General features: G+C 39.8%; 6 protein-coding genes and 2 long non-coding RNA genes across 9 annotated transcripts; 2 read left to right on the top strand and 6 right to left on the bottom strand.

The window, feature by feature from the left end:
* Nucleotides 1–700: 700 nt before the first annotated feature.
* Nucleotides 701–3078, bottom strand: LOC113168596. Its single transcript, XM_026369644.1, has 5 exons — nt 2781–3078; nt 2504–2595; nt 2290–2424; nt 1671–1938; nt 701–1044 (listed from the first exon to the last, which is right to left on the bottom strand). Exons 1-5 carry the CDS (start codon nt 3064–3066, stop codon nt 965–967), a joined length of 861 nt encoding a protein of 286 aa, XP_026225429.1. The 5' UTR covers nt 3067–3078; the 3' UTR covers nt 701–964.
* Nucleotides 3079–5396: 2318 nt separating this feature from the next.
* On the bottom strand, nt 5397–7543 carry si:dkeyp-75b4.10 (ladderlectin). The gene is made up of 5 exons (XM_026369774.1): nt 7255–7543; nt 6991–7082; nt 6746–6880; nt 5782–5950; nt 5397–5580 (listed from the first exon to the last, which is right to left on the bottom strand). Exons 1-5 carry the CDS (start codon nt 7541–7543, stop codon nt 5513–5515), a joined length of 753 nt encoding a protein of 250 aa, XP_026225559.1. The 3' UTR covers nt 5397–5512.
* Nucleotides 7544–17408: 9865 nt separating this feature from the next.
* On the top strand, nt 17409–25504 carry LOC113168466 (toll-like receptor 2 type-2). The gene is made up of 12 exons (XM_026369482.1): nt 17409–17462; nt 18476–18744; nt 20205–20361; nt 20474–20623; nt 21433–21639; nt 21770–21892; nt 22124–22274; nt 22396–22560; nt 22705–22884; nt 22983–23123; nt 23204–23712; nt 24040–25504. The coding sequence occupies exons 1-12, from the start codon at nt 17431–17433 to the stop codon at nt 24446–24448; spliced, it is 2493 nt and encodes an 830-aa protein (XP_026225267.1). The 5' UTR covers nt 17409–17430; the 3' UTR covers nt 24449–25504.
* A 107-nt stretch (nt 25505–25611) lies between these two features.
* On the bottom strand, nt 25612–29010 carry LOC113168467 (protein FAM111A-like). 2 transcript variants are annotated; one of them, XM_026369483.1, is made up of 5 exons: nt 28937–29010; nt 28522–28593; nt 28221–28289; nt 27911–27964; nt 25612–27805 (listed from the first exon to the last, which is right to left on the bottom strand). In XM_026369483.1, the coding sequence occupies exons 2-5, from the start codon at nt 28585–28587 to the stop codon at nt 26042–26044; spliced, it is 1953 nt and encodes a 650-aa protein (XP_026225268.1). In that variant the 5' UTR covers nt 28588–28593; nt 28937–29010; the 3' UTR covers nt 25612–26041. The 2 variants fall into 2 exon arrangements, with proteins under 2 accessions (XP_026225268.1, XP_026225269.1); XM_026369484.1 differs by having other exon boundaries at nt 28522–28617; nt 28937–28990.
* Nucleotides 29011–37618: 8608 nt separating this feature from the next.
* LOC113168743 (protein FAM111A-like) lies at nt 37619–41812 on the bottom strand. The gene is made up of 3 exons (XM_026369776.1): nt 41690–41812; nt 39444–39491; nt 37619–39349 (listed from the first exon to the last, which is right to left on the bottom strand). The coding sequence occupies exons 1-3, from the start codon at nt 41810–41812 to the stop codon at nt 37619–37621; spliced, it is 1902 nt and encodes a 633-aa protein (XP_026225561.1).
* Nucleotides 39332–45908, bottom strand: LOC113168468. Its single transcript, XR_003299437.1, has 3 exons — nt 45823–45908; nt 39444–39491; nt 39332–39349 (listed from the first exon to the last, which is right to left on the bottom strand). It is a non-coding gene; the product is annotated as an uncharacterized LOC113168468 (long non-coding RNA).
* Nucleotides 45909–62444: 16536 nt separating this feature from the next.
* Nucleotides 62445–63351, top strand: LOC113168744 (toll-like receptor 2). The gene is made up of 2 exons (XM_026369777.1): nt 62445–62466; nt 62912–63351. The coding sequence occupies exons 1-2, from the start codon at nt 62445–62447 to the stop codon at nt 63292–63294; spliced, it is 405 nt and encodes a 134-aa protein (XP_026225562.1). The 3' UTR covers nt 63295–63351.
* A 5048-nt stretch (nt 63352–68399) lies between these two features.
* Nucleotides 68400–69168, bottom strand: LOC113168103. Its single transcript, XR_003299338.1, has 3 exons — nt 69149–69168; nt 68865–68935; nt 68400–68461 (listed from the first exon to the last, which is right to left on the bottom strand). It is a non-coding gene; the product is annotated as an uncharacterized LOC113168103 (long non-coding RNA).
* Nucleotides 69169–70465: the final 1297 nt, after the last annotated feature.

A 70465-nucleotide genomic window follows, 5' to 3' on the forward strand; every position in this document is an offset into this window, starting at 1 on the left:
AATATCTTGGTGTATTTATAAATGACCAAATTAACTGGAAACTACAAATTAAACATGTAACATTTAAACTGTCCAGAACCATACATCTCTGTATTAAATAGAGCAAAGCAGACTTTGGAACTAAAATCACTTCCCATTAGTTACTGTTCACTATTAGCATATCTAAATTACTGTTGAGAGGATTGCAGCAATAACTATAATGACACACTGTATTTACTGTCTATTCTCCAAAAAAGAGCAATAAAATCATTCGTTATCGTTCATAATTAACACATTATTCCTTCAGTCAAAATTACTCAATTTTACAGACCTGACAGAATTTCAGACAGCACAGTAACTGTTGAAGGCAAAAAAATATTTACTACTAATCTACTACTAGGAAACATTCAGATATTATTCATTGAGCGAGAGGGGGTTGTGATTTAAAGGGAAAAATTCAAATTCAAGACCAAATGCGATCGCACAACCAGAAGGCAATGTTGTATTTCAATATGTAGAGTAAAACTATGGAACAGCTTAGAATAGGAAGAGGAGTCTGTAGACCACCAAGTGCTGGGTTTCGTCATGACCTCGAGAGAGGGCGCAGTACAGACTTTAATCTGATCTGTTTTCAGTATCTGTATAACTCTCCCAAACATATGTACAACATTTGGATTCATTTATGATACAAACCCTCAAGACTACACAGTTTGGTGCAAATACTTTTTTATTGATTTTATCTGTTTCATGATATTTGTATACATGCTATAATTACAATTCTTACTGCATGCACTGCTGTATAAACCTAATATAAAGGAGCTCATATGCTGACCCAGTGAGTTCAGCTGAATTGATTTTTGCAGGTGAATTAAAGAGAACTGAACCACATCTGGACGGACACATAACTAAACTCTAAAAGTTGCGCGTATAAACTGATGTGATCATAAAAACCAGGAAGTCGGAAAACGTTGAGCCTTGGAACTTGCTACATGTATTTGTTTGCCATCTTGGCACAAACGAATGGGAGAGAGTCGGTGCAGTAGGCGTGGAACCAGGTCAAGTCATCTGCAAAATAAAACACAGACTTAACACGGCTTTCTGGATTTCAAATTGTATATATCAAACAATATCTTATTCTTTACAGGTTTTGGATTTAAATTGAAACTGAGAGAGAATTCTATGTGAGATTTATTAAGTGATGAGGCTCTTATTAGACTTTGACAGTGAAGCATTTGTGTTTGTTGTATGTTGTATAGTTGGTGTAAATAAATAAGTTATCATGGCATAATATTACTACACTGGATGACAGTACAAACAGGATTTTCATTCAATGAATATGTCACAGACTGACTTTGTCTGTAGAAGTAGTTACCTCATGATGTTTAATGTTGTTTAATTACAGTACATTTAAGTTCTGATTTAAATTATTTTTTTTCTTCTTAAAATGCTTCATTATTATTATTATTATTATTTTCTTAGTTTAAACATTTGTTCTAATGTAAATAAAATTGTGGTTTATGAGATTTTTTTAATGTAGATTTTACACAGTGTTCCAACTTTTGTGCCTTGTGGAAAAACAATTTAAAACCATATTTCACCTTGCAGACAGACATTGGGTGGGTTTTACCGTGGTTAAAATAATAACACAAGTTGAATGTTGTGTTGTGTTTGTAGGAAACTGTGTTTCTCACATTCGTAATTGATCCTCAGACAGTTCTTGTTCTTGGGATTTCGGTCTTCTTTGTCATGTTCATCTTCATGGGGCTTATCATGTTCATCTTCATGGGGCTTATCATGTTCATCTTCATGGGGCTTATCATGTTCATCATCATTGTTGTCTTCTTCATCTTCATCTTTATGCTCATTGTCGTCATCATCATAATCTTCAGTGTCATAGGGGTTCTTGTACCAGTTGTTATAGTTGAAGTCAGAACCGTCACTCCACATCCAATATCCAGGCTAATCATAGGTAGATAAACATGTTTGTACATGCAGTAAACACATATTAATACATCTGTAATATGGCTGAAATTTGAACCAAACACGTAAACATATTCATACTTTGCATTCACTGTGTATAAGTTTGTTCAAATCAAATTGCAAATGCAAATCTCAAAGCTTTAAATTGCAGTGTGAATTATGTAAGGGTGTCATTTCAAATGACATGAAATTATATTTATATTTAAACTAATATCTAAGTTGTGTACATGTACAAATGAACAAAAAAAAAATCACTGAGATAAAGTCTTTAGCTCATTGATTGTGTGACCATTCAACAATAAACTTGACTGAATCGGATGGTTTTCATACGTGTATGGCGTCAAAGCCACCGGCCCAGGTCTCGGGGAAGTCGTGGGTGTCTCCTCTGGTCAAAGACATGATGAAGCGATTCTCCTCCTGGTTGTGGATTGACACCAGGTTGGCGTCATCAAACTGACAGTAAACCTGGAAGAAACAAAAGACATGGAAACATGTTTCACTGAATATGTAAATGAGCGGCCTGTCTTAACATTTCAGTCCTCACCTCAGCTTCAATCCATTTCTTCGGGGTGTCGATGAACATGAAACACCTGCGTCCGTAGTTTGACCACCCGTGGGGACAGTGCCATACTCCACCTAAGAAAAACAATTACTACATATTTCACTGACCTGAAACGTACTATTAATAAACAGAAAAAAGTGTTGATTTAAATCTAGAACATGAAAAGTAGCAGAAAAGTAAAGTTCAAGTGCCTCAGGTTAGTACGGTGCTTGAATGAATGTATTTAGTTACTTTCCAGCCATAAGAAATCATCACTCACCACAGTCAACAGGCTCGACTCCTGGTGGCGTTTCTGTGTTTGGTATCATTTTTCCGCTGATGACGTCAACACACCAACAGTACCCTGTTGATGCCCAGCACTGGCGCGGTAGGAAGTTCCCGTTGGCGTCACACTGTGGGCAGAATGTTCCAGTCTCATGGGAGCAGAGCTGCCTTTTATAATAGCAGAGGCCATGCCAGGGGGTGGTGAAGTTGTGGTCGGGGGTTGGGGTGTGGGTTGGGGTGTGGGTTGGGGTGTGGGTTGGGTAGGCTTGGCTCAAGGTCATAATGGTGCAGAGGGTGAGAAACACACTGAGCACCTTCATGTTGACGATAATGATGAAGAGCAAGTTGGGTCTGTTAAGCACAGGAGTAAAGTATCACAAACTGTTAGTGGATTCCCAAGTCTACTAGATACATCAACATTTTGATAATCAGTGATTCAAACTGCCGTGTAGAAATGATTTTTATTCTATTTTCTTAGTGCACACATGCTTATGAAGCAGGATAATCATGCAGTCTCAATAATGTGGTAGTATCACATATATAAGAAAGTGAGTCATTGTACACTGAAAGTGAATAACAAATACATTAAGTTAGTTCTAAACATTTATTTACTCAAATAATTGTTTTTGTGATTATTAAAAAATATTAGTGCTTTCATGGTTCCATTTATATTTCACCTCAAATAATGCTGCAATTAGATAAAAATAATTATTTTCCTAAAAACAAAAATCCAAAGGAGGCTTACCGTGTTTCAGGACGAGCTGGTGTGTTGAACCACTGGCTGCTTCTCCACCTTTTATCTTGCAGCTTATTGACGTTTTAGCTGTGTCATTGTTTAATTTCCCACGACTACACTGTAGTTTTGAGATCAAGAATTACACTAACAATGGTTCTCATCATCACAGTACATCTCATTTTAATTTTCACACTACAGCAGATGAGCCCCCCCGCATCTACGGTTTCTCTGGCTATTATAACGACGGTGGGTTTTGCGTTACAATATTCATATGTTGGCTTTTCATTTATTTGTTCACAGTGTCCGTGTTGTGTCCAGACGTCCCTGTTTGTAACTTTAGGTTCAAAAGATGTTTGATACACATACATTTTTGTTCTTATCTCATCCGGTGACATTTCAGAATCTTTTATTGTGAAAATCTGGGTTAGGCTTTTCTAAACAGTGTAAAACTGGCTGGTGTTATGGTCTCATTCAGCACACGTCCGAGGTTCCTTTTTGTGTCCAAGTATCTTAATAACCTAAAAAACTTGTTTTCCATCTTGCTGATCATTGTATTCTTGTTGTTGACCTCTGCCACGTAATAGTCTAAGAATATTCTTTATCTGTCTCCTTCTTTCCTTTCTCTCTATCTTGTTTCTTGTTGGCCTGTCTCTCACCCTCTGTGCAGGTTTGTTCCACGTGTGTGTTCTTGGGTTCAGTCTCTTATGTCTTTGTGTGGTTCTGGCCTCTTTCCATGTCTTCATGGTTGAGAGGAGGTCATTTGGTTCAGGTGTGGGCAGCACCTGGGAGTGGCTTGACGTCCTCTAGGATCATATTCTGCATATATCTTTGTAATATTTGTGATTCTGTTTGATCATAATATAAAACTACTATGTTCTGTTCTATTTGAATGTTTGTCACAGCACATTGGGCCGTACATGATTAAAACGTGTATATCTCAAAGTACCTGCATGACCTTTTGTTTGATGTTATTTTAAGTTTGAAAACTAACTGATCTGATAGATATTTTAAATACAGGGTACAACCTCAATTTACCTACAGTGAGACACTGCAGCACAACTATTTTCTCCAGGAATTTCCATCCAGAGCTCATTATATGAACAAACAACTTGCTGAGTTATTGGGCGAGGCTGTGTCTAATGCAACATGACTCCACGGGGTGAGGAAGTGCCTAAATAAATATAAAATCTGTTTATAAATCAGACTGTGCATCTTCCAGAACAAAACCACAACTGTCCTGGAAATTGTCCTTGAAATAAAACTGTACACAATCAAGTTGTTACACAAGCTTGCCTTGAAAACAATGATTCATTAGTGGAAACTGGTGTTACTGTAGTCCACAACCAAAACGGCACATGTAAGATGAACACAACCAACGTCAATGTCAGGTCAGATAAACGCAAAATAGTGTTTGGCTGGATCAAATGAGGTCATGAAACATGGAAGTGGCTTTATGCTGATATGGACTCATGTGACCCTTAATTCTACAAGCAGCCAGGACAATGGATGGAAATCTTTTGCACAAAGGAGTTCAGAGGGTCATTGACACAGATTTGGTTACATTTGGCTTATTTATAACATATTTTCTTGTGTATTTAAATGTTTCAAAATATTTGAACTTTCCGATATATATATATATATATGTGTGTGTGTGTGTGTGTGTTTGTTCTCTTGAAATTAAATGCAGTTGTTTCAAGTTCATTTTTTATTTCATATTCATATAAGTACAATAATACGTGACAGTATTCACATTATAAGATGAAACATATGTTGCAGTTCATCAGACACACAAAACCAAAGACATGAGACCGTTTTTGCTTGTGACAGATGCATCATACTGGTTATAAACCAAAAAATAAATCTGTAATAGTCACACACTGTGTTTAATATATGTTGATCATAAAAATAAAGGAATAAAGTAAACGTGTTTGACAAGGAACATTCCTCCAACTGTCTGGTACAGTAACTATATTTCATTTTTGATGATGATCTCAGATACTTTTGGCACAGATGAAAGGGAGAGACTCGGTGCAGGAGGTGTAGAACCATTTCCAGTCATCTGCAAAACAAAAGACAGGCATAAACATGAATTTAGTAATTTCAAGCTGTAAGTACAAAGAAAAGGATCACTCACTGAATCCAACAGTGTCAGTACAGTACAACATTTTTAACACAGCTGGAGTTGAGATTTCTTAGGACTAAAGTATTAAAATAGGTTGAATTTTTACAAATAAGCATGGACATATGTTTTGTATCTTACTTTTGTAATTGATTCCCAGACAATGCTTCTTTTTGCCACTTTTCTTGGAATGCAAATCATCGTCACCATCTTTCTCCTCATCATCATCATCAGGTTTTTTGTATTCCTCATAATCTTCCCAGTTTTTGTAAGAAAACTCAGAACCATCACTCCACATCCAAAATCCAGGCTATGGATTTGAAACACACATTCAACACACATTCATGAATATACACAGTATTTACTGAGCCAAAATAGAACTCTTCAGATCTCTTTACCAGCTTCCTGTAGCTGCTGTATCAGGTTCAAAGCCCTGACTCCTGCCTACAGTGTGGTCAACTCAACAGCACCTGTCTACCTCAACGCTCTCATCCGGGTCTAGAATCCCTCCTGTCAACAACGTCTTATGGTCCCTTCAGCTCACCCCAAAACCTCTTCAGCTTAGTGGTTCCACGATGGTGGAATGACCTACCTATCTCTGCACTCTCAGCAACCTCATTCTCAATTTGCAAAAACCTGCTGGAAATTCTTCCGCAACTTTCTCCTCACTTAAATTTAGCACTTTTGCTCTTACACCTCACCAAACAGAAAAAGCTATTTAGAGCACTTTACTTCAAAGTTCTTCTCCTTGTCTTAGATGTTTTGCCTTGTGCCTCCCTTATGAATCGTGTTGGATAAAAGCGTCTGATAAATGACTAAATGTAGGACAAATTTGTTGAAGAGCCACTTCAAGCCGATTGAGGTGGGTTGCAGGCCTTTGGAAGTTAGTCTTTACATTGGACATTTAGCCAATCAGAAGAAGAAGAACCAACAAGACCATCATTGAACCTACAGATAACTATAGATCGAGACCATCCATGATGTGATAGGCTACTTTACAAAAGCTTGGAGACCCAGAACCAGATTTTGCAGAACTTGAAGCGTTGACATTTGGGTATATAAAATACAGAAGATGTGTTTAAGATTATGTCAAATATTTTTATACTTGTATGGAATCAAAGCCTCCGAGCCAGGTTTGGGGGAAGTTGTGGGATTCTCCTCTGGTCAACAATGAGATGAAGTGATTCTCCTGTTCACTGTGGATTGAGGCCAGGCTGGCTCCATCAAAACGACAGTAAACCTGGAGGGAACATTGGAACAACAGGCATTCCCACAATTCATTACAACATAACTAAATGTATGAAAAGCCACATCATCAGTTTCCAAAACTGTCCTTCTATCAGACCTCACCTCAGCATCAATCCATCTCTTTGGGGTGTCAATGAAGATGTAACACTTGTTTCCAAAGTGGGACCAACCATCAGGGCACTTGCTTTCGCTGCCTGCAAAAATACTTATTTAATTTATTGAACAATCGTTGTGTAGTACAGTTGTGTTTATAAATGACTATACACAGTACAGTACTTGGATGAATGAACTTTGTTTAGAACCAAAAAAATTAAGAAAAATTAAGCCTCATGTTAAGGTATCGACAATTAATAAAATACCACTCACCACAGTTGGGTTCCGTCCCCGGTGGTGTTCGCGTGTTTGGGATCTCACATCCAGTCATGGTGTCAACACACCAGCAGTAGCCGGTCGACCCCCAGCACTGTTTTGGGAGGAAATACCCATCGGCGTCACACTGCGGGCAGAACGCTCCACACCTAATAAAGTCTGCTCCGAGAACCTTGCTGCACATCTGTCTCTCATACTCACAGAGGCCTGCGTGTCTGGGAAGGGTGCAGTTAACTGGGACGGATCGGCTCAAGGTCAAAATAGTGCAGACTGTGAGAAACTTCATGGTGGTGAAGATGATGAAGAGGCAGCTGAGCCTTTAAAGCAAAGAACCGTCTACTTTGTAAAATTAGCTTCTACACGTTTGGCAAAGCACAAAATAATACTTACATGTCATCATCATTATTTTATATTTCTAAATAAATTTTTCTAACATCTTTCAGGGTATGGTATCGTTTGACATGACAGAGGTCCGATCGCTGCATTTCAGTCTCAAACCTTGTCAAACCTTTCACATTTATCAAACAAATAAGTAGCAAATAAACTGCAATACATTTGGATTATACATAATTGTTTCTGCTGATGTGAATAATGTGAAAAAACAAAGAGGACTCACTTTTTTCACAGTCTGCTGGTGGGATGAGCCACGTGTGGCAAACTCTGCTGCTTCTCTGCCTTTTATTTTGCAGATACCTGACACCTGCTGCGTCTTTATTTCACTTCCTACAACTGCGCTGTGGCTCTGAGATTAAATGTTCCACTAACAATGACTCTGGGCAGCTTTTATACATCAGCGGAAGTCCTCGTGGATGCAGTTTCTCAGACTATTGCAATGATGAGTTTTGAGTTACGTAACTTTTCTTCTGTATTCTTTTAGTCTTTTAGTCTCCTGTCACAATATCCTGGACTGTGTTGCCAGTTGGAATCTTTTCCTTGTTATGTTTCTTGTGTGGTTGGAAACACAACAACACTTTAATCCAGTACATACAGAATTGCAGTGAACATATACATAAGATGTAACATCACTTTTATGATCAAGGTGCAAGCTGCAAGAATGAAGAATGGATTTTAATTGCAACCTTATAAATCGTCATGCTTTACGCTTTTTGAACAAATTTGAAATATTTACCTTTTTACTCTATTTATATTTATATTATAATTATTATTTTTAACAGCACTTGTTTCACTTTCAACTACTTTTCCAAACTTTAATAAAGACACTGAAGCTCTGAAGGAATTTTTTTTTCAACCACATATATATTTTTTGCAGAGTCTGGAGTAAGTCAGGAGGCTTGTTTAGTGAAAACTATCCCAATGTCTTTATAAAATGGTCCAAAAAAACTCTCAACTGGATGTTGTACAGGTCTAATCCACAGCTACAGGAAGAGCTTGTTGAGGTTATTGCTGCCAAACATGGTTCATCCAGTTTTCACTTACTTTTTCCACCAACACTCTGCATGTTTTAACGGGTATGTTCAATGAAGACATGGAAGATCATGAGTGTTTTGTTTATTAGCTTAGAAATATTGTGAACAATACTGTATGTGTGAGGGTCAGTAATATTAGTTTCTACTCAGCTGTAAAAGCTTGAGACTCCTTCAGTGGTCCCTTTCTTGCATGGTCTCTCAGATTTTGAGGACACTACTATAGAACGATTTATCCATGGATTTACAGTATCTGTACTTTTTCAGTATTCAATATATGACTGAAACATGTTCACTGCACACAGGTACTCTCCATTTTACTAGTTGTGTTGAATTATGTATTTGAATTTGGTGATCTGAAACTGGATGAACCAGCAGTGATTTAGGTGAGATAAAACACGGGCAATCACTTATTTTAGGGTTAAATACTTTTTAGCGATCTATCTTCACTTTGACTTTTTTTTTTTGCTGTTAGTTTTTTTTTTTCTTTTTTCTCAAAAAGTAAAATTACACTAAATAGATCATAATTCAACCTCGTGAAAAATAAAATAAAAGATGAATATACACTTACTGGCCACTTTACTATGTGCACCTGTACAACACAACCCAATAGAGCAGCTCTGCCTCAAATTCTATTTTTATCACTTGGTGGCCAGAAACACCTAATATGACACTTTCAGAGCAGAGCTGCTGTATTACATTCAACAGGTGTTCCTAATAAAGTGGCCACTGAGTGTCTGTGTAGATAGATAGATGTGTATAGAAATTGAATGAATAAAACCTCAGTACTTCACAGTTAAGTGCTTTTATTTTTAATGATACATTTTTTATTTTAACAAGTCCATTGATTTCTTCGTATTTTAATTCCAATGTTTGCAAAATGTTCATTTTTTATTTATTTCACATAGAATGATCACACGTTGAAACCAGATATTTTAAGCTGATTGGCAGCAGCGGTGCTTTCGGGCAGCTTGACCTTTGCAGGGGAATCAGAGAGCAGAGAAGAAGTCACATCTACAGATCACGACAACAAGGAGGAAAGAAAGAATTTCTAAGACCACAAATGACTCCAACTGTGAGGTACGGCAGGTAGCCGAGGAACTCAGTCATCATCGTTGGCCTTCTTGGAACAAACGAAGGGCAGTGCCTCAGTGCAGGGGGCGTAGTACCACTTCAAGTCATCTACAAAATAAAAGACATAAACATTTGACCTTCAGAATTTCAAAATAAAAAGAAAATTGTCTCTCAATCAGGAGAGTGAACTCAGAATATTAGTATGTTAAGTTAAGTGTGTGGGTTCAGTTTCTTACAATCATAGTTGATCCTCAGACACAGCTGCTGCTTCTTCTCAGTTTTCTTCTTCTCATCGCTGTCATCGTCATCATCGTCATTATCGTCGTCATCATCGTCATCATCGTCATCATCGTCATCATCGTCGTCATCATCGTCATCATCGTGATCATCGTCATCCTCACTGTGTTTCTTGTGTTTCTTGTCATCGTCGTCATCGTCATCATCATCCTCCTCACTGTGTTTCTTGTGTTTCTTGTGTTTCTTGTCATCATCGTCATCATCGTCATCGTCATCATCGTCATCATCGTCATCATCGTGATCATCGTCATCCTCACTGTGTTTCTTGTGTTTCTTGTCATCGTCGTCATCGTCATCATCATCCTCCTCACTGTGTTTCTTGTGTTTCTTGTGTTTCTTGTCATCATCGTCATCATCGTCATCATCATCATCGTCATTATCGTCGTCATCGTCGTGTTTCTTGTGTTTTTTGTGTTTCTTGTCATCATCATCATCGTCATCATCATCATCATCGTCATCATCATCATCATTATCGTCGTCGTCATCGTCATGTTTCTTGTGTTTTTTGTGTTTCTTGTCATCATCATCATCGTCATCATCATCATCATCGTCATCATCATCATCATTATCGTCGTCGTCATCGTCGTGTTTCTTGTGTTTTTTGTGTTTCTTGTCATCATCATCATCATCATCGTCATCATCATCATCATCTTTCTTTTGTTTCTCATCTTCATCTTCATCGTCTTTGTCGTCCTTGGTATCTTTCTTTTGTTTCTCATCTTCATCGTCTTCATCATCATCTTCCTCACCATCTTTCTTGTCATCATCATCTTCATCATCATCTTCCTCCTCATGGTGTTTCTTAGGTTTCTTTTTCTTGTCGTCATCATCCTCCTCCTCCTCATCATCATCATCATCGTCCTCCTCACTGTGTTTCTTGGGTTTCTTTTTCTTGTCATCATCATCATCATCATCATCATCATCATCCTCCTCACTGTGTTTCTTGGGTTTCTTTTTCTTGTCAGCATCATCATCATCATCATCATCATCATCGTCGTCCTCCTCACTGTGTTTCTTGGGTTTCTTTTTCTTGTCAGCATCATCATCATCATCATCATCATCATCATCGTCGTCCTCCTCACTGTGTTTCTTGGGTTTCTTTTTCTTATCATCATCGTCGTCGTCTTCCTCGTCATGATGTTTCTTGGGTTTCTTGGGTTTCTCTTTCTTGTCGTCATCCTCATGGTGTTTCTTGGGTTTCTTGTGTTTTTCTTCAGAACTATTCTTGTCGTCATCATCTTTCTCATCATCGTCATCATCTTTCTCATCATTGTCATCATCACCATCTTCCTCGTCATCATCATCATCAGGATTTTCCTCATGATCTTCCCAGTTTTTATAGGAGAACTCGGAACCATCACTCCACATCCAATATCCAGGCTATGGATAAACAGACACAAACAATTGTATGTATACACACATACATTGTACAGTTACAGTTGACAATTACCCAAAAAGATATTAATCTAAACCATTATTTAATTGCAACTAAGTAGCTAATAAACTATGGTCATAACAAGTTTTTATTTTGTGAATATATTCTGTTGTGTTATATTTACTAAAACTGTCCTCACCTCTACAATACCTTACCTTCCTGACCTTAATTTAGTCACCAAATTGTAGGAATGTTGGTTAAAACTGTTTACTACATTTACTGTAATTACAGCTGGAAGAACATAAGGGGATTTGGATATAATAGTAAATACAGTAACAAAATCTAAAACCACATAAGTTTACAATTAATCTAAATCTCAAAAGCAAATTTTTTTGCAAAGTTTATGCGATATAAAAGATTTACAACACAAACAATACAAATAATATTTTCTTACATGTATGGCATCAAAGCCTCCGAGCCAGGTTTGGGGGAAGTTGTGGGATTCTCCTCTTGTCAAAGATGTGATGAAATGATTCTCCTCTTCACTGTGGATTGATGCCAGGTTGGCCCCATCAAAGCGACAGTAAACCTGTCAAGTGAACGAAAACGCAATTAATACATGACAGAAAACAAAGATGGCTTTTCATTTCATAGTCTGTCATCACCTCAGCTTCAGTCCACTTTTTTGGGGTGTCAATGAAGATGAAACACTTTCCTCCATAGCTTGACCAGCCATCAGGGCAGCGCTTCTTTTCATCTGTAAAACATGCATTTTCAATATTTTACTGACCTGCAAAAAAGACTGTACAGTAAATAAAAACTGACGAAGAGTGACTGAATAAGGTATATTAAAATGTTTTAGAAGTAGCATGTTAAACTAGTGAACCTAGTGAATATATGTTTAAGTAAAAATAAAAACTTTTTCTAAGAAAAATGTCATTGGTCAACAGAAAAAACCCTTTGTATGCAGTGTACAGAGATACAATATTTCAGCAATACAATCCAGCATGGACATTTATGAGGTATTTGTAAAATATTTCTGTTGCTAAATGGACAAATCATCACTCACCACATTTGAGTTTAGTCCCTGGTGGTGTACGTGTGTCGGGTATCTCTTCTCCAGTGAAGATGTTGACGCACCAGCAGTACCCAGTTGACCCTGAGCACTGTTTTGGTACGAAATTCCCATTGGAGTCGCACTGCGGGCAGCTTGAGCCGATTTGGTGCTTGCAGTTCTGCCACTCATACTCACAGCGGCCCGACTGCCAGGGAGATGTTGAGTTGACAGGGACGGCTTGGGTCATGCTCAGAATGGTGCAGAGTGCGAGAAATACACTGAGCACCTTCATGGTGGTGGTGATGAAGATGCAGTTATGTCTGTCAAGAGACATGCAGAGACAAGACATTTCTGTAATTCTAAATGTAAACCTCTATGATCTAGGGTGAATCTACTGTATCACACTTCTCTAGTTGTATATGACTATTAGTAGTACTATTATGCTACTATCTTTGTTACTATGTGATTTATCCTGTGCTGTTGTTTTTAACGTCTTGGCCTCACTTTATTGGCTGCATCTTCATTATCTGATTACTTTTTTTGATCCAGATTTTTACCAATTCATTACCCCTTATGAGCCCAATAACAGCCTGAGGTATTACTAACTAATACCTAATACCTAACTCTGCAACATCTTACAGGAGAAAGTCATTAACTTTTAAATCCATTTTCAAAACACAAACTGGCATATTGTGCACAGCACATAAAGTTTGACTACTTGAAATCTGCATATATAATATAATAAAATGTTATATAATATAATCTATATGTGCAAAAGATATTTAAATTGATCACATACACAGAATTGTCACAAATTTAGTTCTATATACATTACTACTTAAAATACTGCCATTAAATGAACTTATGCGATTCATACAAATCTCAAGGATACTCACTTTCAGACTTCACTGGTGTGTTGATCTGTTTATGACAAACTGTGCTTCTTCCTTGACTTATATTCTGCAGATCCCAGATACAACTGCTGCGTCATTACAACACAGTTTCCCATGACTGCACCGTAGCTTTGACGTCACATGTTACATTAACAATAACCCATGAGCAGCAGTTATTCTTTGGCTTTACCTTGTTGTACTATAGCTGATGAATCTTCTAGTATACAATTTCGCAGACTATTGTAATGATGGGTTTTGGGTTCCTTCACTATTATATTAGTCTTTTCTTTGGGTGTCTCATTGTGCGACAACTTCATGGACTTGCTGTTCGGGCCTTTTTGTTTTCAGGTTCATATGTTCGGAATTGCAGTTTCAAATGAAATCTTTAATACGTGTGGTTGATACATCAAAATGTGATATTATCTCATCAAAAGCTGCTTAATTTAACTATCTTTTATTGTGAAAATCTGTTTGGTTTTTTTGTGTGTTTGCAAAAACTGTGACCATATTCATCCAGTAGATTTAACATGAGGTGTTTTTATTGTGTCTTCTTCTGCATCTATTGTATTGAAAACCTACAAATAGAGCCGCTCATTACTGTATTGTTTTGTATTATTATGTTACATTTTAATCACTCATGCTGCTTTGTAATGCCTGTCTATGTTTTAGCTTTGTGTGTTTTAAGTGTTTTTATTAAAGATAACACCTTCTGCTCATAACATTTTTTATGTAATTCTTTTCAGAGAGAATTTAAGACAAATAATATGCTGGATTACTGCTCAATAGCAAGAGAGAGTACATGCCTCCTGACACATGAAATGTGCACATCTTACAGTGCACTACTCTCATTTTAACGTTCGCCAAGATTTTGTTCTGACGATGCTTCTTTTACTGAAACAACCCAGTCTCCTAAAAGTTGCATTCCGACACAACTTATATGTACAAATATGTTTTAAGGGAGAACCTAATCGCAACTGAAGATAATAATAATATCTTCACAGTTAATGTAAATGACAAGTCACAAACATGTTGATACTGAACATGAGATGTTCACAGACAACATATATTTGTCCACCGAAATATCCGATCTTCAATGTCCTGTTTTCTCAGTTTCTTCGAAATGATGCATTGTTGCAGTTTAACATCAAGATATGTGAATCCAATGCTATTAAAGTTTAGCGTGGTTGGGTTCAGGCATGGAACAATAGTTAACTGTTTTAATAGACAAAAGTCTAACAAAACTGACATCTTGATTGACTGTTGATTTCCAGTTGTTGCTGATGTTTATAGTAAGCAATAAGTAAATACAGCCATGAGCAGCTGACACAGCCTATTATAGCTACCTCAAAATTACAAACCTGATATCCCCATATGCATCACAGATACTATATTAAGAGACAATCTCTGCAGCAGCAGTTTGATGTATCTGAAAGTTCTGATGCTTAATTTACCAGCATGATTATGCATGTTATTATTTGATTAAGATTACTTGTTATTCTTCAGAGATATGAAAGCTCATGTCTCAAAAATAGACTCTAACCTACATTAGTACAATACAAGGCTGTAAAATAAGTACACACAGACAACAAAACTACAGTTCTGTGACATTTAGCGTTTAAATGCTTCTTTTGAGCCTCCAGTTACCAGAAACCTGAAAACTAGAAGGTAAATGTGGGAAGCTGTAACACAATGAGCCACTAAACAATTCTACAACGTAACATGATGTAACCCAAAACTCATCACAACCACAATAGTCTGACGAAGAATAGTGCATACAGACATTCAATTCAATTCAATTCAGTTTTATTTGTATAGCGCCAATTTACAACAGAAGTTATCTCAAGGCACTTTACAGTGTAAGGTTTAAGACCTTACAGAAAATATTTATACAAAAAATTATAGAGAAAACCCAACAATCCCATTTGAGCAAGCTTTAGGCAACAGTGGAGAGGAAAAACTCCCTTTAGAGGAAGAAACCTCCAGCAGAACCAGGCTCATAGTGGGTGGCCATCTGCCTCGACCGGTTGGGGTGAGTGGAAAGAGAAGAGAGAAACGAACAACAGGCAATAAAGACAACAACAAGCATCAAGAACATTGGGCAGATGAACTGGATTCTGGAGATATACAGCTCCAGGCCAAGGATACCTGCAGAAAAGTACAGGGAGAGGGAGACAGAGAGGAAGAAACACAACTACAGGAGAGAGAAGACACAAAGTTAATGACATGCAATGGTGGAATTTGCATTGATACAGGAGAAAGGAGAGAGGAGAGGAGCTCAGTTTATCAGTAGAGGTCCCCCAGCAGACTAACCTATATCAGCATAACTAAGAGATGGTTCAGAGTCACCTGATCCATCTCTAACTATAAGCTTTATAAAAAGGAAAGTTTTAAGTCTAGTCTTAAATGTAGAGAGGGTGTCTGCCTCCCGAACCTGAACTGGGAGCTGGTTCCACAGGAGAGGGGCTTGGTAGCTAAAGGCTCTGCCTCCCGTTCTACATTTGGGAACTCTAGGAACCACAAGTAAACCTGCAGTCTGAGAACGGAGAGTTCTGCTTGGAAGATAAGGAACTATGAGTTCTTTAAGATAAGATGGAGCCTGATTATTAAGTGATTTATAAGTGAGGAGAAGAATTTTAAATTCAATTCTGGATTTAACAGGGAGCCAATGGAGAGAAGCTAACGTTGGAGAAATATGATCTCTCTTGCTAATTCCAGTCAGAACTCTGGCTGCAGCATTTTGGATTAACTGGAGGCTCTTTAATGAGTTATTGGGACAAACTATTAATAATGAATTACAATAGTCCAGTCTGGAAGTAACAAATGCATGGACTAGTTTTTCAGCATCACTGACATGTATTTTAATCCATAAAAACTGAGGTTATTTTTAGGTTTTTTATGGTGTTGATACACGATTATTATGAGATAACGAAGTGCCGTCTACACTACAGCAAATGTTAAATGAAGCTTGGTGCTATCTGGTGGCAGCAAGAAAAATGACAATTCTATTTATCACTTTGTATGTTTTATTGATGTTTTATCAGCTCTGAAATATTGTGTTTGTTGATATTTGTGATTTTGGTGACGGTCTGATCACACATCTGTATGGGGGAAATATCTTTGTGATCATTCACAGATATTTTCTTTCAGTGACCAATTCAGCCTCATAGAGCAAAAGGTTTGGTTACGCTCTAACAGGGCATATTGTCTGTTCAGTTTTTAGAAACTTAAGATAAGAGGTTTCTTCTTTTGCTGTATCTTATTTGTCTCGCTTAAGACAAACCAGTCAGCCCAAGGCCAAAGATAAGAAATAGCCATTTTAAACATGCACAAAATGAAATTTTGCAATTTGAATTTTAAAACAAACAAATGAAGAAACCTGATAAATGAAAACAAATTTGTAGAAGTGAAGACACTTTGACCAGTGTTCTTCACGGATATGTCATAAATACTTAACAATAAAAATCACAACCACAAGAGTGATGGCAATGTACATTATAATAATAATAATGATGTTAATAGCACAGAGACAACCATAAAACCAATGCTACTAATTTTGTTTTCTAATTTTCTAATGCTATTGGTCAGAACCATTAAATTCAACAATGAACTGATTTTATTTTAGCATTTTTCTAACTGTTTAGTTTGGTTTGGTATGAACTGGGGGCAAAGCAGGAAGTCATTGCGGTCATGGTCGTGTGCATGCTGTGGTTCTGTGTGATGTAACAGAAAACAACATTCAACAAGATCTTTCTTAATCCAGAGAATCAGCATCTTATCAAACATTTTGATTTCTTTCAATAACTTTAATAATTTTTATGTCTTTGTCTTTATATCTTTAATTTACTGCTGTCAGTGCATTCGAAGATGCTCAAAAGATGAACTTCTGTACTTATTTTTAAACCCTTACACATTTTTACCGGAACACACTCACAGGTTTCCTCCCGAAAGTTCATTTTCATGCTCACTACCTCTTTTCACACTTGGTTGGCGCTAACTAACCCCTGAGCTCTTACTTCCTCTCTACACAATCATACCCCTAAACTCATTCTGCTCATGGTGCAGAATCAGCTCGACCAAGAAGTCAGGTAAGGCAATGAAAACGTATGGTCAGATTTTCTTTAACCACCTCACTGTTGTTTCAGTTATTAACTATTTCATGGCAGAAGTTACGGCTTCAGTAATTATTGGCTGTGTCTCAAAGAAACAGATAAGTGAAAAAGGGAAGAGCTTTATCATGAGTGCAATAAAAACTGACTGACTGCAGCGCTTGTTTCGTACTAAGTACTAATGATGTGATTTCATTGAAGGGGGGGTTTGAGCAAAAGGTGAGTACCTGGAAAGTAAAGCCCAGTTTTTATGTTTTTTTTCCAGATCAACAGCATGTGTCCTAATATTTTCAGCTAATTAGCCATAAAACAGATTCAAAGGGTGGATTTCTTCACAGTGGGAAAGTAACCATAAATATATATTTTTGAATTAAGTTGACTTTGGTCTACTGCATCCCGTGAACTTATAGCAAGAAGAGCCCTGCGCAGACGTATTGTTGCTTTTTAGCTGAGCGTCATTTGTTTTATTAAATTTTTAATTTGCTGCTTATTTTTTTACACACTTTGGTACAAAATACTTTATGTTACAATACTTTTAATCACCTAACATGTGGGTCATCTCATACAGATGCTTTTTCTGATATCATTGTCTTATATCACAAATGTTTTGGGACTAAACAGTTGGAGAATGAATTTTACTAAACCTACAGATTGAAAATTGTGCAGCAACCACAGCCACTTTTCCTCATTCTGATCATTGCGTGATGTGTGGTAAAACCTTTCACTAAAGGAGATATTAAATTTCCCTCTGTTTGTTGATTTGTTTTATTTCTGGAGAGATGTGTTTTAGAAAAATGTTCCTCTTTTATCAGATAGCACTTCCTCTCTGGGTGTCTTTCACTTTTGATTAGCCTGACTGTCTGTCCACTTCTGCTTGATGATTCCTGTTCACTGTGTCACTTTTATTTTGCTCAGTTCAGTGAAACGCCCATTTCTTTCCTTCCCTCTTTCCATCAACCTTTCGTCCATATCTGTTGCCTATTTTCTGACAGGATGGGATGGCAGCTCAACCTCTGTTTCACCCTGCTCCTCGTCTTCATCTCCCTGAGCTGGGGTCAGGAGTCAAGTTCAGAGGACGAGAGGCCATCCTGCCATCACTGTGACCTGCACCTGTTGTGTAACTGCTCCTATGGCGGATTCACCTGTGTTCCTATGGTGACAGAATCGGCCCTGACTCTTGATCTCTCCTTCAACAACATCACTGTGGTGAGAGATGACGACCTGACAGACCACACACTACTGAGGGTCCTGAATCTCCAGGGTAACACTGATCAGACTTTATTGTTATTATTAAATGAGCAGATAGATATTTCTGAAAAGCTTTGACATTGTACCAACAAATAAGACTAACAGGAGTTTTTATGGTTATGTACTTACTGTATACTGTAAGCACTTTAAGAAGGCTGTCTGTCAATAACAATTTCTTCAGGGCCATTAATAAAGTATCCATTACATTATTATTATTATTATTATTATTATTATTATTATTATTATTATTATTATTATTATTATTATTATTATTATTATTATATTGTTATAGTACTAGACTGCATAACATCTTTTCTTGAACCCTTTCATGCATAGTGGTAACTACAGTGAACAGCTTTGGGGTTAGTGTTAGTAGAACCATGGACAATATTTATAATATATTAGTCATTTATTAGGTTCAACATTTTTGAAAAGTATTGGAATAAGTTAAAATGTGATCAGATTAGTATTATTATTTTTTTTTATTAGCTTTAATATAGTATATTGTTTTTGCTATTGGTTTACTAAATACAGGGTTTTTTTTTTTGTTGTTGTTGTTTTTAAAAAGTCAAAAACATGTACATTTTGTAGCTCCATGAAAAATAGGTGCATTAGCAGATTGTAGTTTGACCATCTGGTTATATTTATTGTTCACCTTTTGCTGTACCTAAGGTGAAGGGTTGTATAACAATAATAACAAATATTAAAATAAAAAGCATAATGACAATCAACACAGCTTAGGACATCAGACTTCCCTAGATGGAAGCCTTTTTTTCCCCAGTGCCCTCATTACTCTTTTTAACTCTTTACCAACAATCAGTTTCAATCAAGCGATATAGACATGAAGCAGTGTGTCAAACGGTCTCTGAGGTCTCTCAAGCCTGTCTTACTACTACTGTGCTTCTGCACCTGAATCACGATCTTTGCAAAATTAACAATAGTTTCCAACAATACTTTTGCTAAAGCAAATGCATCAATTGTATTTGCAACTTAGACAGCAAACTATAACCACATCTTTACATTTACAGCTATAACATAGTAGCACTTGTTAATTAAAGATACCGTGAGTAAACAGGCAGAGTGAGTCACAATCTGACACAACAGATCATTAGAGGCAAATCCGTACAGGATGCTGTGCTGTACAAAATACAGGAAACCAGAGTGAATGGTTGCACTATTCTGCAGTTAAAGAAGTGGTATTATGGGTGACAGGATATGGGAGAGGTGGGGTCTAATGCAATAATAATGCAAATACTGCAGCCATGTGAGGGTGGGGGAGCTGCAGCATTTTCAGCTCTTTATCGACATCTCACTTTACCATCTCCTGTGACTGAGATAGGATGAATCAATCAACATTGGTCAACATAAACTTTTTCCTCTATTGCAGTGGACTCACCGATGATGTAGAACTGACCCCTGTGGACCCCTGATACAGCATGTTTTTATACATTTGTTATTGTTACTGTCCTCCAGGTAACAGATTAGCTGTGATCCATCCGTCAGCATTTGATCCTCTGTGGAGTCTGGAGGCGCTCGACCTGTCTGAAAATCAACTGACTGCTCTCAACAACAAATGGTTCACTAAGCTAGGAGCTCTGCAGAAGCTCAACCTGCTCAACAACCCATACAGGTAAAGAGTTCACAGGGACTCAAAACTGTACTGAGGCCGAGTCCACATCACATAATGTTCAGATCCGAATGTATTTTTGGTCCTAAAGTGCGGCTTTTTCTGTCGGCCTCAGCTGCTTGGGTTCTCCCCCAGTGTTTCAAGGGCTGATCAGGTTGAGGAAGCTAGCACTTGGAGGTCCTGCTCTGACCGAGTTAAAGAAAGGGGATCTGTCTGGAGTCACTCAGCTGGAGGAGCTCACTGTGCATGCCAACAATTTGACAAGGTTGGAGACCGAGACTGGTTGTGTTCATTTTGTTGCACAAGATTAATCAAATGTCCTCACAAGAGAAGGAAACTCACTTCTTTAAAATTAGCCCTGTTATTGTCGCATAACAAATTTTGGCTGTAATGACTTATGGTGGTATCAATTCAAGAGTTAAGCATCACTGTGGCAAGAAGCGATCAGTTACCATGGTTAAGAATTAGGGGTGTAACATCATCATTGATGTTGATTTTCTTAACTAATTCCACTTAACTGGAAATAGTTAACCTAACTTGTATATAGATAAGCAGATCATGGATCTGAGAAAATGGAGAATTTGTCAGAGCCTGAAAGAGGAACTGGAACGAATGTGGTTCTAGTGGTGTTGGGAGCTGTGACACCCAGGAACAACATCAGACGTTTCAGTCCAGAACAAGGCAGTGCTAGGTACAGCTACTGGTACTGTGAAGAACCATCAAACTCCTGTTGGATGGATGGGGACCCGAGGTTGACATAAGACACACTATTCTCAGGGCTGAGAAGAGAATTTCATGCACACATATATGGTGTATACATATAGTTTAAATACTCCCAATACAAGTCGTCACTGTAGTTTTTGGCAAACATGACTCACATGAGGAAGTTAGGACTATTTTCAGCATGAAAAGCTACAATTTGTGTTTCTTATTTGTTCTTTGGTTTTGTTCATGATAAGAAAAATAGAATATCACCAGCTACATGGAGACGACTCAACCACTGATCGACTTTCCTGATTTTAAAGTTTTTACTATACTATCTTTCACTCTCTCTCTCTCATTCTTCTTCTGCAGGTACGAGTCTGGTACTTTAGCGGCCATCTGGCCACTGGGACATGTTAGTTTGAGCCTTCATGAACCATTTTTAACAAACATAGCCTTAGCCTCGACTGTGCTCCGTGACGTTTCATACCCTGAGACGCCGATCACTCTGGAAGACCTCCATCTAGCTGGAAATCTGTTCATCCAGCCCATCGAGGAGATGGCTAAAAGGAGGGTCAGGTCCGGCCACAACCTCCTTTTCTTCTGTATTGTCTCTAAGTGTTACGCTAACAATGTAATTAGTTACATGGCAAGAATATTTTTCTGTACACAAACTAACCAGCTGATCCTGTGCGGTGTCACTCTTCAGGCACATGACCTTCCGCAACCTTTCCCTATCGGATGGCAGCATTGTCAACCTCCTGGTGGCTTTAAACGGTTCACCACTTGCATCCCTTTCTGTGTATGGTGCTACTCTAATGGGGCATGGCAGGTAGAAAACTGGTTCAAAATGTTCTCTGCTAGTACACAAATATGTCCTAAACCATGATTTTCATTTCAAGCTTTATCAAAGACGCCAATCTGAGCTGCTCATGCTTACATACAACACTAGATGACATTCAGTTTACTATATGATAATTAAAATCTTCATGGTCTTAAAATATTAAGATTCAATATTGAAACATTCAAGTACAGGAAACACTTTTTGTCGGTGTAACTGCAGGTGGGAGAAAGCCAACTGGACCGATCATAAAAACATCGACGAGTTCTTTGTGAAAAACGCTGTGGTGCTGGACGTCTTCCAGTTTGTGTCGTTTCTACAGCTGAAGTTTTTGCTACATTATCCCAGGAAGGTGTCACTCATAAATTCCAAGGTAAACTAGTTACGTGTCACTAACATAAACATTACATATACTACATACTGTATTTGTTATGTACTTTTCAACCAGTCAATTTGTGAAAACTTTCTTGGGATATTTTGTATCATACTTTTAGGTATTTGTGATGCCCTGCGACACATCCCGCCTGTTAGTGAATCTGCAGTACCTGGACATGTCTGACAACTTACTGACTGACATGACTGTGGAGGAGACACTATGTAATGGAGATGGCAGTCTGAAGGACCTCCGAGTGTTAAACATCAGTGGAAATGCTCTGAAGGTGTCCCTTAATGAAAAAAAAGTGTCTTCTGTTTGTGTTTTTCCATTAATTTCACCGTCACAGTTTTGTAGAATCCCAGCCCACACAACCAAATTATTGCAAAGTCTGTCTGTATTCCTGCTCACGTGCCCCGTTTCTGTCCAGTCTCTGTCCACAATGAGCAGACTGGTGCAGAGACTCTACAAACTGACCCACCTTGACATCAGCAGAACTGACTACAGCTCCATGCCTCAGCAGTGCTCCTGGCCCTCCACCCTGCGACACCTGAACATTTCTGGAGCTAAACTTATAACCATTACTCCCTGTTTACCCACAACTGTCCAGGTACTCAATATGACCTATGAAGCAGTTAAACTACAAGATCTGGGACCATCACACCAAACATTACTGTTTTGTTTTTTTATGTTTGTTTTGTTTTACAGGTGTTGGACCTGAGCTATAATGATCTCAAAGCATTCACTCTAGCACTGCCGGACTTGCTGGAGCTCTATCTATCTGGAAATAAGTTCCTCAGGCTGCCCCCAGGATGGTTGTTTCCCAATCTGCAAACACTGACCATACAGGTAAAAAAAACATCAGCTGTTATATTAGATTCCAGTCCTATTTGTATTTCCCACTGTGATTCCCTTGTGTTCCTCCACAGTCCAACACGTTGAACATGTTTGGCCGTTCGGATCTCCAGTCATTTGGGCGACTCCAGAACCTCCAGTCGGGCCAAAACAAGTTTGTCTGCTCCTGTGACTTTGTTGCCTTCTTTCAGTCAGGTCTTAAAGAGGGTGGAGATGTGCATTTAACAGACGGAGAGGAGAGCTACGTTTGTGATTCTCCTCTCTACCTCCAGGGACAGCAAGTCGGTCAAGTCCACCTCTCCATTGCTGAGTGCCATCGGGTTTTATTTGTTTCCGTGAGTTGTGTGATTGCGCTGTTTGTTGGGACTGTGGTGTGTGTCTTGTTGTGGCGCCTCCATGCCTTCTGGTACCTCAAGATGATGTGCGCATGGCTAAAAGCCAAGCGAGGCTCCCGCCGACGGCACCAACTCAGAGATGATGTGAGTTCCGAGGCGCTGCTATCCTACGATGCATTTGTTTCATACAGCGAGCGAGACGCCAGCTGGGTGGAAAACTTCCTGGTACCTGAGTTGGAGAATCCAGGGTCAGTTCAGAATTTGTATTTTTTGAAGATTATCACCTGTTATCACTGCTGTTGTGTTTTCAATACATCAAGGTAGAAGAGTTGTATTTATAGTGTAAATGTCACCATCTTGTGGTAATTTTAAGGTACTTTATTCTTTGGCTCCTAAACAACTGTACAAGCACTTTTGTTTTTTTAAAATAATTGTTGACCTCAGTATGACTTATTTACTAATGTCATCTTTCACAGTATAAACTACTAAGTTGTTTATTTTAACTTAATATTTGTGACAGTACATGTCAGCATGCTGAACCACACTTAACCTGCTGTCTGGTTTAACTCACACAGAGAGACCAGTGAGGACTCTATCAATCCCTCATATTCATATCGGCCACTGAACCTGTGCCTCCACAAGCGAGACTTTCTTCCTGGACAGTGGATTGTGGACAACATCATGAGCGCCATGGAGCGTAGCCGGCGAACTGTCTTCATCCTCTCAGAGAATTTTGTTCAGTCTGACTGGTGCCGCTATGAGTTGGACTTCTCCCACTTCTGGCTTTTTGATGGGCAGTCTGGCAAAGATGCGGCCATCTTGATCTTACTGGAACCACTGTCCAAGGACGATGTCCCCAAGCGATTCTGCAAACTACGCAAACTCATGAGTTCCACCACCTACCTGGAGTGGCCGCAGGAGGAGGAGAGGAGAGGGGAGTTCTGGAGGAGTCTCCGGAGTGCTTTAAGAGTAGAGGACGACTGAGAGAGAAAGACAAAGTCATGAAGAGGAAGGAAAGCAAATTAATCAATATTGTAAAATCAAATAAACTGCAAAGATGAACTTTGCCTCATTGGACACATTCTCATACTGAATATAAAAGGAAGTGACAGAATTTCTGTGTTCAAGTTTCAATTTCAACTGAGAACAACTGAGAACTGCGTTGAAATGATCAGGAGGAGCTGCTGGTTTGTCTTTTTCAAAAACAGCTGATGACATTGTTGAAACTGATTCAGCCAACTCTAAACAGCTAAATAACATCAATATGAAGTAAGATGTTTATTGACTTGTCTGAGCTCCAGTCTAAAAGTGAAGATTGTATTAGAAACAAATATCAGGAGGTTTTACAGTGTATGAAATTTAAACTATAAACAATACATAGGTTGCTGTATTTGCGTTTATTATGCATATTCTCTAGTGATGCCAGTATGTGTGATGATGTGCATGTGTTTACAGCTTTTCTGTTTTTGTGCCAATAAGTATTAACATATTATTGTTGTTAAGTGTTCACTTGGATTAATACTTATTTATTTCACACATCAGGGGAACACAAAATCTCATATTAGGGCACACAGTCGTCACATTTCATTGAAAATGTAATAGGGTCTTTAGTTTAAATTTTTATTTTACCTGAATATAATGTACAATTGTACCCCTCTGTTGTAATCACAGCATGTTTTTAATTCATGTTTCAACCCCATCTCCTAAAATTTGCATTCCCATAGCAACCACAATTAAATTTTTCTACTGAACCTAACCTGATGGTTGAGTAATGGCCATACAAAGTGAACAACTGTCCCACTGTGGTGGTTGGGTTTAGGCAACATTGTGCCTAACCATTATATACCTAACCATATGGTTAGTGAAAGATCATGGTTTATTTTAAAGGTAAAATAAGATGTTGTGTGTCCACAATCCTTTCCCTGACCTTACATTTTATTAATAATAGAGTTATGTATGTTATATGTTCTCATACCACAGCTTCACATAGTGAATGAGGTTTCACATCAGCAGCTCTATGCTGATGATGAAAGTGTCTCTATTTGATGCATACATCAGTTTTAGGAGACAGATTTTAGGACATTGCCTGTTTAAACAGAGGGGTAGACATTTGAGGTGATGATACAAAATGAATGACATCAAATTGATTGGAAACAGTGCAAATTAGTTTTAATGCAATGGGTTAAACACAAAAGAACAACAGGATGTTGAAAGTCTTACAGTTGTAAAGTAGTAAACAAGTTGTTGGTTCAAATTATAGCAATCTAACCAACTTTTAGCTAGTAAAGGTAACTAACAAGAAGTATGATAAAATATCAATAGAAGCAACACAAATCTTAACAGCTATATACTTATCATAAAAGTAATAATTAAAGTAAATAAAATGAGTAAATAAAAACTATTTTAACAGTGAAGTATAACAATGTTGTTGTGATGAAAAACTTGAATTGTGACGAAATATGAGAGAAACCTTGTGTTTCTGTAATTCATCATTCCTTCATTGGAAGAATAAACATTTATGAACTAGAAGATAGAAATGTGTTGAGACACTTTGCTCAGGATCCTCTGAATACACCATCACTCTTCATCGACATCCATTGGCTCCTCAAGATCATCTGACTCAGACTTGAGAACCTGTTTTAGGTGCTGGTTTGAATCTGCTTCCTTTTCTACTCTCTTCAATAAATTCCTATTTCCATTTTCTTTCAGCTTCCTCACAAAGTTTTCAAATATACTAAGCAGAGGACGGGCAAACTCTATCACACTTTTGGTTTCCCGTGGAAACCCATAGGCGTATCCAGCCGTGTGCAAACCAAACACTTTGCAACGAGCATCAAAGACTGGAGAGCCTGAAGCCCCATGATACATGAAAGTGTTGTAGGTCACTACATCATCTGCTTCATTTCCACCCATCATTATGTTTTCAATGCCCTGATCTTTGATCACTTGACTCAGTAAGTGAATGATGAGAGTGTCTTTATATGAATGTAAATGATCACTGACAGCCTGACCCCTCTTTTCGGTCTCAATGATACATGTGGGATCCATTTTTTTCACTTCTCCGTTTGGGTGACCAATGATACAGGCTTCACCGTTCTGAGGCACTGGACCAAATTCCTTCAGCAGCCCTGGTGGCATCTTTATATTCTTTTTTAATTTTATGTTGGGTTTTTGGGGCTGAGTGTTCAGCTCGAGTATGGCATAATCCAGTTCCCTATCAAAGTCAATGAATGTTGTCTTACTAATGAAGTAGTAGTAATTTGTGTTTGGCTCAGGTTCGTCATAGTTAAATAGAGCAAACACGTCGATACCATCCTGCAGCTTCTGTCCTTCAACACAATTATTAAACAAATGTGCATTAGTCAGGATAAAGTTATCAAACAGTACGAAGCCTGTTCCCATACAAACTCCCTCAACAACCACTTTACAAACCGACTGTCCCAGTTTCAGCAGCTTCCTGACTCTGTGAACTTCACTGAATGACTGTTGGATCTTTCCAAAGTTTTCTTTCCTCAGCTTCAGCTCCTCCTGATAAGAATTTTCAGTAAATCTACTCTCCATTAGTTCCTTCAGCTCTGGAAACTGCTGACGCAGTATTTCATAAATCTCCTCAGTCTTGTCGCTGCTGCTCTTTTCCACCACAGTTTTCAAACTGATTCCACTCTGCTGGGCTGCATCTAAGATCGCTTTGGTGCCCGGCCTATGTTCTGACCTATTTGCTGCACCTTGGTTTTCCTGTCCCCCTTCATCATTTCCCTTCCTATTCAGAGGAAGACATATCTTGAACTCTTTTTGGTCTAGCTTGTCAACCCTCTCTGAACAGCCAGTGAACACGTTTGGATTCTCATTGTCAGACAGTTCAAAGTAATCAAGGTCAATGAAGCGACCGTCACGTTTTACAGCTTCTTTCACTGTCATCCCCTTCTCTCCATACACACACAGATATTTGAACTGTTTGACAGCGGTGCTTCTGAAAAGCTCCTTTGTCTTGGTGTTGATCCCTCCCTCTCTATCAATGTAAAAGACAGAGTATTTGTTTCTGGGATGTATCATTTGGTAATGTTGGTCTTTGGCCTCTTCAACTTTTTCTGGTTTACCTGATATGATCAAACACTCACCATCCCTGATACAAGAACAAGGGAAATGTGTTGCAACAATAGACGCCCTGTCCTCTTTGCCCAGTTGAATTACTATGTGGTCATCTGAATACTTATTCATCTTTTTGTACAATTCATTAGACTTTATCACCTCCAGCACTGTGCGAGGTTGATCACAGGAAATATTGTATTCCTTACGATCGGTGCGACTGAACTTCACTATGAAACGATGCAAATGTTCTTCCTGCAGGAATTCAGAGGGAGATAATATAAGTTAAAGGCCCTTGTTATTATAAACAAACAGTTTTGGGTGTGAAGTGTCTAGGTTTGTGTGTGTAAGTCTACTGACCACAGAATCGCCGTCATTCTCTTCCTTCACTCTAGCTTGACAGCCTGTGAAGGTCTGAACAATGAGAAAAGCATTTAGACTTTGGACTTGAAAAAAAATGACCTCTGTTAGTAATAAACCACATCTTAACTATCTAATAAAATAATTTTCATTTTGGAACAGGAGTTGTAGTTAAACAATACTATTACTGAAGAAATAGCAAAATATGTCTTATTTCAAAACAAAATATTCTTCTACATATACATTAGTGGTGCCTATACTGGAGCACGAGCGCCATCTGCAGCCCAGTCTGCATTTTACAATGACTCACCTCAGAGGCTGCAGCTCCACCTGGCTGTGAAGTGCCTGTACTGGTCTCAGTGCTGCTACCAGGATGGTTCTAATGAAAAGATGCATAACATGACAAAGACCTCAACACTGTTGCAACTTTCAAGTCATATATTCAACACACAAGCATACATTACACTAAATTTGCATAAAAGTAACACTCTGGAGTAGTTTACTGAACAGTACTTAACACAACTTACAAATGTCTCAGATGATTTGACACAATTACAATTATTGTTATTATTGTTAAGCATTGATAGCAGAACAGCAAGTTTTTTACTCACACTTTCCTTTTCAAAAAAGGACCTGATGTCCTTCTGTCCTTCAGTTTTTCGTTTGGTTGGCGGCATTTTCACCTAACACCACAATAAGGAAGTAAGCTGTTTATACAAAGAGCTGGATTAGCTTAAGTCATGCCTAAAACAAGAACACAGATATGAGTACGTCCTTCATATTGGTCGGGATGCAACAGTTACGGCCATGTCAAAATGTAAGGATTATAAATAGTTTATTACATGTGCAAATTTGACTAACACTGAATACATGGAGCTACATGGAGTAAATCGGGTACTATATTGAACATAAAGGGAATTAAATGTTTCTCAGTTCCTCAGTTTTTATTCTTAAATGATAAAAGAGTTGTTTATTGTAGCACGGTTGGAGAAAGCTGTTTTTCCTTCATGCAGGATGGTGACTCACAAGGACACTGGCTGTTACTCCACCCAAATCCCCAGGATGTGGCTGAAAGCAGAACTGGACCTTGTCCACAATAAAGGTTGTTTGACAGATATGGAAAAGTAAATATCAAAGTTCAGGCATAGCTGTGTTATTAGACGTGTTTTTTTTTTATTTGTTTTTTTTTATTTGTATTAATTAATTATTAAAAAAAACTGCTGAAAACAGAACTCTTCCACATATTCATTTGCACTTAAAAAATATGCAATTTGAATATTCCTTTGCACACACACACACAAAAAAAACGTTTCTGCTCTTTTGTACTTACATCTCTTGAAACAGAAACACCTATATGGTAACACTTTGCTTTGACTTTTCTTCTTGACTTAGATTTTGTTTGCTTAACTTGTAAGTTGCTTTGGATAAAAGCGTCTGCCAAATGACTAAATATAAATGTAAATGTAAATTAATCTCACTAATGTAGTTAGACATTTATGGCCACACTACCATTCAGTGTATGTAAAGAAAGCAGCTTACCTCAATGTTTGTAACCCGGCTCTGTAAAATGGCGTGCTGTGCTTGAACACAGACAGATAAAGGCAGGTTGTCTACGGGGCGGATCTTTCTTCATTGTTCTCACATGATATATTAACCCTTCTATGTCACACAGTTACAGCAAGCTGTAATCTGTTACTGATTCAAGAAACCGATGCACTAGAATTACGTAAGCCCAATGCGAAAGCAAAAGGCAAAAGCAAAATACCAGCTTTTGCTCCTTTCTGACCTCACTTATTCCACTGTTTCAAATCCCTGACAGACCCATGATCGGATCTAGTAGAACAGTTTCAGTTTCAGTTCAATGACGTCTGGCTTGTTCCACATGAGGACAACTGGGAGTTCTCTTGGGAGTTTTAGTGCCACATAAGGTTTCAGAAATCTCGTGGAAAAAAACAAGAAAAGATAAAAGATGCATTTCTACTGGACATATTTTAAATTGATCTCAAACATAACCCATACACACCTCACAAAGACAAATACATTTCCACCTCACACAAGAATCAAAAAGCTAGACCATGGGTCTAGGTAGATAGATACTTCATGAATCCCAGAAGGGAAATTCAGATGTTGAAGTAGCCATTACAAAGAGAAACATACATCAACATGCAGACGATATTGGGAATACTGTAGGAAAAAAATACACATCTAAACACATTGAACAGAACTACACACACACAGTTAATCTACAGAATAAAGCTGGCAACTATTAAGCATTCTGTGCAGTTGTATGTTGAGATGATTGTGCCACCAAGGAATGCGGAAATGCATATAGTACAATTTAATGAATATGTGAGCAGAGCGCTCTACTGTCTCAATATAGTCATTGTACAGGGTGATGGCTGTTGGCAGGAATGACTTCCTGTATCTTTTCAGTTTCTGTCTAAAGCTGATTCGCTGTGGAGAAGATGTGTTCTTCTATCTACGACGTTCAACAGTTTGTTCAGCATCCTCCTCAACAACCTGCGCCTAGTGTTGTCTGTTCAGTTTGTTGTTGCCCCAGCAGACAACAGCAAAGAAAATTCCACTGGCTACAACAGACTGGTAAAAGATTTAACAGACAGCCTCTGTGCTGCAGTTCTAGTCTAGTCTGTTGTCCAGGTGAACTCCCAGGTATTTGTACCCCACTACCACCTCTACTTCCTGTGTCTGTCCATAACCATCTCCGTGGTTTTTGTCACATTCAAAGTTCACCTTAAATTATTAACAATGATCCAGTATACTCTATCATCTGTGGATGATAGTAATAATTATTGATGGATGAAGGTGCTACATGATATTCGTATTACAGCCAGCTGGTACAAATTGTATCTGTGGTGTTCACCAGTTTTTTTTTTCTGTCTTGAATAATGCACAGCACACACTTTGCCTTGTCCACTGTCAGCATTAATTATCTAAAAGACAATTGAAAGGGCACTTTATTACATTATGTATTCCTAAAGTATCTCCACTAGATGTCAGATGTGTCCACATATCTACTGCTACAGCCCTACAGTCCCTCCATCCACATCAGTAATGAGTTTGTTGTACTTTGTTGTACTCAGTTTGCTCACTCACAAAGACACTGGCAGCTACTCCACCCAGATCCTTAGGTAGCAGCTGAAAACCATTCTGGCTGGAGTTGAGGCACAGTCGTGTTGTTGGAGCTGTGTGATAAAGTAGGAAGTAATAAATTCATTAAAACCACACATCCGAGTAGATGTAACAATGAATAGTTCAGTTAACTCAGTTCAGTTCAGTTTATTTGTCTAACAACAAATCACAACAAAAATCTTTTAAATTCACTACGTTGTACAGAATTACTTAAACATTCACTATATAGAGTTGTATAGAAAACATCAAATTCAATATAGGCTACCTTAGTTTAAATGTGAGATACATTTTCTTGCCAAGTCCTGAAGGTAAATTTAAAGGTCAAAGTAGTGCTAGTTATTACTGTATTTGTAAAGAAAGAATCTGTGTGTCTTACCTTAATTTTAGTTGTTCTGTTCTGTGCGTGCTGTGAGGTCGCATTAATAGATAAAGGTGGACTGTCTACTGGGCGGATCCTGAGTTTTTCCTGTATTTCATTGGTACATTATAAAAAACCTCCTAAGTCACACAAGGACAACAAGCACTGATCTAAGATCAGTTAGTTAGATCAGACAGGTCCTAGCAAAGCATATTGTGATGTGTTTTAGAATCACTGTCATCACTTCTCCTAAAACACATGTCATAATAAGTTTGAAATATGTTTCCCACGAACACATGACAGGAAAAAGTTGTTTTAATGCCACAAATGATTCTGGAAATATAAAAAATGAAGCCAATCCATAAAATGGAATATTAAAAAGGCACCTCTCTTCAGATTAACAAGGATTTGACTTCAGCTAAACATGAAACATAACCCACCCCTCCACACACAAGACATTCTCAGTGTCTAATCAGATGCTGTGTAAAAAAAAGTTGATGACTTTGGTGTAATGAAAATGTGTCCTTTGTCTTTCCCACATTTTCTACTTAGCTTTCACACCTGCACATGTGGTATTTATACATGCTAAACATAAATCATAGCTCAAGCAAATACATGGTCATTACTGAGTTCCCAAAAGATGAACTACAGCAGTCACAAGTTTGGTGACATTTCATGTTAGCACATACATCTCAGAATGGACTTGATCCAGCACTAGAGGTAATTATAATTCTTCATATTTTAAATTATTAATGTAACTAAATTACAATATACAATTATTATCAGTTTGAGTGGAGAAGCAGACAGTGGGATCAGCACAGTTTGACGTATTCTATCAGGTCAATACATACTTAATTTGTAGTCACATTATGTCCTGTGGCATTGATATAGAACTAATAATGATAGTAATGGTTCTCTGTTAACTAACACTACTTTTCTTGAACTGACTGACTTCAAAACAACTTGATAAATGTTTGTCACCAACTTAATTGTGAACATCTCTGATTGGGTTGTTTGTTTCCCAGATAACTAACCAACCATTTACGAGAGCACAGTCCGGCAAGAGAAAAGGTTTATTGTTTAAATGTCTCCTTCCAGTAAACAAAGAGTCACACTGGAAATAATGAAAACCAGTCTAGTCTACTCCAACTATCTATTACTTTTATCTGAGTCTTTTTTCAATAACTGCTTAGCAGGGCCAAAACAGAGTGAAAGCAAATGTTTTCCCGTCCTTACACCTGGCAGAAGCAATTTATCTATTTGTTACAAGCTAGGTAATGTAATATCACATGTGACCTTAGTCTTTTTTCCTATCTCAAAGCTTGTTTGCTAAAAATAAAATGTAGTCCCTAATATTTGCTTTGTATTGTTTTTGTCATTTTCTGAAGAGAAGTGATGAAATACAGTTTTATTATTTTTACAATGAAATCCTGAAAAATAAAGTTTCTGATGTTGTTCTCTCCTTGTACACTTGTTAGATTGATGCCCAGAGAAACTAGTTGAGTCATTTAGTACTTCCAGTAGATTTTAAAGCATGTGCTTATTACTAATACTATAATAGTATTTATTTAACTAATTATAAATAATTTTAATAGGTGCTTCTTGTCATGGAGTACTTCGTAGTTTGTATTCAGCAACCAGGATGATCTGAGTGAGCTCAGATACACATATGGCAGCCATGTGGAGGGTCCTGGTATTAGTTTGTTTCATGCAATGTCATTGCAAAATAGTTTATTACCATCTTCATTCTCAAAAACAATGTCTTAGATTGGTTTGTTTGTTTCCTAGATAACAAAAATCCACTCACAAGAGCAGTACCAGACCTGTGAAAATTGAGTTTTGAAATGTGAAATTTGAAATGAACAGACTCAGAGGTCTGGAATGATTAAAAAAGAAAAAAATGATAGATACAGAATACATTGTTTGTATATTTTAAATCTCATTATTTTATTTGCTGTAAACACTTTTAGCTGCATTGTGCATTGAAATGTACTAGATCAGAATTGTATTCCAGCAAAGCTGATACCAATAAGTAAATACCTAACTATTTAAATTGTATTGTTGGTGGTCTAGCTGATCAACTTTGTTGTAGAGACATACAAGAACCACTAGTGCAGACAGGTTGCTCCTTGGTGGCACAAAATTGACCTACAAAATATTAACTGAATCTGACCATAACAAATACAAGTAAAATCAGTTTCTGCTTCTTTTTGTAACATAATTAAATTATTTTTTTTATATAATAGCAAAAACATCTCAAGACACATTTACATACTGTATAAGGCTAAGTCCTTACTGAATTAGATAGAAAACAAATGCTATTGTATAGAATTATAGATATAAATATATATGTTTAAGATAGAGAGAGAAAAATACATAGAGATACAGTGAGGACCAGAAGTATTTGACTACCCTGCAATTTTGCAAGTTCTCCCACTTAGATATCATGGAGGGGTCTGAAATTCACATTGTAGGTCCATTCCTACTCTGAGAGACATAATAAAAAAAGAAAAAGATATAATTCCAGGAAATTGCATTGTATGAATTTTAAATTTATGAATTTATTTGTCTTGCACTGCTCAAGTATTTCAACACCTGAGAACATTAGTGTTAATATTTGGTACAGAAACCTTTGTTTGCAATTACAGAGGTCAAACGTTTCCTGTAGTTCTTGACCAGGTTTGCACACACTGCAACAGGGATTTTGGCCCCCTCCTCTACAACAATCTCCTCTAGATCAGTCAGATTTCAGGGGCTGTCTCTGAGCAACGCAGAGTTTAAGCTCCTCCAAAGATGTGCTATTGGATTGAGGTCTGGACACTGGCTAGGCCACTCCGAAACCTTGATGTGCTTCTTATAGAGCTACTCCTTGGTTATCCTGGTTGTGTGCTTCGGGTTGTTGTCATGTTGGAAGACCCAGCCACGACCCATCTTTAAATGTTGTTGTTGAGGATCTCACAATAAATGTCCCCATTCATCCTCTCTTTAATGCAGCACAGACGTCCTGTCCACTTTGCAGAAAAGCACCCCCAAAGCATGACGTTACCACCCCCATGCTTCACAGTAGGGATGGTGTTCTTGGGATGGAGCTCATCCCTCTTTTTCCTCCAAACACGAAGAGGGAAGTTTGGACCAAGACGTTGTCCTTTGGTCTCATCTGACCACATGACTTTCTCCCATGCCTCCTCTGGATCATTGTGATGGTCTTCGGCAAACTTCAGATGGGCCTGGACATGTGATGACTTGAGCAGGGGAACCTTTTGTGCAATGCATGATTTGAAACCATGACGGCGTAGTGTGCTACCGACAGTGACCTTTAAAACTGTTGTCCCAGCTGTCTTCATGTTATTGACCAGCTCCTCCCTTGTAGTTCTGGGCTGATTCCTCAACTTTCTTATCATCACAAGGTGACACCTTGCATGGTGCCTGTCAGAGAGACTGACAGCTATCTTTAGCCTTTTCCATTTTCTAACAATTGCTCCAACAGTTGATCTATTTTCACCAAGCGGCTTGGCAATTGCTCCATAGCCCTTTCCAGTCTTGCGGAGGTCCACAATTTTGTCTCTGGTGTCCTTTGACAGCTCTTTGGGCTTGCCCATGGTAGAAGTTGGCTTCTGACTGACTGTGGGGTGGACAGGTGTCTTTAAAGATCTTGGACAGATGTTACTAATTTAGATTAATGAGTGGAGTAGAGGTGGACTTTTTCAAGGCACAGTAACAGGTCTTTGAGAGCCAGAATTCTTGCTGTTTCTCAGGTGTTGAAATACTTATGTTCAGCAGTGCAAGACAAATAAATTTTTAAAAATCATATATCCTGGAATTTTCTTTTTTATTGTCTCTCAGAGTGGGAATGCACCTACAATGTGAATTTCAGACCCCTCCATGATTTCTATGTGGGAGAACTTGCAAAACCGAATGGTGTTCAAATACTTCTGTTCCTCACTGTACATAGAAATAAAATAATAGTAAAAACATACAAATAAAGAAAATAAAGAGATATCACATAAGTATTACATAATATACATATTATTATATAATAAAATATATGTAGAGTTAAACCCTAAACGTTACAATCCCTAATTAAGCTTCATTTGCTCTTGTTCTATGAATCTGTAATTATGGAAAAGAAAGTCTTGAATGTCGATTGGTTGTTTATTCATTTGATCCAAGTTAATCTCCATAGGCTAGTCAGAGTCATCAGCTGTCTCTGTCCTGAGTATTTCTTCTAAGTAGCTATTTAATTCAATTGTATTTAATAGTTCATAACTTCTACTCTCCTTAAGTCTTCCAAATATAATATAGAGAGGATAGGCAAACCCTAAGACAATGTTAAACTCAGCAGCTTCTTCACTCTGATACCAATGTCCTCCTCTGTGCATCCCAAATAGTTCTTGATCATTAAACACGGGGGAACCAGAGGAGCCAGGACCCATCCAGGTTTTGTGGGTGATGACCTCATCTCCCTTATTTCCACCCAGCAAAATATTTGCTATAAATTGTTCTCTAATAGTTCTCACGATTTGTGAAATCATGAAATCTACCTTCTTATTGAATGTAACAGCTTAACTTATTATACATATACATTTATGTAACAAAGTTGCTATATACAAACAAACTTTGCTTAGAAAAACTCTCATTTTTCACTGGTAAATTGTAAAAATATGACTGAGTCTCACTTTACAACAAGGGTGTAATGACCGGTTTTAAAGACAGATCCTAGCATGTGAGAAATGAGAACAAAATGTGAAAAAGATGTTTATGTTTAATTTAAAACATAAGACACACCCACACATCCACACACAAAGGCATTTTAATAGTTAGTTCAAAATTGATATTTTTTGAAGATTATTACCTGTTATCAGTGCTATTGTTTTTTCACTGCAACAAGGAAGAAGATTTTCGTATTTTTAGGTGTAGCTGTCGCCACCTTGTGGCACTTGGCAAGTATTTTTTTAATAATGAGAATATATTTTTCATATCAAGTTCACCTCAGTATGACTTGATTTATAAATGTCACCTTTCGTATTATAAACTACTAACCATTTAATGTTATGCTTTTACATTTGTTTCTCTCAGGAAACCGCCATTTGTCATAACTTAAAGTAACCCTTGTGAAACTTGCCTTTACCAGTGTTAAATTCTTTGATTTCTGTTTTGTCAGCTGCTGTGCTGATGTATTCATTGCTGCTCTTGAGCAAGCGAAATGAAACTACTGTCTTATTAAGTTGTGTCATTTAGAGTATACATAGGACATCACTTATTATTATTACAGTTCTGGAGTTATTATTATTTTTATTTTTTTTATTTTTTTTTTTTTGTTAAGTGGTGTGTAACATGTTTACTTGTAAAACACATCAACTTCTTATATTCTCTTTATAATCTAAAAATCATCATGTCTGCGTTTGTAATTGACTGAATTATTAACCAGACCAAAGCAACACAACTAAGAACTGAGTTGAAATGGTCACTTAGGGGAGCTGCTGGTTTGTTATTTCTACTAACCCACTACTAACAGTAGTATGGTAATGTTTTATCTTTATTTCCTACTGACTTGTATTCCAGACTATGTGACAAACTGTTTCAGTCTGACCTCTATTAGAGGAGCTTTAGCTTTTGTACCATGTTCAAATCCAGAGTCTGTGGGTGGTTGGGTTTAGATAAAAAAAGACTCTTACTACTAGTGAAGATCATAGTTTAGTTTAAATAAACACATTGTGACAGCCTAAACACAAAAATATGTGTTAGTATGGTATGGAGACAAAAGAAATTGAAATTTTACTACGATTTGAGGGGTAAAAGTGTCAGAGATGATACCAAATGAATAAGAAGAAATTCATATTTAACAATGCAAGTGAGTTTTAATACAATGGTTTTAACAAAATACAATAAAACAACAGGACACTGAAAGTGGTACAGTCTTACTACACAATTTAACAGCTGCTTGATCTAGATACAGCAGAGCAACTAGGTTCCCCATTTAAGTTAAAATAAAATATCAATAAAAGCAACAACAGCTGATGATTATAATTATAGAAGGTGAAACAAACAAACAAATTAAAGAAAACAGTGAAGTATAAAACATTTGTTGTGAAAACAATTTGCATGGTCATTTTGGGTCAAACTGTGCTTCTGTCATTCTGGATGTGAACTAGAGGTATACAACTCAATGTGTTCACGGTCCTCTGATACACCATCACTCTTCAATCCATGGCTCTAGCCTCAGAATCATCTGACTCAGACTTGAGAACCTGTTTTAGGTACTGGTTTGAATCTGCTTCCTTTTCAACTTCCTTCAATAGATTCTCATTTCCATTTTTTTTCAGATTCCTCACAAAGTTTCCAAATATAGTAAGCAGAGGACGGGCAAACTCTATCACACTTTTGGTTTCCTGTGGAAACCCATAGATGAATCCAGCCGTGTGCAAACCAAACACTTTGCAACGAGCATCAAAGACTGGAGAGCCTGAAGCCCCATGATACATGAAAGTGTTGTAGGTCACAACATCATGTGCTTTATTTCCACCCATCATTATGTTTTCAATGCCCTGATCTTTGATCACTTGACTGATTGAGTGAATGATGAACAGAGTGTCTTTGTATGAATTTAAATGATCACTGACAGCCTGATCCCTCTTTTCGGTCTCAATGATACATGTGGGATCCATTTTTTTCACTTCTCCGTTTGGGTGACCAATGATACAGGCTTCACCCTCATGAGGCACAGGAGCAAATTCCTTCAGCAGCCCTGGTGGTATCTTTATATTCTTTTTTAATTTTATGTTGGGTTTTTGGGCCTGAGTGTTCAGCTTGAGTATGGCATAATCCAGTTCCCTATCAAAGTCAATGAATGTTTTCTTACTACTAAAGTAGTAGTAATTTGCGTTTGGCTCAGGTTTTTCATAGTTAAATAGAGCAAACACGTCGATACCATCAACATAATTATTAAACAAATGTGCATTAGTCCGGATAAAGTTATCAAACAGTACGAAGCCTGTTCCCATACAAACTCCCTCAACAACCACTTTACAAACCGACTGTCCCAGTTTCAGCAGATCCTTGACTCTGTGAACTTCACTGAATGACTGTTGGATCTTCCCAAAGTTTTCTTTCCTCAGCTTCAGCTCCTTCTGATAAGAATTTTCAGTAAATCTACTCTCCATTATTTCTTTTAGCTCTGGAAACTGCTGACGCAGTATTTCATAAATCTCCTCAGTCTTGTCGCTGCTCTTTTCCACCACTCTTTTCACACTGATTCCACTCTGCTGGGCTGCATCTAAGATCGCTTTGGTGCCCAGCTTGTGTTCTGACCTATTTGCTGCACCTTGGTTTTCCTGCCCTTCTTTGTCTTCTGGGACTGTTTTCTCTGTCTCAATAATTATCTTTAGCTTTTTTTTATCTATGTTCTTAACCTTTTCTGTACAACTGATAATATTTTTTGTTTCATTGTCAGACAGTTTAAATTCACCAATGTCATCAGTGAAGCGACCGTCACGCTTCAGAGCTTCCTTCACTGTCATCCCTTCCTCTCCATAAACACAGAGATACTTAAAGTCGTTGAAGTGTCTGAGAATTTTATTAACTTTACTCATGCTTTTATGTCCTCCCTTTGTATCAATGTAGAACAAAATATAGTTGTTGTTTGGATCAATTTTGTGATCTTGGCCCTTTTCAACAATTGTGTTTTTACATGACACAGTAAGCAACTCGCCATCACTGACTAAGAAACCAGGAAAATGTGTGGCAATGGCAGATTCTTTATCTCCACATCCCATCCGAATTATAGTTTTTTCATCTTCCCACTTCATCTTCATTTTTTTTTTACATTCTGGATTTGATTTAATTGCTTCCAGCACTGTGAGATGTTTATCACAGAAGACCTGATATTTGTTTCTGTTTTTGAAGTCCACTGTGAATTTATGTGAAGGTCTGGTCTGGAAGAAATACAAATTTGAAAATATTACAACATCTGTTTTGGTAATAAAGACACTGCCTATTCTGTATATGCAGTAGAAACAGAATACTGACTGTGGTATCACCATCGTCCTCCTCTTTCACTTGACTTGTTTTAACAGTCTACAAAGGAGAAAACAAGAGTCAGTGTCATGTTTTTGTTTATATGCATGAGCAATAATATATCCTCCATGTATTACTAGTTCTGATTATGTTTTAAACAATGTTGAAAAGACCCTTGTATGTTTCATGATTACAGCCTTGTCTCAATAGTTAAATAACTTAAAGCTACAACTTATGCTAAAATGAGACCCACATGAATGAGTACCCTCTGTTCCACCCAGCCTTGTCTTTCCCTGTTGTTCTGTGCTCTGCTACACTTCCCTACACTCTGCCCAGTGCTTCACATTGTCATTATTGTGGAATTAAAATAAATTCTCCAGACTTAGTAATCAAGCAGAATGTGTAATGTGGAAGAGACTTCCACTAACATCAATCCTACAGTGGATCAAAACTAAAATCTGCAGCTTCAAGTAGCTTCCATCATCCTTTCTCCTGTATCAATGCAAATGCCACTATTGCACATCATTAACTTTGTGTCTTCTCTCTCCTGTAGTTGTGTTTCCTCCTCTCTGTCTCCCTCTCTCTGTACTTTTCTGCAGGTATCCTCGGCCTGGAGCTGTTTATCTCCAGAATCCAGTTCATCTGCCCATTGTTCTTGCTGCTTGTTGTTGTCTTTATTGCCTGCTGTTCTTTTCTCTCTTCTCTTTCCACTCACTCCAACCAATCGAGGCAGATGACCGCCCACTATGAGCCTGGTTCTGCTGAAGGTTTCTTCCTCTAAAGGGAGTTTTTCCTCTCCACTGTTGCCTAAAGCTTGTTCAAATGGAATTGTTGGGTTTTCTCTATAATTTTTTGTATAAATATACTCTGTGGGTCTTAAACCTTAAAAACTGTAAAGTGCCTTGAGATAACTTCTGTTATGAATTGGTGCTATACAAATAAAACTGAATTGAATTGAAGTGAATCTCAATCTACATCATTTACTCGAAAAAGGTTCTATGAATGCAACGTAGGAGGTGACATACAAATGGAGAAAATTGTTGGTACCCTTCCATTAAAGACCCACAAAGGTTAGGTGAAACACCCTCACCAGGTTCTTTTTCTCTTGTCCTGTGGAACTGCCAGTCGGCGGTGAACACAGCTGATTTCATTCCAGCGTTTTCTACACACTCAGCTGTTCAGCTGCTTGCATTTACGGAGACCTGGATTATACCGCAAAAAACGGCTACCCCAACTGCGCGCTCCACCAGCTTTGCCTTGTCCTACACTCCTCGCCCATCACTTCGGGGGGGGGGACTGGTCTCATTGTAGCCTTGTAGCAGTCTGTCTTCATTAGAATATCATGCCATTAGGTTTACAGCACTGATCACAGCCCACATCATTGTGATCTACCGACCGCCAGGCCAGCTGGGGGACTTCTACAACAAGCTGGATATGTTGTTGTCTCAATTCCCTGAAGATGGCACTCCTCTCATCGTCTTAGGCGGCCTCAACATCCACCTGGACAAACCACAGGAGACTGACGTGCTCGCTCTTCTGAACACGTTTGACCTGAGACTGGTCTCCACTCCTTCAACCCGCAAAGCTGGCAACAACCTGGACCTCGTTCTTATCCAGAACTGCACTGTAGATGACATCTCTGTCACTCCTCTGCATTTGTCAGATCACTTCTTCATTCAGCTCACAGTCTTCATCTCTAGACTGTCTCATTCTTCCACTGCATTGGAAACATTCCGCCTCAACCTCAGATCTCTCAACCCGGAGCAGTTTTCTTCCCTGGTTTCTACAACGCTGCCCTTGCTGCAGGTTCTATCCACCTTTGACACAGACGCAGCCACGGACAGGCTCTGCGATACTCTTTCATTCTGCCTGGATAGTCTCTGCCCGATATCTACTAGACCTGCTCGTCCTTCAGCTTCCAACTCGTGGCTCACTGACCAGATCTGTGAACAACGCACCATGCTCAGGAGTGCTGAGGGGAAGTGGCACAAATCCAAGTCTCAACCTGCTCTAACTGATTATCAGGATTTGCTTCAATCTTTCTCTCACAGTGTCACTAGGGCGAAGACTGAATACTACCAGGATAAGCTCAGCAACACCACAGACACCAGAAAGTTGTTCTCCACCTGTCTCACAGCTGAAGACTTTGCCTCCTTTTTCACCAAAAAGGTGGCAGCCATCAGCTCCCAGTTCTCTCCTCCTGACGATGACATTCTACTAACTAAACGCAACAATGCATCTCACTTCATGTTTTCAACCCTGTCAGAGGACGACGTGTCCACCCTCCTCCTCTCAAATCGCCCGACCACCTGTTTTTTAATCCAGTCCCCTCCATTCTTCTTGGGTATCTCTAGATTAGCTCTAGCCTGGCTTTCGGTCATACTTGTCCAGACGAACCTTCAAGGTATCCTGGCAGGGGCTTGATTCCGACTCTAATAACCTCTCCACCGGTGTACCGCAGGGCTCAGTCCTTGGTCCTCTTCTTTTTTCCATCAATACTTCTTCTCTAGGCTCTATCATCTATTCACATGGCTTTTCCTATCACTGCTATGCAGATGACACACAGCTCTTCCTGTCATTTCCACCGGATGACTCAACTGTCTCATCTCGCGTCTCTGCCTGTCTCTCTGACATCTCTGCTTGGATGAGAAAAAGACTCCTTCAACTTAACATTTCCGAGACTGAAGTTCTAGTCTTCCCTGCCAGACCTTTGACCTCCACAACATTAGAAAGATCAGATCCTACCTCTCCGAATACACGACCCAACTCATAGTACAGGCGTTGATCTTATCTCGTCTTGACTACTGCAATGCACTACTGATGGGTTTACCGGTATCCACGACCAAACCCCTCCAGATGATCCAAAACGCAGCAGCACGCCTCATTTTCAATCAACCAAAAAGGTCTCATGTCACACCACTCTTCAGATTGGCTTCCTGTGGCTGTAAGGATCAAGTTCAAAGCTCTGTCTCTTGCCTACAGAGTGGTCAACTCCACAGCTCCATCTTAACTTAGTTCAATCGTTCAGGTCTACATCCCCTCCCGTCCACGGCGCTCGGCCAGTGAACGACATCTGGTGGTACCAGCACCACACAGTCAACACCAAGGAAAACTCTTCAGCTCAGTGATCCCACGATGGTGGAATGAGCTGCAGAACTCTGCACGCTCAGCCACCTCACTTTAATATTTAAAAAAAACTGCTGAAAACAAAAAAAAAAAAAAATTCTGCTCTCTTGTACTTACATCTCATGAAACAGAAACACTTTTTTAATAGCACTTTGATGTTTTTCTTGTTGACTTAGATTTAGTTTGCTTCTCTTTTTCCTCACTTGTAAGTCACTTTGGATAAAAGCGTCTGCTAAATGACTAAACGTAAATGAAAAGATCTACAGTAATAGTCACACCTCTGACATCCTGCTAACCCCTAAAGAAGTCTGTTAGGTGTGTCCAACCTGCAGATAATAATAATAATACATTTATTTATAGAGCACTTTTCTAAACATATGTTACAAAGTGCTTCACAAGACAGACAAGAAACACATGTAGCCCAACAAGATCAACTTGAGCAAGCACTAGGCAAACAGTGGAGAGGAAAAACTCCCCCTGGGGGAAGAAACCTCCAGCAGAACCAGGCTCAAGTTAAACGGCCATCTGCCTCGACCGGTTGGGGAGCAGGAAACAGCTATACAAACAAAACAATAATACAAACAACTACCACATCGGTCCTTGGGGAGACCAGTTCCAACGTAAAGACATTGTAATCTAATGGAGAGTCTTCCCAAGGACAGATTTGTTTTAGCTTACAGAAGATCGCAAAAGGCTCGCAAAAGAGGTATGTTTTAAGGAGAGTTTTAAAAGATGTTACTGAGTCAGCTGATCTTATATGCTCGGGTAAGCTGTTCCAGAGTTTAGGGGCTCTAACTGAAAAGGCTCTGTCACCTCTAGTAGTCATTCTGACATTGGGGACATACAGAAGATTTCTACCAGAGGATCTCAGGCTACGTGCAGGCTCATAAGGCTTTCAAAGCTGGGATAAATAGCTGGGGGAAAGGCCATACAGAGCTTTAAAAGTTATTAATAAAATCTTAAAATCAATCCTAAAACATACTGGCAGCCAGTGTAAAGAAGCTAAGACAGGAGTGATGTGATCGTATTTTCTTTTTCTAGTTAAGAGTCTTGCAGCTGAATTCTGAACAATCTGGAGCCGATTAATAGATTTCTGGCTGAGACAGGTGAACAGACTGTTGCAATAGTCAATAGTCAAACCAGCATCAGAAGCCAACAGAATGTCATTAGTTACCTTCAGTAGGGCGGTCTCTGTGCTGTGGTGTTTGCGAAAACCAGATTGCAATTCGTCAAAGATGTTATAGTTTTCTGCGGCTAGAAATAAGTGTTTAGACACGTACTTTTCTAAAATCTTTGATATGAAGGGTAGTTTGGAGATTGGTCTGTAGTTTTCGGGGGATGAGGGATCTAGACCAGGTTTTTTCAAAAGAGGTTGCACAGATGCAATTTTAAAATAATCTGGCACAATCCCAGTGGACAGAGAAGTATTGAAAATATTCAGGAGAGAGGGAGCAAGCGAATCAATGATCGAGATTAAGAACTTAGTTGGGATGACATCAACTGGGCTGGAAGATGGTTTCATTTTAGAGACAGTTTGTAGTAGCTCAAATACGGACATGGGAGGAAACTGGCTTAAAGTGCATTCTCTAAAAGGGTGTGAAACTATGACTGGTGAGGAGTTGGGGATGACAGAAGCTCTGATTGATTCTATTTTATCATTAAAATAGGTTAAGAACTTCTCACAATCTGCATCACTTTCAGCTGGGATGCTAGGAGGGGTTGGGTTTACTAACTTGTCAACAGTCTGAAATAAAAATTTAGGATTATGGCAGTGAGCAGTGATCAGGTCGGAGAAGTATTTAGCTCTGTCATTCTTTACCATCGTATTGTAGTGGAGTAATGCTTCTTTCATAGCTTCATAATGCACTTGAAGTCCAGTTTTCTTCCATCTCCGCTCAGCTTTCCTACACTCAGCTTTACAACTACGAATGCTGACATCTATCCAAGGCTGTTTGTTGGTGTCTTTACGAGACACATTTGCAGTTTTTAAGGGAGCAGCAGCCTCTAGCGCAGAGGCACAATTATTATTGAAAAGGCGGACGATATCATCAACATGTGATGTGCAAGAAATACCCTGCTTCAACACAGAGAAGGTGCTAGTGAATTTAGCTTCTGACTGGCTGTTAAATAGATGGCGTTTAACTGTGGATTTCTGAGGTACAGTGATTGGATGAAGACAAGTATCAAATAGGACACATTTATGATCAGAGATGGAGTCCTTTAACTCAATAGAATTTAGAGTCAAACCTAAAGTGAATATCAAGTCAAGGGTGTGGCCCTGGTTATGGGTCGGACCTTTGACGTGTTGAACCAGGTTGAAAGATTCAGTAAGATTGATAAAATAATTTGCTAGAGTATTAGTATTATTGTCAATATGAAGGTTAAAGTCTCCAGCGATAATGACCTTATCATACCTCACAACAATGTCAGCAACAAACTGGGAAAACTCTGACAAAAAGTTACCATTAGCTTTTGGTGGGCGGTAGATGACAGTACAACATACAGGAACAGAGCAGTGGATAAGAAACGACAGAGCTTCAAAGCTGTGAACCTGTTTAAGTGATAGCATTGAGCATTTGAATTGATTTTTAAAGACCACAGCAACACCACCACCCCGACCACTTAATCTAGGGGAGGTGAAATAAATGATATTAGGGGGACAGAGCTCCTGCAACTGGATAGATTCACCTATCCTCAGCCAGGTTTCATTTAAGAAAAAGAAGTCTAGATTCTGAGAGAGGATAAAGTCGTTTAAGAGAGATGTTTTGTTTTGTTTTGTTGTGATGTGTGAATTGGGATGATTTTTCTGGGGATGGATGAAAAAGCAACATGATAAATAGAAGACATCTTGCAGACAAGATGTATGCAAAGCTTCCCTCAAACCTTTGGCCCTCATCACTTATTACTTGATGCTGATACGATGATAATCAACTCGTCCTTGCTCATGCAAGAACAAAGAAAAATGTTGCAACGGCAACTTTCTTATCTGCTTTTTCCAGTTGAGTTAAAATGCTTTCATCTGTCCACTTGTTCTCTATCTCCTCTCTGTACTTTTTAAATTATGTTATTGTTGCCAGCGCTGTGTGATGTTGACCACAATGAATGCTGTATTTATTACTGTCTTTGGGATTGAATTTGACTTCAAATCTATGTGTGCTGTGTTTCTGCACGAAATTAAAGTGAGAACATCAAAGTTACATTGCTATCTTTGTTTAATTAAAATGCAGTCTTAAAATACACTGTGTATGTGTTACAGTAAACTAACCGTAGTATCACCAAGATCCTCTTTCTTCACTTTATCTTTACTGAGTGTCTGAAAATAAGAAATTACTTTGTAAGTAATGTTTTAAGAACAATGTACAGAGATGTGAAAACGTTTTTTGAACGTTTTCCTGCAATAAATCAAATCATCATTTCAACAGTTTGTCTAACTAGGACATGCAGAACCTGCGCTTTAGAACCCAGTTGAATATGCAGCTGTGATAAATTCAAAATAATATTTAATACAGAAACATTTGCTGTATATAATTACTTACATGAGAGTTGTTTCCTTCTGCCATTGTTTGGGGTTCAGAGATAACAGCTCTCTCTTCTGTAAAGGAGCAAACAAAAGAACAGATCTGAATAATTTCAAATTAACCCTAATACAACACTATATCATACTGCACGATAGATGTGTTGAGTCACTAGAATCATTCCATACTTGAAGTGAAGTGGTTCGTTCCTAATGTAGATAAATTGATTAAGCCATTTTGAGGGGAAAAAAATATTCTAAAGTTCCTGAAAGTGACAAAACGAAATAATTGCTAGGCAGTTTGTCTTAATACACCAGATCAGTCACAGGAGTTATTGCTGAAAAACGCTATTAGCAGTGATAGAAATCTCAATGTGATTTTGAATGGGGTTTTCAGTAGTTCTGGGTTGACTTTAGTTTAGTTCGGTGGCTCCAGTGTCATTGAGATTTTCTTTCTTTCTACCAGACCCAAAAAATCCCCCAGACTAAAAAATTATGAGAAACAAAAAAACAAAAACAAACAAACAAAAAAAACATAGTGTAATTCAATTATTCAGTATTACAACAGACTTTTCACATTTCAGCCATCATGTTCGGACATAGTCTAAGTGGTAGGAAAGAAATCAATCATTTGATTTTACATATTAAGAAATTCTTCTCTGACATTTATTCCAACACAATCACTGTCCTGTGAGGGTTTTTTTTATTATGTTTAATATCTAAAGTATAAAGGTATAACAAAGTTATCACCTTTTTTGAATTAGGATCAAGATAAAATCAAATTTTATCATTAAGGGTTTATGTAACTAAGTTGCAAAACTGGTTGAAAACTGGATAAATTAAATGATTAACAATGATCCAGTGTACTACAACATTTCTGGCTGATAATGATAAAAAAAATCTGAAAAAAATTGATGTACATAATACATACTTTGTTCTCAGTCTGTGTTACATACATTTCCTCATTTTTTCTGTTTCATATTTTTAAAAGACATTATTTGATCTTTTAAAGCACTAAAGGTGCTACATCTTCTTCTCTTTCGGCTTTTCCCATCAGGGGTCGCCACAGCGAATCATCCTTTTCCACCTCACTCTGTCATGAACATCTTCTACCCTAACACTAGCCAACCTCATGTCCTCTGTTAAGACATCCATATATCTCCTCCTTGGTCGTCCTCTTGCCCTCCTGCCTGGCAGCTCCATCTCCAACATCCTTCTACCAATATACTCACTATCCCTCCTCTGAACATGTCCGAACCATCTCAGTCTAGCCTCTCTGACTTTGTCCCTAACACAGGCAACGTGAGCCGTCCCTCTGATGTACTCGTTCCTTATTCTGTCTAACCTGGTCACTCCTAAGGAGAACCTCAACATCTTCATCTCTGCTACCTCCATCTCAGCCTCTTGTCTCTTTCTCACTGCTACCGTCTCTAACCCATAGAGCAGAGCTGGTCTCACCACTGTCTTGTAGACCTTTCCTTTGAGTCTTGCTGACACTCTTCTGTCACACAACACTCCTGACACTTTCCTCCACCCGCTCCAACCTGCCTGCACTCTCCTCTTCACCTCTTTTCCACACTCTCCATCACACTGAACTGTTGACCCCAAGTACTTAAACTCCTGCACCTTCTTCACCTCAGCCCCCTGTAACATTTCTACCTGGATCCCTCTCGTTCAGACACATGTATTCTGTCTTACTACGACTGACCTTCATGCCTCTTCTTTCCAGAGCAAACCTCCACCTCTCCAGCTGTTCCTCTACCTGCTCTCTACTCTCACTGCAAATCACAATGTCATCCGCAAACATCATTGTCCAGGGAGATTCCTGTCTGACCTCATCTGTCAGCCTGTCCATCAGCATAGCAAACAAGAAGGGACTCAAAGCTGATCCTTGGTGTAGTCCCACCTCCACCTTGAACTCCTCTGTCTGACCTACAGCACATCTCAAGCCTGGCTTCCACTACTCTTTCCCTCAGCTTCATTGTGTGGCTCATCAACTTTATTCCTCTATAGTTGCTGCAGTTCTGCGTGTCACCCTTGTTCTTAAAGATCAGAACCAGAACACTTCTCCTCCATTCCTCAGGCATCTTCTCACTCTCTAGAATCCTATTGAACAAACTGGTTAAAAACTCCACTGCTGTCTCTCCTAAGCACTTCCACACCTCCACAGGTACGTCATCAGGACCAACAGCCTTTCCACTCGTCATCCTTTTCAGAGCCTTCCTAACCTCATCCTTTCCAATCTCTACTATTTCCTGCTCCACAACATCCATATCTTCCTCCCATCTTTCCCTGTCATTTTCCTTATTCATCAGATCCTCAAAATACTCCTTCCATCTTTTCTGCACACTCTCCTGGGTTGTTAGCACCTTTCCATCTCTGTCCTTAATCACCCTTACCTGTTGCACATCTTTCCCATCTCTATCTCTCTGTCTGGCTAGCCTGTACAAGTTCTTCTCTCCTTCCTTTGTGTCTAACCTGTCATACAGCTCATCGTAAGCTTTCTGTTTGGCCTTTGCCACCTCCCTCTTCACTCTATGCTGTGCTTCCTTGTACTCCTGTCTACTTTCCTCAGTCCTTTCTACATCCCACTTCCTTCTAGCTAACCTCTTCCTTTGGACGCATTCCTGTACTTCCTCATTCCACCACAAAGTGTCTTTACCTTCTTTCCTCTTTCCAGATGACACACCTAGCACCTTCCTACCTGTTTCCCTGATAACCTCTGCTGTGGTTTCCCAGTCATCTGGAAGCTCATCCTGACCACCAAGAACCTGTCTCAACTTCTGCCTGAATCCCTCACAAGTTTCTTCATTCTGTAACTTCCACCACTTGGTCTTCTTTTCTGTCTTCCCTCTGTTCTTCTTCCTGACCTCCAGAGTCATCTTACACACCACCATGCGGTGCTGTCTGGCTACACTCTCTCCTACCACCACTTTGCAGTCACCAACCTCTCTCAAATGACCTCGTCTACATAGGATGTAGTCCACCTGTGTACTCCTACCTCCACTTCTGTATGTCACTCTGTGTTCCTCTCTCTTCTGGAAGTAAGTGTTGACTACAGCCATTTCCATCCTCTTAGCAAAGTCCACCACCATCTGTCCTTCCAGATTCCTTTCCTTTACACCAAACCTGCCCATCACCTCCTCATCACCTCTGTTGCCCTCACCAATATGGCCATTAAAGTCTGCTCCAACAACTACTCTCTCTCCTCTGGGGATACTCTCTACGACAGGGGTCACTAACAGGCGGACCGCGGTCCAGATCCGGACCCGGAGCTACAGACGATACCGAACGTTTTGATTCCAAATCTAGCGGGACATGTTAAAATTTAATCGGCGCAGCTATTGCGATCGTTACTGTAGATATTTAGTGGACACGAAGACGCATTGGCCAATTGAATGCGAGTTAAGTCATCCCACGTGACTTCACTTAGCCAATCGATTCTGTGGATCACAGGCGGTAAAATTAGCGACTCCACAGTAGATGAGAGAAAGTTTGAGGTTGGAAAAGAATTAATAAACAAAGACGATGATAACAGACAGAGAGGAGAGATACAGACGACAGAGAGGAGAGATACAGACGACAGAGAGAGAGAGATACAAACGACAGAGAGGAGAGATACAGACGACAGAGAGGAGAGATACAGACGACAGAGAGGAGAGATACAGACGACAGAGAGGAGAGAGACAGACGACAGAGAGGAGAGAGATACAGACGACAGAGAGGAGAGATACAGACGACAGAGAGGAGAGAGATACAGACGACAGAGAGGAGAGATACAGACGACAGAGAGGAGAGATACAGACGACAGAGAGGAGAGAGAGACAGACGACAGAGAGGAGAGAGACAGACGACAGAGAGGAGAGAGACAGACGACAGAGAGGAGAGATACAGACGACAGAGAGGAGAGATACAGACGACAGAGAGGAGAGAGACAGACGACAGAGAGGAGAGAGACAGACGACAGAGGAGAGAGATACAGACGACAGAGAGGAGAGAGAGACAGACGACAGAGAGGAGAGAGAGACAGACGACAGAGGAGAGAGAGAGACAGACGACAGAGGAGAGAGATACAGACGACAGAGAGGAGAGAGAGAGACGACAGAGGGAGAGACAGACGACAGAGAGGAGAGAGACAGACGACAGAGAGAGAGAGAGAGACAGACGACAGAGAGGAGAGATACAGACGACAGAGAGAGAGAGAGACAGACGACAGAGAGGAGAGAGACAGACGACAGAGAGGAGAGACACAGACGACAGAGAGGAGAGAGATACAGACGACAGAGAGGAGAGAGACAGACGACAGAGAGGAGAGAGACAGACGACAGAGAGGAGAGAGAGAGACGACAGAGAGGAGAGATACAGACGACAGAGAGGAGAGAGACAGACGACAGAGAGGAGAGAGAGACAGACGACAGAGAGGAGAGAGAGACAGACGACAGAGAGGAGAGAGAGACAGACGACAGAGAGGAGAGAGACAGACGACAGGAGAGAGAGAGAGCGACAGAGAGGAGAGATACAGACGACAGAGAGGAGAGAGACAGACGACAGAGAGGAGAGAGGACAGACGACAGAGAGGAGAGATACAGACGACAGAGAGGAGAGAGATACAGACGACAGAGAGGAGAGATACAGACGACAGAGAGGAGAGAGATACAGACGACAGAGAGGAGAGAGAGACGACAGAGAGGAGAGAGATACAGAGGACAGAGAGGAGAGATACAGAGGACGAGAGAGAGGAGAGAGATACAGACGACAGAGAGGAGAGAGACAGACGACAGAGAGGAGAGAGAGACAGACGACAGAGAGGAGAGAGAGACAGACGACAGAGAGGAGAGAGGACAGACGACAGAGAGGGAGATACAGACGACAGAGAGGAGAGACAGACGACAGAGAGGAGAAGAGACAGACGACAGAGAGGAGAGAGAGACAGACGACAGAGAGGAGAGAGAGACAGACGACAGAGAGGAGAGATACAGACGACAGAGAGGAGAGAGACAGACGACAGAGAGGAGAGAGAGAGACGACAGAGAGGAGAGATACAGACGACAGAGAGGAGAGAGACAGACGACAGAGAGGAGAGATACAAACGACAGAGAGGAGAGAGAGACAGACGACAGAGAGGAGAGAGATAGACGACAGAGAGGAGAGAGAGACAGACGACAGAGAGGAGAGAGATACAGACGACAGAGAGGAGAGAGAGAGACGACAGAGAGGAGAGATACAAACGACAGAGAGGAGAGAGAGACAGACGACAGAGAGGAGAGAGATAGACGACAGAGAGGAGAGAGAGACAGACGACAGAGAGGAGAGAGACAGACGACAGAGAGGAGAGATAAATATAAAAATGTCCAAAAAGAGAAAAGTGGACAGTGAAAATAGAGTTTTTAATCCAGAATCCTTTCTGTTCATATTACCCACTGAACTAAACCAGTGTCTGATATGATCAGAAACTGTGGCTCTTATTAAAAGTACCAATGTCAAACGACATTATGAAATAAAACACAAAGGTTTTGAACACACATACCCACTGAAATCTGAAGTGGGATCACAAAAAGTTTCTAGTCTCAGAGCCCAGTATGACCAGTCACATGCTCAGTTTGATGTTCCATAACAATAAATTAATCAAAAGGTTTTTGAATTGTACTGAATTCATTTTATTTGACAGTCAAGTATTGATGCAGGCTACTTAATAATATGTCGCAGTAAATAGTTAGACCTCTTTAAATTTTAGTTGAATACCCCTGCTCTATGACCTCATCAAACTCACTCCAGAATCTCTCCTTCTCTTCTAACTCACAGCCAACCTGTGGCGCATACCCACTGACTACATTCATCATCACCCCTTCAATTTCTAGCTTTAGGCTCATCACCCTGTCTGAGACTCTTTTCACCTCTAGGACATTGTTCACAAACTCCCCCTTCAGGATCACTCCTACCCCGTTTCTCTTCCTATCCACACAATGGTAGAACAGTTTGTATCCTCCTCCAATGCTACGTGCCTTGCTGCCCTTCCACCTTGTTTCCTGCACACACAGAATATCTACCTTCCTTCTCTCCCACCATTAAAACTGTAAAGAGGTGGACAGAGGGGGCACACCTTGCCCTGCAGGGATGCTTTGAAGAGACAGACTGGAAGACTCTCTGTGAACCTCATGGTGAGGACATTGATGGACTGACGGACTGCATCTCTGACTACATTAATTTCTGTGTGGACACCCACGTACCCACAAAAACCATTTACTGCTTCCCAAACAATAAGCCCTGGGTCACTAAGGACATTAAAGCCATCCTGAATGACAAAAAGAAGGCATTCAGATCAGGAGACAGGGAGGCAGTAAAGAGGGTCCAGAGACTGCTGTCTGTCAGGATCAGGGAGGGGAAGGAGGTTTACAGGAAAGAACTGGAACAACGCCTTCAACAGAACAACGCCAGGGAGGTTTGGAGGGGTATGAGGACCATCACTGGCTACAAGTCCAGCAGCCAGGAGAATGTGGGGACTGTGGACCGAGCCAATGAATTTAATAATTTCTTCAATCGATTCCAGGCTGATCCACAGAGCCCACCTCAGTTCACCAACTGCTCCTCAGTCCCTCCCCCACACGACTCAGCTACCACCCTAACAATCTCAGCTGAGCAGGTGAGAAGAGAGCTGAACAGGCTTCATCCCACAAAGGCTGCAGGTCCTGATGGAGTCAGCCCAAGGGTGCTGAAAGCCTGTGCTCCTCAGCTATGTGTTGTTCTCCAACACATCTTCAATCTCAGCCTGCACCTGGAGAGAGTTCCTCTAGGGTGGAAAAAGTCGTGCCTTGTTCCAGTGAATAAGACGCCACGTCCCAGAGTCCTCAATGACTACAGACCTGTGGCTCTGACATCACACATCATGAAGGCTTTTGAGAGGCTGATCCTGGAGTCCCTCCGACCTCTGGTCAAACCCTCACTTGACCCCCTCCAGTTTGCTTACCAACCCCATATTGGAGTGGATGACGACATCATACACCTTCTCCATCGCACCTACACCCACCTGGACAAGCCTGGGGGCTTAGTGAGGATCATGTTTTTTGATTTCTCCAGTGCATTCAACACCATCCGGCCTGCACTGCTGGGAGAGAAATTAAAAAACATGCAAGTCAACACTCCCCTGATTTCCTGGATCATGGACTACCTCACCAACCGGCCACAGTACGTCCGCCTGCAGAACTGTGTGTCTGACACTGTGATCAGTAGCACAGGTGCTCCACAGGGGACAGTTCTGTCTCCATTCCTCTTCACCCTGTACACCTCAGACTTCAGGTAAAACTCAGAGTCCTGTCATCTTCAGAAGTTCTCTGATGACTCTGCAGTTGTAGGATGTATTAGGGGTGGAGATGTCACAGAGTACCGTGGAGTGGTGGACAGTTTTGTGGACTGGTGTGGACTCAACCATCTGCAACTGAACATCGACAAAACAAAGGAGCTGGTAATGGACTTCAGGAAATCTGGGAGTCCTGTCATCCCTCTCTCTATACAGGGGGAGGAGGTGGAGGTCGTGTCCGAGTACAAATACCTGGGAGTGTACTTGGACAACAAACTGGACTGGACCAAAAACTCATCAGCATTGTACAGAAAGGCTCAGAGCCGGATGTACTTCCTGAGGAGACTCAGGTCCTTCAACGTCTGCAGCACCATGCTGCGGATGTTTTATGAGTCTGTAGTGGCCAGTGTCATCTTCTATGCTGTGGTCTGCTGGGGCAGCAACATGAAGGTGGCAGACACTAACAGACTAAACAAACTGATTAGGAGGGCTGGCTCTGTTCTGGGGGTGGAGCTGGACCCTCTACATGTTGTTGCTGAAAGTAGGATGCTGTCCAAACTCCTCTCAATCTTGGACAATCCCTCCCACCCACTGCACAATGTGTTGGTTGGACAGAGGAGCACGTTCAGCCAAAGATTTATTAACATTAAATGTTCCACAGAGCGCCACAGGAGATCCTTTCTACCTGTGGCAATCAATCTGTACAATTCCTCCCCCCTCTGTAAGGTGTGGGGGAAGTGATACTGTCATAACCTTGCTGTGCATATATTGACCCAATTTCATTTATCTATTTACATATTCTGTATATATATTGAGTTTTTCGGTATTGATGTTATTGTGTATTTATGTTTGTGTATTTATGTTGGTGTTGGATATTTCCTGGTTGTGGTTCCTTTTCTTTCTGTCTGTTTTGAGAACAATGGTAATGAGGCAAAACAATTTCCCTCTGGGATCAATAAAGTTTTTTGAATCTTGAATCTTGAATCTTCTCTCCATCATGTCTGCCAGCTCTCTGCCTTTCCCTGTCATCGTACCAACGTTAAGAGTCCCTATTCTCAAATCTATGTTCCTGCCTTTTCCCTTCTCTCTCTGACCACGAACCCTTCTGCCTCCCCTCTTTCTTCGACCAACAGTAGTCAAATTTCCACCGGCACCCTGTAGGTTAACAGCATCGGTGGCGGTCGTTGTTAACCCGGGCCTCGACCGATCCGGTATGAAAGTCTTGTGAATGATTCGCATGGTTATTTTGGCAATTTTTACGCCGGATGCCCTTCCTGACGCAACCCTCTCTATTTATCCGGCCTTGGGACCAGCACAGAAGTCACTGGCTTGCAACCCCTGTGGCTAGATTACTAAATGTGCTACATGAAACTTTAAACTGTAACAGTCCAGCTTATACAAATAGTATCAGTGGTGTTCATTATTTTTTTTTGTTTTAAATGATTTTGTCTTACAGCACACACATTCCCCTGCCTACTGTCAGCAATAGTTATCTAAAAGACAATTGAAAAGGCACTTCCTTACATCATGTATTTCTAAAGTATCTCGACTAGATGTCAGATGTGTCCACATATCTACTGCTACAGTCCTACAGCCTCTCCCTCCCCATCAGAAAATGAGTTTGTTGTACTTTGTTGTACTCATTTTGCTCACTCACAAAGACACTGGCAGATACTCCACCCAGATCCTTAGGTAGCAGCTGAAAACCGTTCTTGCTGGAGTTGGGGTACAGTCGCGTTGTTAGAGCTGTGTGATAAAGTAGGAAGTGATAAATTCATTATAACCACACATCCGAGTAAATTTAATAATGAATAATTAAATTTAACTCAGTTCAGTTTAGTTTATTTGTCTAACAACAAATCAAAACAAAAATCTTTTAAAGTCACTACATTGTACAGAACATTTACTATATAGAGTTGTATAGAAAAGTTATCAAATTCAATTCAGACTACCTTAGTTTAAATGTGAGATCTTTTTTCTTGCCAAGTCATAAAGTTGAATTTAAAGATCAAAATAGTGCTACTTATTATTGTATTTATAAAGAAAGAATCTGTGTGCCTTACCTTGATTTTAGTCGTTCTGTTCTACAATTGTGCGTGCTGTGAGGGAGCATAAATAGATAAAAGTGGGCTGTCTACTGGGCGGATCCTGAGTTTTTCCTGTATTTCATTGGTACATTATAAAAAACCTCCTGAGTCACACTATTTGTTACAGTTCCTCCGTCTGTCCTGGTCTGTGGGTTTGGTTTTGTTTCGTTTTTGTCTCACTCTCCTGCCACACGCCATATATGGACTTCCTCTACTCTCCACTCTCACTCACCGGACTAATTGACTCATTCAGTTCACCTGGTCATCCCTCCATGTTATAAGCACCCCTCAGTCCTCAGTTCGGTGCTGGTTTGTTGACATTCATGCTCACTCACCCTGATTTCATTCATGCAGCACACTACTCCTCCACAATCTGGTCTGTTTGTTTGTTGGTTTGTCTGTGAGGCACTGTTCTGTTTTCGGTTTGTCGGTTTGAGTTGTTCGGTCTGCGCTCATGCAGTGTTTTTCAGTTGATACTTTGTCCTGTTAGTTTTGTATGTTTTGTTCTCGTTTTCCTGCCCTCGGCAGTGATTTTCGTTTGTCACTTTGTATTTCTTTTAGTGAGTTGTAGTTTGTATTTTTATCTAGTCCTTTCTTAGTTGGTACTTTGTATGTTTTGTAGTTTTATTAGTTTGTCTTTTGCCTGCGTCGCTGCAGTGTTTTGTTTGTCACTTTGTACTTACCACCGTGTGATCGGGTCTCTTTCGTTTGGTACTTTGTTCGTGTTTGTTAGTCCCCTGTGTCCCCTGCCCTGCCTTTTGCTAATAAATTTACTTTTGTTCGTACCTGTTTGGTCCCTGTCAGTCCTGTCCGTCCGCTTTGTAACACTATTACAACAAGCGCTGATCTAAGACCAGTTATAGACAGGTCCTAGCAAAGCATATTGTGATGTGTTTTAGAATCACTGTCATCACTTCTCCTAAAACACATGTCATAATAAGTTTGAAATATGTTTCATACAAAGAAAAATGTGACAGGATATATTTGTTTTAATGCCACAAATGATTCTGGAAATGTAAAAAATGAAGCCAATCCATAAAATGGAAGATTAAAAAGGCACCTCTCTTAAGACTAACAAGGATTTCACTTAAACTAAACTTGAAACATTACCCACCCCTCCACACACAAAGACATTCTCAGTGTCTAATCAGATGTGTTAAAAAAAACAGTCTGTTGGTGAGTCTTTTTGTTGCAGCACATGTGGGATTTATATATACTGTACATCAAATACATGGTCATTACTAAGTTCCCAAAAGCTGAACTATGGCTGTGGTTTGCAACAATTTGGTGGCATTTCATGTGAGCAGATTCTTGAGTACAAATAGATGCTACTGCCAAATTTCCTCAAGGAAGTCATTTGTTCATCTGAATCTCAAGAATGGGGAAAATCAGTCTCCTTGAATCCAAGGCCTTGAGAAATATTTCAAGACATTGTCTCAAGACATACACCAGATATAATGACTGACATTTCATAATGGACCTGAACCTTTCCTGTACATATTTTTGGGCAGGTGACTGAAGGTGCTGATGATCTGCTAATGTGTTTCTGTCTTAGAACAACAGAGTTTACTGTAAGTTTTCCTGTTTGTGTTCAGCAGCCACAGACAATTAGTGAGAAGTCAGCGCAGATAAAAGTGAAACTACATGAAATGGCGACTCATGCATCATGTGTGGTGGAGACAAAAGAACTTTCTCACTGAACTCTGGGTTAGTACAACGCATAAACCTTGTAAAGCTTTGATAGTCTTGAGATTTCATTGTACCCTGCATAGATTTAAGAAACCCTGTGCCAAATGGAGCAAAGCAGCCCCAGAACATAACAGACCCTCCCCCACGTCTCATATTAGGTACAGCGTTCTTTTCTTTGTATGCTTCATTTTTGCTTCTGTGAGTATAGAGCTGATGTGACTTCCAAAAACGTTCCAGTTTAGTCTCATCTCTCGAAAGGACATTCTCCTTTACTTTGGGGTTTGTTAGTATGCATTTTATTGCTTTTTCATAATTTGCTTTTGAAAGTGGAGTCCTCATCTTCATCTATTAAGTCCCCACCAAAGTTTTTAAGTTCAAACAAAATATAATTGATTATTTACATGAATTAATTATTTACATGAATAAATTTGCCACTACATGATTTTTACTTGTATATTAAGATAAGATATATAACAGTATATTAAGATGTGGTTATGACGCTTTTATCTAAGTAGAAGTAGATCTGAGTAATCCTTCAATCAATGCTCAGCAGGGCTGAAACAAAGTGATGGCAAATGTTGTTGCACTGAAGAATGTACCTTTATTTCACATTTCAAAGCTTGTTTGCTGTATAAAAATAAAATGTGTAGGTGGGTTTCTTTCTTTTTTTTAGTTTTCAGTATTTTCTTTGTATTGTTACTTACAAATAGTTTGAAGAGAAGGAATTCAATTGGAAGGAATGCATTTTAACACATTTTACAATGAAATCCTGAAAAATAAGGTTTATGAAGTTGTTCTCTCTTTGTACACCATTAAACTTAACAGTGTCTGAACATTTAGATTTTTACAGAAACCTTATTTATGAGGCATTTATTTTGAGTTAATCTGGACTAGACCTATCAGCAGCATCAGTAATGTTTACAATATTTTTTTTGAGTTGAATTGATGTCAAGAGTACCTAGCTGTATCATTTAATACTTACAGAAAAATTTGGAGCATGTGTCAATGTCTCTAACTTGAGTAACTAATAAGTTAACTAATTATTATAAATAATTAGAATAGGTGCTTCTTTTAATGGAGTGCTTTTTAAGGCAAGTACTTCTGTTTGTATTCAGAAACGAGGATGGTTTCATGATGAGTCAGCTCAGCTACAAATGCTCTTACATTTGGCAGTCAATGTGAGTTGCCATGAAACAACATTGTTGATTTTAATGATTTTATTTACTAAACACCATCCTGATCCTGCGTCTCACCTTTACACAAACCCTAATCTACGGTTGGTTTTAAAGCCAGATCCTAACAAAGCATTTAATGACATGTTTTAGAATCAGATTTTACTTAATGCAAAAGCAAAATCGCCAGTTTTCCTGATCCTGATTTTACTGCTCTATTTCAGAGACCTGTGATTGAATCAGTTTCAGTTTCAGTTATGTAAGTACACAGCTAACACTGAGACACGTTATAAGAGAAATCATGTGACAGGAGAACAACAGGAAGTTGTTGTCGTGCCACGTAAGATTCTGGAAAGGTCTGATGTGAAAAATGAGGCCAAACCAGAACTTGGAAACAAAAGATGTCTTAATGGAGACAAGGACGTGCCTTAAGTTGAACAGTAAACATAAGACACACCCACACCTCCACACACAAACACATTTTATGTGTTTAAGGCTGAGAAAGACTTTATTGTACAGTGCTATTGTTAAGCTGAATGCACTTCATTACTCAACAAGTTAAAAGTGAAATCACACATTATGTAGCTAGCTGCTTTTTAAGTTTAAATTTAATCATATGTCTTAAAATGAAACCTTTTTTTCCTGGCTGCGACAGCCGTCTCAAACCAGCCTCTCCACTCTTGAACCGGTGGTTTCATCTTAGCAGTGAAATCACATCAGCACAAAGACAGGGGACAGTGAGCAAGAGGAATGATAGTGACTGATAGCTCTACCCCTTTTTTCCCCAAAGACACTAGTCTAAATAACAAAACTTCATACAGGGCCCATAAAGGAGGCACCATGACTGGGTCCTGCACAAATCTGCAGGCACGAAGACTGAAGGCAAACAAACCCGCAGAGTTACAGTCTCATTATTAAGCTCCCAGAAGCTGAACTGCAGCTGTGGTAAAATTTGTTTTGCAATAATTTGGCGGCACTTCATGTAATCACATTCTAGTTTACCAATGGATGCTAGTGACAAATTTGTAGAAATTCCCTCATGGAGGTCATTTGTTCATCATATCACAAGAATGGAGAGAATGGGTCCAAGGCCTTGAGAAAATTTTCAAGACATTGTCTCAAGACATACACCAGATATAGTGACTGACATATCATGAGCCTTTCCTATACAGATAAAGGCAGGTGACTGAAGGTGCTGATGATCTGCTAGTGTGTCTGTCTTAGAACAACAGAGTTTCCTGTAAGTTTTTGTAAGTTTGTGTTCAGCAAACCATACATCAAATGGTGACTCATGCATGAAGGGTGTGGTGGAGATAAAATAACTTTCTCACTGAACTCTGGTTTAGCACAATGCATAAAGCTTGTAAAGCTTTGTTAGTCCTGAGATTACATTGTACCCTGCACAGATTTAAGAGACCCTGTGCCGGATGGAGTAAAGCAGCCCCAGAACATAACAGAGCCTCCTCTTTGTCTCACATTAGGTACAGTGTTCTTTTCTTTGTATGCTTCATTTTTGCGTCTGTGAACATAGAGCTGATGTGACTTCCAAAAACATTCCAGTTTAATCTCATCTGTCCAAAGGACATTCTCCCAGAGGCTTTGTGTTGCCAGGAAACAACATTGTTAATTTTAATATCATTATTTCATTTACTAAACACTAACCTGATCCTGAGTCTCACCTTTACAACAAGCTCTAATCCAGGGGTGTCAAACTCATTTTAGTTCAGGGGCCGCATACAGTGTAATTTGATGTCAAGTGCGCCGGATGAACTATCTTTTTTACAAAACATGTTATGAAGAAAGTCAGATTTCTCAAGAAAAACATGTAATTTGCTTCAGTTTATCATTTACATGTGTGCATTACAACTGATCACAGCGATTGGACAAAAGGCACAAAACACAAAAGTCAAAGATATTTAAATCTGAAAAATACGGTAGCCTATTGCACTTTAACAATAAATCAACTTAACAACATATAGGAATTATTTTTACTCCATTTTCCACATGTGTAATAATTCTCAAAACCTAAATTGACTCCCCACATCTTACAAACCTGTAAGATGTGGGAACACAAAAGTGTTGGCCATTTTAAAAGTACACAAAAGAAAGTAATCACCTGGCCTGTAAATTTAAGATTTATACATGAAACACATATAAAAAATACATACATAAACTTTATGACCAAATTTTTTTGTAGTGAAGCTGGTGACTAACATCTTCTTGTTGTCCCTGCAGGCTGTCGTGTTTTTCACTATCCTGAGTCTCATTGTGGTGCCGATTATATATTAAAATATATTATGTGTTATATTCCTATAACACTGATAGTGTTGCATAGACACAGCACACAGGTTTTCCATTCAGCTCTGTGAATAAATAGGAAGCGGTCCATTTTTCTTGAAAAACTCTACACTTGGAGTTTTTTTCTCCTTTTTGAGAGGTTTTAAAGACAGGCCCTAGAAAAGCATTTAATGATATGTTTTAGAATCAGATTTTACTAAATGCAAAAGCAAAATCGCCAGTTTTCCTGATCCTGATTTTACTGTTCTTTTACAGAGACCTGTGATTGTATCAGTTTCAGTTTCAGTTATGTAAGTACACAACTAACACTAAGACACGTTATAAGAGAAATCATGTGACAGGAGGAGAACAGCAGGAAGTTGTCTTCATGCCACGTATGATTCTGGAAAGGTCTGATGTGAAAAATGAGGCCAAACCAGAACTTGGAAACAAAAGATGTCTTAATGGAGACAAGGACGTGCCTTAAGTTGAACTTTAAACATAAGACACACCCACACCTCCACACACAAACACAGTTTTATTGTTTAAGGAGAGGCTGAGACATAATAATAATAATAATAATAATAATAATAATAATAATAATAAATTTTATTTAAAAGCACCTTTCAGAACATTCAAGGACAATGTACAATCAACAATAAATCAACACAGGACAAAACAGACTATACAAGCACAAATGTAGATTTGTTAGTAGGCGATCTTAAACAGGTATGTTTTGAGTTTGGACTTGAAGATAGGAAGAGAGTCAGTGTTACGGATGTCCTGTGGTATTGAATTCCATAGAGCAGGGGCAGAACGGCATACGCGGGGATTTTAAAGTCTATTCTGTATTTAACTGGGAGCCAGAGTTGTTGCAGGGTAGGGGTAGTGTGCTCGGAAGTGGAGGTTTTTGTGATGATGCGAGCAGCTGAGTTTTGAACAAGTTGGAGCTTATGAAGCAATTTTTTAGGGAGACCGAAGAGAGTTGCAATAATCAATTCGAGAGTCGACCACAAAGCTCAGTAATGTCCCTTTTCAACTTTATTGTACAGTGCTATTGGCCATGACTGGGACCTGCACAAGTCTAAAGGCAAAAAAAAAAAACAACACACAGTTACATTTCAGGGGTGTATGTAAGTGAATCCACTTCATTAAACAAGGAGAACAGGCCAAAACCAGCACCCCCAAGGCTTGGTCTCTAATATCTCTGGAGCTGAGTGGAACTTAATAGCTGATAACGATCGGTTGCTACTACCTGACATTGTGCTGTGGTCTATTCCCACAAAGACGATCTTCATGGTTGAGTTGACAGTGGGGCAAGGGAGAGCTGGGGTCCCCAGATGTGAGGTCAGTAGCTGGACCCTCTTGCAGTGGTCTCAGTGATGCAGTACATTAGTGAGATTTTAGTGAAATTAAAGCTAATATCAGCAGAAAAATACTTTTACTGAATGCATCTGGTAACCACAGTTACAGGGCACATGCAGCCATGTTAGATGAAAAGTAAACTAAAAAACTAAAAACTAAACCAATTTCTAAAATGTGTGTTTGTTCATTTTACAAAGTATCTTAAGGAACCTTAGATAATTAGGTAAAGGCCTAACAGAATCATATTGAATTACATGTCTATATAAATATATAAAACCCACCTTCTTCCTCTTAATCAAGCACTAAAATTAAACACTGTGCTTGCCAAACAGCAGTGGATACACCTAAAAACAGGGAATCAGTGATGAATGATTTTTTTTTTTTTTTCGTGCAAGTGAATTGTGTGATTTGCGCTGTTTGTTGGGACTGTGGTGTGTGTCTTGTTGTGGTGGCTCTGTGCCACATTTGGTACCTCAAGATGATGTGCGCATGGCTAAAAGCGTCAAACCCAGTGACCCAGTAATGTGAGTTCCAAGGTGTTACTATCCCTTTATGCTGCTAGATGGGTGGAAAACCTCTTGTTACCTGACTTTGAGAATCCAGAGTCATGACATATTTTAAAGATTATTACTTGTTATCACTGCTATTCAGTTTTTACCACATCAAGGAAGAAGAGTTGTGTTTTTAGTGTAGATGTTGCCAAGTATTTAACTTTTAGGCTCCTGAGTCAGGAGGTATACTGTACAAGCACTTTTGTTGTTTGTTTTTTTTTTTAATAATGAGAATTTTTTTTATATCTTGACCTTGACCTCAGTATGACTCATTTACAAATGTCATCTTTCATAATATAAACTACTACGTTGTTTATTTTAACTTAACATTTATGACAGTACATGTCAGCATGGTGAACCACACTTAACCTTCTCTCTGGTTTAACCTATAGCGACACTAGTGAGGACTCTATGCCTCAAATTCATATCGGCCACTGAACCTGTGCCTCCACAAGCGAGACTTTCTTCCTGGACAGTGGGTTGTAGACAACATCATGAGTGCCATGGAGCTTAGCCGGAGAACTGTCTTCATCCTCTCAGAGAATTTTGTTCAGTCTGACTGGTGCCGCTATGAGTTAGACTTCTGGCTTTTTGATGGGCAGTCTGGCAAAGATGCAGCCATCTTGATCTTACTGGAACCACTGTCCAAGGACGATGTGCCCAAGCGATTTCGCAAACTACGCAAACTCATGAGTTCCACCACCTACCTGGAGTGGCCGCAGGAGGAAGAGAGGAGAGGGGAGTTCTGGAGGAGTCTCCGGAGTGCTTTAAGAGTAGAGGACGACTGAGAGAGAAAGACAAAATCCTTGAAAAAAAAGGACCTAAAGGAAAAATTAAGAACATAAGCATCCTCGAAAGAAAGTAAACAAACAAATAAAAAAGTGTATAAAAGAAAGTTAAGTTAATTTTATTTGTATAGAAATTTTCACTCACACCAGTATAAAAGCAAACAAATTAGTATTGTAAAATCAAATCAACTGAAAAGATGAAAATTGGTCTCATTGGGCTTTACTATCTGCTCATTATTGACACTGTCTGTCCTCAGTAGTAAACAAAGGAAAGAAAAAAGTGAGAGGAGTAAAGTAGACAAAATAAAGGAGGCACATTTTGGTAGCTGCACTCATGGTTCCTCTGATTTCTGGACACATGTTGAAGTGACCCTGGACAAGACACTGTCCACTGAACCCTTGGTGTCTCATACAGATCATACATAAAGTATCACTTATTATTATTACAGTTCTGGAGTCATTCTCTCTATGATTTTTAGCTGCGTGTAACATGTTTACTTGTACTAAACATCACCTAAAAACGTGGCATCATGTTGAAATGACTACTTGATGAGCTGCTAGTTTGTAATTTCTTGTCAGATTTGCGGGGAAAAAGAAGAAGAAATGGATATTGAACAATGAAAGTGAGTTTTAATACAGTAGTTTTAAAAGAATACTATAAAACAACAGGACACTGAAAGTCGTGAAGTCGTCTTACTTCACAGGTTAACAGCTGCTTGATCTGGATACAGCAGATCAACTAGGTTCCCCATTAAAGTTAAAATAAAATATCAATAAAAGCAACAACAGCTGATGATTATAATAATAGAAGGTGAAACAAACAAACTAAAGAAAAAATGCTTTAACAGTGAAGTATAAAACATTTGTTGGGTTAACAAATTTGTATTTGGTCAATTATTACAAAGCAAGAGTCAAACTGTGCTTCTGTCATTTCTGGATTTTATGAACTAGAGGTTATACAGCTCAATGTGTTCAGGATCCTCTGAATACACCATCACCCTTCATCCATTGGCTCCTCAGGATCATTTAACACAGACTTCAGAACCTTTTCTAGGTGCTGGTTTGCCTCTGCTTCCTCTTCAACTCTCTTCAATAGATTCTCATCTTCCTTTTTTTTCAGCCTCCTCACAAAGTTTCCAAATATAGTAAGCAGAGGACGGGCAAACTCTATCACATTTTTGGTTTCCTGTGGAAACCCATAGAAGTATCCAGCCGTGTGCAAACCAAACACTTTGCAACGAGCATCAAAGACTGGAGAGCCTGAAGCCCCATGATACATGAAAGTGTTGTAGGTCACTACATCATCTGCTTCATTTCCACCCATCATTATGTTTTCAATGCCCTGATCTTTGATCACTTGACTAATTGAGTGAATGATAAACAGAGTGTCTTTGTATGGATGTAAATGATCACTGACAGCCTGATCCCTCTTCTCATTCTCAATGATACATGTGGGATCCATTTTTTTCACTTCTCCTTTTGGGTGACCAATGATACAGGCTTCACCCTCATGAGGCACTGGACCAAATTCCTTCAGCAGCCCTGGTGGTATCTTTTTATTCTTTTTTAATTTTATGTTGGGTATTTGGGCCTGAGGGTTCAGCTCGAGTATGGCATAATCCAGTTCCCTATCAAAGTCAATGAATGTTGTCTTACTAATGAAGTAGTAGTAATTAGTGTTTGGCTCAGGTTCGTCATAGTTAAATAGAGCAAACACGTCGATACCATCAACATAATTATTAAACAAATGTGCATTAGTCAGGATAAAGTTATCAAACAGTACGAAGCCTGTTCCCATACAAACTCCCTCAACCCCCACTTTACAAACCGACTGTCCCAGTTTCAGCAGCTTCCTGACTCTGTGAACTTCACTGAATGACTGGATCCGGGATCTGCTTCTTTCAGAACCGTCGAGAGGAGCAGATCCAGTTATACCAGAACCACAAGACCAACGAGGAGGGGAAGTGACTGCGACAGAGGTCACAGCTGTGGGTGTCCACCAGGGGAGATAAGAGGTCTACACGGCTCTTCATTCCGCCAGGGGAACTGCACGGCTGCCTCATAAGTGAGTCATGTCCACGCCTCGGAAAGAACTCGTTTGGTGCATCAAAAAGAACTTTCAGGTTACGAAGCTTACCAGCTTGCAAATGATATTGCTACTGGCTGTCAGGGGGAAGGTGACTTGGACCCCACCAACGAGGAAACATGTGTGGACTATATCCTCAGTTACATGCAGTCCGATACTTTACTGAAAACTGAAGATGAAGGTATGAGTCAGTTATTAGAATTAAACAACCTGGTCCTTAATGTAATTTAAAATCAAAGATCAGATGTGGTCACAGGGGGGGTAACACCAGTGCATGACACCCTTGCTTTTACTCCACCAGTTAAGGCACCATATCACACTGCACAATCATCCCCAAACCCAGACACACTAGTAACACTTTCTACTACAGATACCAACACTGGCACCCAACATGCAGACCAGTTGACCATAACACATGATCAGCCAAGTAAGAAGACACAACACTTTAAGGATATAGCTGTTACAGAACTGAGGGGTCGTCACAACATGCATAAGCCAACCCAATCCTCACCATCACCACACAGTGCCACACATGAAGTTGCAGAAAAGATGGTCTCTTTAAAGGACCTCTCATATCTTCAGAGGAGAGAATTCAAGATACATGGGGGGCAGATTGGGGACCAAAGTTCTGATATCACATATAGCAGCATCTGTAAACAGATAGATGAGGGAGTCAGAGAAGGGTTTAGAGAGACAGAAGTGATCTGCGGTGTGGTGAAAATTGTAAAGCCTGGCACATTCAAAGATATGCTTATCAATAAAGATGAACTATCTGTCAGCGAGATTAAGGGCTTCCTCAGATCCCACCTTGGGGAAAAGGGCACTACAGAACTGTTCCAGGAAATCATGTGTGCAAAGCAAAATGAACATGAACCCCCTCAACAGTTCCTGTATCGCAAGATTGGACTTAAACAGAAAGTTCTCTTCCAGTCGAAGCAGGTCAATGCGGATGTTTGTTATGATCCCAAGATTATACAGGAGGTGTTCCTTCACACCATCTACCAGGGCCTAGGGTCAAAGCACACAGACATTAGACAGCAGTTGAGACTACTACTCTCAAACAACCAAGTCACGGATGAGGAAATCATCAGCCGGGTCATGAAAATAATTAGTGATGAGAATGAACACCAGCGTAGACTAGGCCATGCTCCTAAACTGAAAGCTACACATACACATTACGTCCAGGTGGATGGTGAGGAGCAGGCTGCTGGCAATAAAGAGAGCCAAACAATCCAGCAGCTCAGTGGTCAGTCAAGGTAGAGGCCTTGACAAACATGGTTGCAACTTTAATGGATCAACAGGCAGCGGCCAAACCAACAACTCATTCAAGGACTTTGCATGCTCAGCCACAAAGCCATCCTCGTGAGGCATGCCAACTCCTTACTCCACTCCCACCTAACCAACACCTCGTCACAAGGAAAGGTAAAATGTCTAGTTGTTCTGCCTGTGCACAGCGAGGTTCTGGGAACTGTAATCACTGTTATGTGTGTGTGTGGGAACACAGTGCATCGAGCAGTAGGCTGTTTAGAGAGAATAGGACAGTCGGGAAACGAGAACCGACCCCTGCCAAGGACAACCAGAGGCCGTTCAGCAGTTTCAGTCCCTCTCAGTAACTCCTACACGTAAACAGAAAGATCATAAACAGAAGAGACATGGCAGGGTAGCAGTAGCTCCACGCCCAAAAGAGATAAAGGTGAATCAAGATAATCCCCCACGCTCAGTACCGCTGATCGGTAGGAAAAGTCTACTTAAATGCTTCATCAATGGCTATGCTGTAACAGTCTTATTCGATACAGGCTCACAAGTAAGCATTATTGACAGGTCATGGAGAGAGACTTTGATCTAGTGCGCAGGCGCGAGCCTTGCTGCAGCCGCTTTACCGTTGTTCTCATCTTGTGATGTCTTTTCTGTATTTTATCTTATTATTTTTATTACTTTTGTGTAGATAAGTTACTAGTTTTGAAATTAAGTTTTACCCTCTCAGATCATGTTGTTCGAGAGACTTTTTATCTCTGTTTTTACCTTTGGATTCATTCTCTCACTAATCCGAAAGGCCAGCTCCTTTGTTTACACCCGGGATCAGCTGATCTTACTGAGGACGGCCGGAGTAAATGATCAAACTTTGTCCGGGACTTTAAACATTCCAGAGGAGATCAGAAGAAGGACAACGAGGGGATGTAGAGCAGGCAAAAAACAGCAAGGAGGAAATAAAGAACGGAGAAGAGCAATGTTCAGAGAGAAGGTGAGAAGATTCAAACCTCATCTCCCCTCTCTGATTATGGGTAATGTGAGATCACTGGACAATAAGATGGACGAACTGACAGCTCTAGTGAGGATGGAGAAAATCTTTGCAGAGTGTAGTTTAATGTGTTTCACAGAGACATGGCTGCATGATGGTATTCCTGACTCTAGTGTTAACATAGACGGTTTCAGCACCGTGAGCTGGGACAGAAGGCGAGAGGAGAGCGGTAAGAGGAGAGGAGGGGGGCTCGCCGTTCTCATTAACAACAGGTGGTGCCATCCTGGTCATGTCACTGTGAAAGAGCGTGTATGCAGCCCTGATATTGAACTTTTGGCTGTGGGACTTCGTCCATATTATTTGCCCAGAGAGTTTTCTCACACAATATGAATCTGTTTACGTTCCTCCATCCGCTAACGCCGCTGCTGCGTGTGACGTCATTCAGACGGTCACCTCCAGCCTGCAGACCAGACACCCTGACGCCTTCTTTATGATCTCTGGAGACTTTAATCACGCCACCCTCAATAAGACACTTCCTACCTTTACCCAGTTTGTGAGCTGTCCCACCAGGCGGGAGAGGACATTGGACCTGATGTATGCTAATGTTAAAGATGTCTACAGCTCCACTGCCCTCCCCCCTCTGGGAAAGTCGGATCACAACCTGGTACATCTCCTCCCACAATACGCACCTTTGGTTCACAGGCAGCCTCCCACCATTAAAACTGTAAAGAGGTGGACAGAGGGGGCACACCTTGCCCTGCAGGTGTGACCTGTGGTATCATGTCTTCGAATGACCACTCGGAGCTGCTCTGGATGTTGGTAACAGCAGGTTTATTCGGCAACTGTAGTTTCACAAGGGATTACAAAGACAAAATGGATCATGTGCTGTGGGTAATCTGCTCGTGCGCTCCGTCTCTCGGGAAATCCTCCGCGCTTCTTAAGATTACCCATTCATAGTTCAATACAGTCTGCAATGTGATCATATAGTGGACTATGTGTTTACGAAAAGGATAAAAATAAATAAACAAATTATTCTAACCTTACAACAGTAAAAATTAATTAATACAAAATAAAACATACCTACAGTGTAGTTTACACTGGACTGTTACCTTCTTATATTTTCATTACAATATGAAACACTTGACAACAAATTACAGCTCCACTTAAAACATGTAACTGAGCCAGATAAATATAATCTTAACCACATTTTTACAATATAAACATTATCAAACAACAATGACCTACCTGTAGTTTCACAAGGGATTACAAAGACAAAATGGATCATGTGCTGTGGGCACTCTGCTCGTGCGCTCCGTCTGGAGAGACAGCACCATTAGAGTTAGCTAGTTAGCTTAAGGCTTCGACATTTTAAGCTAATACACACACAAAATGGTTCACAAGTCAACAAAATCACGGCGAAAACAATCAACAAATCGCTACTATCAGCCTCATAGTGCTGGTACAACTTTTATATACTTTTAATAAAGTTTACACACTTTGCCCAGGGAGCACATTCACAAGCACGTTACCTCTCGGGAAATCCTCCGCGCTTCAGAAGATTACCCATAATCCCTCAGTTTTACTACCGAATGTATGTGCAACATTTTACCAGCAGGTGGTGAATTGCTCCTTTTAGCTGGATTTAACCAGCAGACACTTTAACTATGTTACACAGGGATGCTTTGAAGAGACAGACTGGAAGACTCTCTGTGAACCTCATGGTGAGGACATCGATGGACTGACGGACTGCATCTCTGACTACATTAATTTCTGTGTGGACACCCAGGTACCCACAAAAACCATTTGCTGCTTCCCAAACAATAAGCCCTGGGTCACTAAGGACATCAAAGCCACCCTGAATGACAAAAAGAAAGCATTCAGATCAGGAGACAGGGAGGCAGCATGGAGGGTCCAGAGACTGCTGTCTGTCAAGATCAGGGAGGGGAAGGAGACGTACAGGAAAAAACTGGAACAACGCCTTCAACAGAACAACACCAGGGAGGTTTGGAGGGGTATGAGGACCATCACTGGCTACAAGTCCAGCAGCCAGGAGAATGTGGGGACAGTGGACCGAGCCAATGAATTGAATCATTTTTACAATCGATTCCAGGCTGAGTCACAGAGCCCACTTCAGTTCACTACCTGCTCCTCAGTCCCTCCCCCACACGACTCAGCCACCACCCTAACAATCTCAGCTGAGCAGGTGAGAAGAGAGCTGAACAGGCTTCGCAGAGCAGAACTGTGTGTCTGACACTGTGGTCTGTAGCACAGGTGCTCCACAGGGGACAGTTCTGTCTCCATTCCTCTTCACCCTGTACACCTCAGACTTCAGGTACAACTCAGAGTCCTGTCATCTTCAGAAGTTCTCTGATGACTCTGCAGTTGTAGGATGTATTAAGGGTGGAGATGTCACAGAGTACCGTGGAGTGGTGGACAGTTTTGTTGACTGGTGTGGACTCAACCATCTGCAACTCAACCTCAACAAAACAAAGGAGCTGGTGATGGACTTCAGGAAATCTGGGAGTCCTGTCACCCCTCGCTCTATACAGGGGGAGGAGGTGGAGGTCGTGTCCGAGTACAAATACCTGGGCGTGTACTTGGACAACAAATTGGACTGGACCAAAAACTCATCAGCATTGTACAGGAAGGCTCAGAGCCGGAAGTACTTCCTGAGGAGACTCAGGTCCTTCAACGTCTGCAGCACCATGCTGCGGATGTTTTATGAGTCTGTGGTGGCCAGTGTCATCTTTTATGCTGTGGTCTGCTGGGGCAGCAACTAACAGACTAAACAAACTGATTAGGAGAGCTGGCTCTGTTCTGGGGGTGGAGCTGAACTCTCTACATGT

This window comes from Anabas testudineus, chromosome 18 (assembly GCF_900324465.2).
Source record: "Anabas testudineus chromosome 18, fAnaTes1.2, whole genome shotgun sequence".
In the NCBI taxonomy this organism is placed as follows: domain Eukaryota; kingdom Metazoa; phylum Chordata; class Actinopteri; order Anabantiformes; family Anabantidae; genus Anabas; species Anabas testudineus.

Excerpts from the sequence above, each read along its gene's own strand:
- LOC113168596 (XM_026369644.1), bottom strand. The coding sequence starts at position 3,066 with ATGACCTTGAGCCAAGCCTACCCAACCCACACCCCAACCCACACCCCA. Across the intron at positions 2,425-2,503 it reads AGAAATGGATTGAAGCTGAG|GTTTACTGTCAGTTTGATGA; the intron begins GTGAGGACTGAA and ends TGTTTCTTCCAG. Across the intron at positions 1,939-2,289 it reads GTGGCTTTGACGCCATACAC|CCTGGATATTGGATGTGGAG; the intron begins GTATGAAAACCA and ends ACCTATGATTAG.
- si:dkeyp-75b4.10 (XM_026369774.1), bottom strand. The coding sequence starts at position 7,543 with ATGAAGTTTCTCACAGTCTGCACTATTTTGACCTTGAGCCGATCCGTC. Across the intron at positions 6,881-6,990 it reads AGAGATGGATTGATGCTGAG|GTTTACTGTCGTTTTGATGG; the intron begins GTGAGGTCTGAT and ends TGTTCCCTCCAG. Across the intron at positions 5,581-5,781 it reads TCTGGGAATCAATTACAAAA|ATGACTGGAAATGGTTCTAC; the intron begins GTAAGATACAAA and ends TTTGTTTTGCAG.
- LOC113168466 (XM_026369482.1), top strand. The coding sequence starts at position 17,431 with ATGGTGCAGAATCAGCTCGACCAAGAAGTCAG. Across the intron at positions 17,463-18,475 it reads CAGCTCGACCAAGAAGTCAG|GATGGGATGGCAGCTCAACC; the intron begins GTAAGGCAATGA and ends ATTTTCTGACAG. Across the intron at positions 22,561-22,704 it reads TCAGTGGAAATGCTCTGAAG|TCTCTGTCCACAATGAGCAG; the intron begins GTGTCCCTTAAT and ends GTTTCTGTCCAG.
- LOC113168467 (XM_026369483.1), bottom strand. The coding sequence starts at position 28,587 with ATGCCGCCAACCAAACGAAAAACTGAAGGACAGAAGGACATCAGGTCC. Across the intron at positions 28,290-28,521 it reads CCTTTTTTGAAAAGGAAAGT|AACCATCCTGGTAGCAGCAC; the intron begins GTGAGTAAAAAA and ends TCTTTTCATTAG. Across the intron at positions 27,965-28,220 it reads GTGGAGCTGCAGCCTCTGAG|ACCTTCACAGGCTGTCAAGC; the intron begins GTGAGTCATTGT and ends CTCATTGTTCAG.
- LOC113168743 (XM_026369776.1), bottom strand. The coding sequence starts at position 41,812 with ATGACCGAAAGCCAGGCTAGAGCTAATCTAGAGATACCCAAGAAGAAT. Across the intron at positions 39,492-41,689 it reads ACACGTCGTCCTCTGACAGG|ACTGTTAAAACAAGTCAAGT; the intron begins GTTGAAAACATG and ends TCTCCTTTGTAG. Across the intron at positions 39,350-39,443 it reads AGGACGATGGTGATACCACA|ACCAGACCTTCACATAAATT; the intron begins GTCAGTATTCTG and ends TATTTCTTCCAG.
- LOC113168744 (XM_026369777.1), top strand. The coding sequence starts at position 62,445 with ATGGCTAAAAGCGTCAAACCCA. Across the intron at positions 62,467-62,911 it reads GGCTAAAAGCGTCAAACCCA|GACTCTATGCCTCAAATTCA; the intron begins GTGACCCAGTAA and ends GACACTAGTGAG.